Source organism: Podarcis melisellensis (assembly GCF_964234715.1).
Source record: "Podarcis melisellensis genome assembly, chromosome: 2".
NCBI lineage: Eukaryota > Metazoa > Chordata > Lepidosauria > Squamata > Lacertidae > Podarcis > Podarcis melisellensis.
This window is the reverse complement of record NC_138529.1, coordinates 29032968-29103078: the sequence shown is the minus strand read 5'-3', so window position 1 is coordinate 29103078 and position 70111 is coordinate 29032968. Positions and strand designations below refer to the sequence as shown.

Genomic DNA, 70111 nt, shown 5'->3' with positions numbered 1-70111 from the left:
CCCCTGAGCTGGGCGTGGGGAGGCGGAGCCCGCTGCGCGCGCGTTGCATTGTGTGCGCCAAGGAGCCAAGGCGAGCGGGCAGTGAGGCGCTGGCGGCGGAGGGAAGCGCGCGCGCGTGCCCTGCTAGTCGAGGGAGGACGGCGGAGAAGCAGCAGCAGCAGCGCGCGCTCCCGGGGCCTCCCTCGCCTTGTTGTACTCGGCACAACGCTGGCTCCGCTACGAGCAAAGCAGCGGAGGGGGAGAAGCAGGCGGCAGCCCGAGCCCAGCCAGCCGGCGCCATGGAGGAGCTGAGCAGCGTGGGAGAGCAGGTCTTCGCCGCCGAGTGCATCCTCAGCAAGCGGCTCCGCAAGGTGGGCAGGCGGGCGGGCGGGCGGGCGAGGGAGCGGGCAAGCCGGCGGGGAGCAGCAGCAGCCGCCTCCTCAGCGTCGCCTCCGGCTCTAACCCGCGCCTTCTTTTCTTCCTTTCTCTCTCTCCTCCGCAGGGCAAGCTGGAGTATTTGGTGAAGTGGAGAGGCTGGTCTTCCAAGTGAGTCCGGACAATGAAGGCAGCAGCTGAGCGCCAGCCAGCCGTTGAGCTGAAGGGGGTCCAGGGGCGGGGCTTGAGCGCGGGGAGATGCTGGGCCCAGGCGACCCCTGAGTTTGGGGCGGGGGGGGGAACAAGGCGGGGAGGGGGGCGCAGAGAGCGAGAGGAAGAAGCGGGGCTCCGAGGCGCTTGCCCCACACCACCCCCGGGTCGGCGCTTCCAGACGCTTGGAAGTTACTTTAGTTTTTTGTTGTTTCCCCCCTGCGAGGCTCCAGCTTTCCTACCCCACAATCGGGGAGGTGGGTGGGAGGGCATCGTTTCCTCCTGCTGGACTTTCTTTTGTTTACCCATAATTGGTGCCTTAGCTTCTCTCTGTCTCCAGCACCTCCTTGATTTTGTTCACTTCTTCTCTCCCTGTGTTAACTCTGCCAAATTAATCCACGGCCAGATGCCATGGGTCGCCTTCACTACCCCTTTTTGTAAGGGGGGGGGGGTTGGAACCGGAGGAGAGGATCTGAGGGAGCTGTTAGGATTCCCCAGGCTCCAGCAGAGAAGCTGCAACTGTTTCCCATGTTGTCTATGGATTCTCTTCTGAAACCTGAGATATCAACTGATGCATGTGGTGTGTTCTCCCTCCCCCCCCCCCACTTCATAGGCTGGGGAGAGGGGTTGTCAACCTAAGAGGCAACCATCTCTGTTTACTCCTCCTGCCAGCTGCGCCTGCAAACCAGGCTTCCCCCCGCCCCACCCCCGTTTGCTTTCATCCTTTTCTTGCTTGACTTCTCATTTTACTCCCTTAGCACATACATGTGTGTGTGTTCTCAAGTTATTCATAATCCACCTGAGGTTTCCCCTTTGCCAAGCCAATACTCCTTTTTTCTGCTCTCCTCTCCTTTCCATTATGGAAATTGAAGCTACCCTGTCATGTGCTGCTAAATTCTCACCCCACTTAACGACCCACAGTTCAAAAAAAAAAAAATTCTCACCTTCCCAATCAATTATTTTTTCAATTCACTCTAAGAGCATAGCCACGTTCAGTTTTAAATCTGCCAGTGTGATGGTTGTGTATGGCTAGGGCTGTAGCATTTCTGAGGGTTATTGTAATGAAACGGTACTTCTAGACTCTAGGGTGTGGTATCTTTGATAAAATGGGCATGCTCTATCTCAAAAGTTAAAAAATAAAAAAAACAGTAGACATTTGCCTGCTATTAACTACCTGTTTTATAAAAAGAAGGTTGTGTTTACTGTGACTGGTTACTTTTTTCCAGGCATAACAGCTGGGAACCCGAAGAGAATATTCTTGATCCCAGGCTGCTCCTGGCCTTTCAGAAGAAGTGAGTAAGCCACAAACTGAGAGGCAGGGAGGGAGGGAAGGAGGGTTCCTCTAGGCTGCCCAGCTGGGATTATGGAAACAGAATACAGAGTAGACCATTGTGTATTCATTGTTCCCCCTAAATTGCAGTACTCAAGACAGCCTTTCCTTGGTACCTAAATATAAAGTGTTTTAATGCCCTGGTGTGTTTAGTGGTCTCGGTAGACTCAAAAAGTCACGTCTTGTTGTGGGAGGGATGTTTGCAAACAATGCTTAAATCTGTAGCTTGCTTTTCCTGCTTCTGTCCTGCATGTATTAGGCTACAATGTAGGCTTCATTTGAAAGTCTCTCTCCCACTTGCTGTGCTGCGTAAACAACACACATATGTAAGTAGCATGAGAGGGCAGCGCCATGCAAAAAAAAGTCCTTAAACTTGATGGCTTGTAAAGTATTTGTATGTTTCAGCTCCAGTCTGCTGCTAGTGGGACGCATTGTATGTCCAAACTCACAGAAGAGAAACTTTAGAAGCAAAATAGGTTACCTTTTGGCAGTAGTAGTGCAGTCTCAAATTGCTGGCACTCTCCTTCCAAATGCCTTATAGTAGCCACTTTTTTCTGTTTGTTTTATAGGATAGCAAATAATAATAATTAATAATTACAATTAAATTAATCCCAACCTAAAATTAGAAAAGATGTCTGACAAAATACTGGAAACAATTTCTACTAACTGTTAAGAAAATATTGTAACCCCCTTACCTTGCTCAAAAGTCTCCAACTTGAGGTGTTCTGTGTTGTTCTTGGGTTTTCGGTTTGTAGTTGTAGAATTAAGAATGCCTAAAACTTACGATAGTCAAATCTGAAGCAGACTGCAAAGAGTTCCTGAAGGAATTCTCCATACATGAGTGATTGGGTAACAGAACAGAAGGCAAACTTTGTTTATTCATTTGGACAGGCTTAAGTCCAAGGTCTTTATATTAGGGCAGACTGTCTTAACCATCGGGGCAAATGGTGAGGAAATTCACGTAGCTGCTGCATGGTTTCTGCCTTAGTCTTTGGTAGTGGGAGTCGGGGACCTAACATAGTATTTGCCCTCCTTCACTCTGCAGTAACAACAAACAGTTTTGACTAGCCAACCACCTCTAGCCACAGAAATATTTGCAGCTCTGTTTGGTAGCTTGAGCAGCTTTCAGAGTACATATGCTGAGTCCCAGCAGCTGTAGTGGCTCCGGTTCCACATGCATCCTTAAATATATATATGTCTGTGGCTTGAGGCTAAGCAGCTCTCCTGGTCCCCTACCCTGTTCTAGCAACACCTGCTGAAATTTCTTTTTTCACCATAACTGATCAAGGTGCTGGTGCCTGTTTCTCTTTTTCACCTGTTCATCCTACCCATGCAAGTAGTATCCATGGAGCCTCTCTGGTTGCATTTAGTAAAAATGAGAGGAGTTCTTGTTTCACCCCCAATGCACAACTGGAGAAAGTAACAGGGGCAGGGTGGGTAATAACTAAAATGATCTGTAGATTTGAGCTATTCTCTTGAAGACTATTCACCCCCACTGTTTAATCATCTGAATCAATATTACTAAGATAAGGGCATGATAGAGGTTTGAATGTCATGAGTAGCACGGAAATAATGAATGTCAAAGATGATTCGTTCTTAAAACGGAAATCATGAAGCTGATAGGCTGCAACTGTGAAAGGGGAGGGCTTTCATTGAATTTGTTGCCTTGTGGTGGTCTCTGCCCTGAATAGTTTTTTTTTTCCAAGTAGGTAGGTTCACAGAAGGTGGGTACTAGCAGTAAAATAACTTGAAATTGAATCTTTGTGTTCAGGGACAATGTGCTTTCAACCGTAAGGGTGTTGGTGGTGTGCCTTCCTTGTACCTTCCTTGTGGGTATCTGGTCTCTGTTGAAAGGAATAATCTTGACCTAAGAACTCTGATTCACCCCACTTTGTACGATTTTTGTGACCAGAAGATATAATTTGGGGTGGAGAATGTGTGGGTGTGAGTTTGCTAGAAACTGAAATGAAACAGCTAAAAGAAATACAGTGGTACCTCGGATTATATACGCTTCAGGTTACAGACTACGCTAACCCAGAAATAGTGCTTCAGGTTAAGAACTTTGCTTCAGGATGAGAACAGAAATCATGCTCTGGCGGCACGGCAACAGCAGGAGGCCCCTTAGCTAAAGTGGTGCTTCAGGTTAAGAACAGTTTCAGGTTAAGTACGGACCTCTGGAACGAATTAAGTACTTAACCCCGAGGTACCACTAATAGTAGTGCATTGGTCACTGAGGGTGCAATCCTGTGCTAGAGTTAACACTGGCTTAAGGGGCTTTAAGATTTGTCAGAAGCCCTTTCTATACCTCCCAGCACAGCACAGCCATTCCGTCAGCAAAAGGAACAGATGGAGCAGCCGAAATAGGATGGGGGAGTCATGGGGGACAGATTCTATATCTCTTTCATCCATAGCTACACCCCCACTTGCAGAATGACATTACACAAGTGTTAAAACTGGTGCAGATAATTTCTCCTTCTGTTGATTTAAATGGGGAATAAAATAAAAATAGCCATAGGGTATGATGTATATGTTACTGTCCAATCACAGTGCACCTCCCTCAGATAATAAAAATCCAACACAGGATGAATATAACTTCTCTGGCTCCATGGGCATTGTTCAGAAGAGGCGACTCTGGCAATGGGAAGCTGTGAGGAAAGGGCACTCTGTGCATAAATGAAGCACTTTTCACAGAGCAGCCTGGTCTCAAAACACACACAGGAAGTTGAGCACATTGAGTGTCACAGGATAGAGCAAGCAAGTACCTGGTCGGCCAAACACACAACTCCACTCCCATGGCTGCTTGTACCTGGACAGAAAACCCCACACAGGTAAACAAAGGAAGCAGGAGTATGTGCTGTAATGTGTAGTTGCTACAACTGTTTCCCTTCTCTCTGTCCCACTACCCCTTTGCTAGAATGAACGCCGTGCTGTGTATTGGCTGAACTATCTTGCTCTAACACATTGCTGTCCCCCCACTACCAGAATAGGGAGAGGTGTCTCCTACACAAAGGGGAGACACTCGCCTTTTAAAATGAAGGCATGCCCTCTCTTGTCAGAGGCCAGGCATCCCACTCCAACCATTGCTACCACAGACAAGGTGCTTAAGTCGTTTTTGATCTTGAGCAGGGAAGGTCATAGCCTGGTTGCAGGAAGCATGGCAAACAGCCACTGTGTGCACAGTGTTCCGCTACAACTCCTGGTTTGGGGGAAGGAGGTAATATACTCCATCAATGCAGTCTCTCGCCTCCCTTCCCCACACCGGTCACATTGAGCATGAGCATTGGAAGAGCATCTGGGTGGCACCACTCACTACTGTGCATCCAGTAATAGGAACTATGTGCTGCAAATGCTACCCATTGCTTGTTTCTCTCAGTCTGCATCTCCCCTCGTTCCCTACAAGCTGTTTTCACAAAACCGGTGTGGACCATGTTCTGCATAAACCAGAAGGGAGGCCCAACTCATGACCAACAGCGGTGACTAAGCTGCACACAGCTGTTCCTTCGTAGCAGCCTTCCTCAACCTAGTGCCCTCCACCGTGGCTGGACTTCCACGTCCCAGACAGACAGCCCTGCTAGATGAGGCTGATGGGACTTGTAGTCCAGAACATCTGGAGGGCAACTGGTTTAGGAAGGCTGCTCTGTAGGGTTGTTGAAATGACTTGCTCCGGGCAGGTGCATTCTTCCTTGTAAGTTCCGTGGCAGCTATGCCAAGATCCCTGCAAGATCTTGTGCAAGTTCTCTTCCCTCTGCTTTGTTTATTGTGCTCCAAAACAATGGTTGTGAGGAGCCCACAGCCATGTGCTACAGACTGAGCCGCTGAAGCTGATGGATTTGGGGGCAAAGTTGCATTGCCTTGCGTTTTCTTGTGTGTGGTGACTCAGGATGGTGGTGTCCCTGTTGTGAGTCCATTGTCTCTGTGTGTGTGCAGCATGTAGGCATCAGCACAATCCCTGATTGGGTGGGCTGCGGTGTTTTTTCCAGGGCTACTCTAGGCATACTTGCCATTTTTCTTGCTGCTTTTTATTTATTGTTTTCTAGGTGTGTGTTTATTCATTCTTGGTCTGGGTACACATTGGATATGTTGACTATTCCATCAGTATAGTAGTGGCTTATCTCTGATCTCGGTTTATTACAACTATTGTGTTGCTCTGTTGGTGGAATAGAACCAAAAACCCAAATGTTTGGAGATATACGAAGACCACATATGTGAAAGGAAATAACATACACTTGATGTAGTAGATAATACGTGATGTAAGCTAAATACAAACAAATTACTTGCCATGTAAAGTTTCCACTCCATGGTGGTTCAGCTGTATTAATGTAAATATATGGTATATCATCAGGTTCTACCACATTCTCATGTGTATGCAGGGCGGGAGAGCTTTACAAAATAGCAGGCTTGTCTTGTGTTCTTATGGCAATGCTTCCCCACATTTCCTCTGGTTGGATAGTCATTGGTATTAATAATCAGTTGCTAGTGATTAGTGGGGAAATATTTCTCCAACTATAGAGTTTTGTGTGAGTCATCTCTTTTAAGGACAGCTTATTTTCCCTGCTGCTTTGTCACCTTCAGTTTTCATGTTCAGATTTCCATTTCTAGTGTTGCTTGTGTACTACAAAAGAAAGAAGTACAGTACATGCAAGTTTAATGCATTTTTAAAAAATACTTGTGCTTTGGCATTTACGTATTTCTCTTCAATGAAAAACTAATATCTCTGAAACCATAGTCATGTTTACATGTGTGTGTGTTGTGCATAAATGCACAAACTACTAAAAATTCATGTGTACAGAATGCAAATGGATAATATTAAATTGCTTGCACAATAGACCATCTCAAAACTTAAAAAGAATCAGTCTTATTTGTAAAACATCAGAATTTTTTCCTAAGAGAGCAACTCCAGAGAGAAGGAAAAAATGTGTTTTTGATCTCTTTGGAACAGTGCCATTAAACTTTTGAGATAACAAAAACAAAATATATCATCTACTTCTGCACACATATAACCAGGGAAAAGTAGCAAATAGCAGTAATGTACAGAGGGGTGGGTAGGGCAAATGTCTTTTACTGCTTAGTAACGAAGCAGGTCAATAAGCTAGGGATGGCAAAACACCAGCCATGGAATAATACAGAACCAGCCAGGGTCATCTGCATTGTCAAATGCTGGCATTTATTTGAAAAACGGACATACTTTCCTACATTTCTCAAAATGGTAAACCCATGGTCTTTATTCACCCATGGAATCTTCTGCGAGAAGAGAGTCTTTGAGAACTGCACTGTCATTTTGTTGTCTTTTCAGGGAGCATGAGAAGGAGGTGCAAAATCGGAAGAGGGGCAAACGACCTAGAGGCAGACCCAGGAAGAACGTTGTAAGTAATGGTGATTTCTGGGAGGAAGCTAGAAATGGATGTTTAGTGCAGCAGACTGTGGGGGGTGGGGTGGGGAGAGGACACATGCTTGCTTGCATAAAGACATAATTCACGTGCCTCTGTTAGAAAGTGTGTCTTGTGCCCTCTGTGGCTTTATCCCACAGCTGGTTGTGTGTGCCCGGTCCCCTGGAGTCTCCATGGGCAATCAGGAAACTAAATAATGCCTGTATCCAGAAACATTTCCTTTTTGAAGCCAGGGAAAGTGGAAATAGTTTCTGAGTTCTGAAAATTAAATAGTTGTCCAGGTAGCATATTGTTATTATTAGAATCTTACTTAAAAGTTTTATGTAAGGCTGCATGGTCTTAAGTATCGGCATGCCACAAGAGAGAACCAGATGGGGTTTTTTTGTAATAACAGGAAGTTACTAGGGCTTTTAAAATGTTTTGCAATAAAGTAGATCTCTCTGCTTTGATGGACTTTCCATGCAGCGGCCCTTCAAAAACCTTCACTGACAGTATTACAGTGGTACCTCGGGTTACATACACTTCAGGTTACAGACTCCACTAACCCAGAAATAGTACCTCGGGTTAAGAACTTTGCTTCAGGATGAGAACAGAAATTGCATGGCGGCAGCGGGAGGCCCCATTAGCTAAAGTGTTGCTTCAGGTTAAGAACAGTTTCAGGTTAAGAACGGACCTCCAGAATGAATTAAGTACTTAACCCGAGGTACCACTGTACTGAAGAAGCAGAACATGTTAATGTCGCTCCTACTCTTTGCATGTGTGTGTTACTTTGTTTTTAAAGGAACCGGAGGTGCCTGCAAAAAGCAAATCCAGCAGCTCTTCTTCCTCAAGCTCCTCCTCATCTTCCTCCTCCGATGAAGAGGATGAAAGTGACCTTGAGACAAAAAGAGGTCAGCGGAGCAGAGAGAGCCACCCAGTGCCTCAAAAGAAAGCTCAGATCCTGGTTGCCAAACCTGAGAATAAGGACCCTATTAGGAAGAAGCGTGGGCGGAAGCCTCTGCCTCCGGAGCAGAAGGCAGCGAAGAGGACTGTCAACCTGACAAAGGTGCTGAAAACAAACCAAAAGGAGATGGGAGGCGGGGGAGGAGCTCCCAAACTAATGAGCAAGATGCAGTCGCAACACAATGCTCAGAGTTCTGGCATTGCCATGCTTAAATCCCACATGAAGGAAGCCCAAGGTGCATTTGGTGGGTTTTGTTCCGGGGCTTCCTCCACTGACAACCTCTCCAGTATTGTGAAAAGCACCTCGTCGGGGAGCCCCAACTGCGGCATTAGCTGGCAGAGCTCCATCGTACATTATATGAGCAGGATGTCACAGAACCAGAACTCCGCAGATGCCTCTGCCGTGGGGAGACTGACACTCAAGTCAGCCATGTCCTGCAAGAGTGGCCTGGGGCTCGATTTAAAACTGAAAAACCAGAAAGCCGGCGGGGATCTGGAGTTGACCGTGCAAGGCTCCAAGGTGACAAAGAGGCCTGGCAGCAGCAGCAGCAGCGCGTTGGGGGAGCAGAAAACAGGGTACGGTGCTGGCGCCCAGAACTTGCACAATGGCAGCAAGCCCCCCGCCGGCTCAGCCAACAACCACCCAGCTTCCAACCAAGAGCTCAACCTCCAAGCTTTAAATCTGCAGAGTGTGAAAAATGGGATGAATTCCACAGGCAACCTTTCCCGCCATGCTTGTGGGACTGTGGCCAAGGGCACCGGCGGCAGCCTTGCTGTGAGCACAGGGGTGGGCAAGGGCAGTGCCGGGCCTGGCAGCGGCTCAAACGCAGGGGCAGCGTTGGCAGGCGCAGACCCTCGCAAAAGTGAGAAGCCGGCGCAACGAGCAGCTGTGGGCGAGAGGGATGCAGCCGCCAAAAGCGGCAAGCCTCCGTGTGCCCAGGAGGGGTGCCCCGCAGCAGAGAACCACAAGGCTTCGGCCCTCTCTGAGATGAGCACCGGAGAAGAGGAGACGAGCTCGGATTCAGACAGAGATTCTTCTTCTTTCCCCGGAGCAGGCCAGAACATGTCTGTCTCCGTCCAGACTAACCAGGACTGGAAGCCCACTCGCAGCCTCATCGAGCACGTCTTTGTCACAGACGTGACAGCTAACCTGATCACAGTGACTGTCAAGGAATCACCAACCAGTGTTGGCTTTTTTAATCTTAGACATTACTGAGCTTGGAGGCATGCAGGGGGGAAGATAGGTTTCCCTCCCACTCATCCTGTCTCATTGACTCTACCTGACTGTTGCCTTGGATGCCAGAAGGGGAAACAAAACCCAGCTGCTCCCACCCTTCATAAGCTATATGCTATGATGCAGTCACTCTGCATTGGGAGGCACTGTAGTGGTTGACCATGGTAGCTTCCGGCCTGTAGTTTTATCTATGGAAACTCCCTGAAGCATGCAGTGGGTTCATCTCGGGAGCCAAGTTGTTAACGCAGCTGCCAAAATATATGTGATGCGGTGGGGGACTCTCTTTCTCAAGAGGAATGGCTTTACTTTTGAAACCAGCCATTATAGAGGAGGGCAAAGGCTGGTAGCCCAGGTTTTGCTGTGCTTGGGGACTTCTTAGCTTTATGAGTTAGAAATGGCAGAGAGAAATGGAGATCTAGCCGCCTGGTAAGTTGGGAGAGCAAGCCTCCAGTACAATAACATTTGTGTTCTCCAAGGAAAACAAATTCCTCATTCCTTCCACCAAACTATCCACATTCAAACCTTGTCATTTCCTAGGACAGTGAAACCCAATCTAAACCCGAATGCGAATTTAGGAGGCTGCAAGAGAGCATATGAAACGAGAATGATGTTTACATTTCCTTAAGTCGATGCCTTGGATTTGGAAGCAAAAGGGGATGGTCTAGAAGTGGGCATTGCCCTCGGAGCTTTTGGGGCTGGGCCTGAGGGTGCTGCTTGCTGCGAGGCCAAACTGGCAGTGGGCTGCTTCAAAAGGCTCAGGTTGAACATTGGCCCCTGGAAGCCCCAGATCTATCTAGGAACCCTTGTGCTGCAGTGTACAGGAAATCATTCCAATAAAACAGTCTCTGAGGTCTGCTCACGACACCCTTTTTCACTTGCATGAAGCTGCTCAGAGTGGGGAATCCAGCCTCCTTTTCCTTATTAGCACCAGGGGTGTGTTTGAGGGATACTTTTTGCCCATCGCAAAAAAAATTACATGGGAAACACATGTGAATCATTGTTAAGAGTTTAGCTGTGCATTCATGTTTGATGACGCCATGGCCAGTTGTGGCTTCCAAACATGCTTATATGCAGAAAAAATCCATATGTGCACTGCTGATAATTGGTTATACAGGGGGAGTCTTTTAAAAGAGGCCCCGTGGAACATGTGTACTCTGTATCCACAGGGCATCTCTTAAAGGACTCACCCTGTATATATGTACGTGTGTATGCATATTTATATATTTTCCTCACAGAGAAAAAATAGAAGCAGAGTTCATTCAGTAGTACTCCATGTAGACATTTTGTAGTCCTGAGGTTTTGATGAGCGAGAATGTTGCTGATATCTGCCAATCAAATTTAACTGAGAGCATTTGGGCAACAGATCCTTAGGGTTTCTATTGGACCGATTTCTTCCTCCGCATTCTTGCTCACGAGCTTGATACAAAACATCCCATGCATATAACATTTGTATGGGGAGCTCAGCTTTCTTCTCCCTTACTGATGTTTTGGGCTGCATGTAGATCAGGCAGCCTTCACACACATGATGCAGAGTCAAAGTTCTCCTTGTGATTTGTAGTTACAGGAAGGGTTCATTGTGACATCACCCTTTCCTGCTTACCAGTGACTGAACCAGAGAGGTCAACATTTGTGTTGAGCCTGAACTTGCCTGAAGTCAAGATGTGACTCAGTTTGAGTCTGTTTTGCTTCTCCCAAAATAGATGTTTCCTATGGGTCGAACCTGTAATCCAGGTTTGCACTAGCACCGAGCAGCATGTTTATTTCTGTCAGAATTTGACTTGTCTCCCTTCTAGCTTGTCAGGACTTCAGCATACCCCAAGACCATAGCCTGCTCAGAGGGGGAAACGGATAGGAGCAGAGGATGTCTAGATCAAGGGTGGCTTGCCAGTGAGTTTTCTGTACCAAAGGTTTTCTGTACACCCAAAAAAAAAATCTAACTATTTGGCATTATTAATTTTTGTTAAGCAAATTAAAAACTGTTTTACTGGGGTGGTACCCACTGTGGTGCTGTGATGTTCCCACTGACATGCTATGGAAAGTCAGCCAGTCCTCCAAAAACTACCATATTTTTCGCTCTATAAGATGCACCTTTTCCTTCCTAAAAAGTAAGGGGGAATGTGTGTGTGTCTTAAGGAGCAAATGCAGGCTGCGCAGCTATCGCTGAAGCCAGAACAGCAAGAGGGATTGCTGCGCAGTGATCCCTCTTGCTTTTCTGGCTTCTGGAATTGCCGTGTGAAGCCTCTTCAGGGCAGCAGGAGCATTCCTCCCAATGCGCTGAAGAGGCTTTGTGTTGCTTTCGCTGAAGCCAGAACAGCAAGAGGGATTGCTGCGCAGCAATCCCTCTTGCTGTTCTGCCTTCTGGGATTCAGAATATTTTCTTTCTTGTTTTCCTCCTCCAAAAACTAGGTGTGTCTTATGGTCAGGTGCGTCTTATAGAGCGAAAAATACTGTATGTGCCTTTGGCTTGCAAAGGCACCATTTCATTCTCTGCCGTTGCATCATTCCAAGAAGGTCTTTGGGCTCAGGAACTGAGCCCACCTACTTGTTTCCTCAACCCTAAGAACTTGGAATGGTGCTGTGCTGCAATAAGAAGAGGCACTTTTGCAAGGCAAGTGGGAGGCTCGGCTGCCTATCCCTGCACTGAGCTGATTGGGAGCTGTCTACTTTCATCTGCCTGTGCATGCAAGTGAAGGGAGCATTGGCCACACTGCAGCCAATGAAAAGGGTTAGCCTCTCCAGGTCTCCATTATTTATAACAAAATGCTTTCAAACATTGGCTACAAGAACATGCAGCTGTGTAGCTTTCATAATCCTAGGGTGTATGAACATTAAAATACTTGTTTATAGGAGCTGCTCAAGGACAAATGGGTGTGTCCCAGGCTTAATTGTTCTGAAAATTGAACAGGTTGTGTTTGCATCTTAGTTGGTAGTATGACTGTCATAATATCACCCAGGCCCTAGTTTGCAACCTTTGGACCTTTAAAAAAAAGAACAAGTGGTTTGGCCTTCCAGTTTTCCTGTTTACTCACTACTGCCACATGAGTTTCCAAACAAGGATATTTATATGCCTTAAAATAAAATAAGGGTGAGAAAGGAAGGTGGATATTGGGGATATTGTGCCGATTACACTTGGGTTCACTACAGCTGTGTATGGAATTGGATATTAAAGCAGATTGGTTCATTCAACCTTGCTTATGCAGAAGTTAATCCCATGGAAATCAATGGGTTTTGTTTCCAAGTAACTGCAATTATAAACCAGGTGCAGGTTGATAATGAAGCAGTGATTGTTTAAGTTTTGGTTAGAAACACTAGCCTGGATTCAACTAACCCACTACATTAGTCGAAGCCAGCAAATAGGCTCTCGCTAACTCACTGGGACTTTTCCCCTCTCCTTCCTGCCAAATCCACTCGAGAATTGGGAGAACCCCCCAGAATAGTGCTTGGGAGGAGGAGAGGGGAGACCATTCCCTCTGGTAAGGAGGAATCCTTGCACCGGCAGAACACTTGTATTAGCCAGTTGATGCATTGGACCTTCTCTTCAGAAGGAAGCTAAATAGGTGGCTTGTACATTGTTCAGAGAGCTTTCTATGTTTTGGTGAGATTGAAGTACTAATTGCTAGAGTGCGCACAATAGTGGTTCTAAAAACATACTTTATAGTAACAGTATAATTCCATTAAGGAACTTTGCCCAGACCAGAGTAAAGAGTCCCTTTGGCTGATATGTACAATGATGTCACTGATTCTAATGTAGTGTGTAAATGTGACCATAAAGTCAACTTCTAAATGAAAAGCATCCTTGTGTATAGCCTCAGAAATGGAAGGAAGCATTTTTTCTGAATATGCAGGTGCACTTCACAAGGGTCCGCACTCCTCTGCCCATTTATTGTTCTCCATTCAACTGTCCTTGTTTTTTGTTGGCCTTGCAGAATAGGGACTCGTGTCTTAAAGCAGAGGCTCTAAACCATTGGGCAAGACGTTATGGTCATATTACTGCCCTATAGCTTTAGAATACAGCGGTACCTCGGGTTACATACGCTTCAGGTTACAGACTCCACTAACCCAGAAATAGTGCTCCGGTGGCGCAGCAACAGCAGGAGGCCCCATTAACTAAAGTGGTGCTTCAGGTTAAGAACAGTTTCAGGTTAAGAACGGACCTCCAGAACGAATTAAGTACTTAACCCGAGGTACCACTGTATCTGCTTCAAGACCCTTGGAGCCCTGTTTTATAATGGCCACTTCTGTTCATATGTTGTGTTGTGCTTTTGTTTTGCCCCAGGATTAATCCTCAGGGTCTACATGGCCTTAGCACACAGGGGTCTTGTTTTTCTTCTCAGCAAAGCATGAATGTCTCACTTTCTGGGTGCCAAAATGCAACAGTATGTTCTGTTGGTGTCTCTTAGTATAAGCTCAGCCAATGAATTCTCCATTTGGAAGGCTGAAGGCCCTCCACTAGCCAATAATTTGAAAGCTCTTGCCAATGCCTGGCCCAGACTTAAGAGTCCTAAATGTCGTCGTGTTCTTTGTCATGCAGTTGGCAGGTCTTGTTTTTGCAGTCACAGAGAGGGATTTCATAAACTTCAATTGCCTGCTATCTCATTGACTTTGCCGTGCATCAAGTGTTTATCGCATACTTGGTTTCCATGAATCTTGATTGCTTCTGATTTCTGCAGTGTGCCTTCTGGAGAAGTGTGCTTGCTGGCAGCAGTCTGATGCTGCTGCCACAATGAGGTGGCTATTAAAGCCTTAGAGGGCCAAGGTTCTGTAGGAGAGAGACTTCATACTATCCTAGTGTGTATGCTGTTTTGTCCCTTTCAGCTAATCGAAATGGCAGCTGTCTGCGAGAAAGACATGGCAGCCTCCTGTTTTGCCGAGGCCATCCTCTTTCCACAAGGGGGAAAAGCATCCATGCTGTATTGGTTAATTGATGCTATCCATTGATACAGTTGAGAATTCGGGAGCAGAAACAAGCTTTTCCTCCATCCAGAAATCCTACTGGCTCAAATATAATCTCTTAAGCCCTCTCTATGTTATGTGTGTATACCTGTGTTACACAGAGCTTGCAGTGTGGTAACTTACATCAGTATATTTTCCATTTTGCCTCTGTGCATCCTGTTTTCTTCTAACTTGTGCCATCGGTTGGTTTTCTAGATAAGCTTCTTCTGTCAACACAACCTGAAATATACAACCATTTCCTCTTACTGAGGGGCATCCCTGCCTGTTTCAAACTTCTGTACAATTTTCTTGGGATTCTTGACTTTTGCTTTTCAGACACTGCCATTGCAGACAAGCTTATATTCCACAGCTTGCCTGGAATATTGAAGAGTCTGTTGCTCTCTTTACCTTAGAAGTTCTAATGCTGTGCCTTTCTATTAACCAGCTATTTCAATTCCAAAGTCTGTAATCTTGAAAACGCCTTACTAACCAGCAAGGTGATCCACTCTTCTGACAACTTGAGTTGACTCCATTCAGTTGCTTAATGTGGAAGTAAGTGAAACATTTAAGGAGGGGAGGGGGGAATCTAGTTGACAAGTTGTGAATTCATATACAGTTTAATCTGTTGTGGTAAATTGGTGCTGACCATGTTTACCAGTTGATAAAGTTAGTATTCAAAGCCTATCTTTATATATTTTTCTTAGGTTTGCTGCTATGTGTCTTGAGTATATTAGTTGTGTGGCAAACTGCTGTTTAAAGTCTTGTCACTACTTTCTCAATTTTTGAAGAGTTTTTGTTAAAAATAAAAAAAAACATGAATAATGCTACAGTATTTGTATATCAAATGAATATTTTTCATCTGGAATAATTAAGTTGCTCTTTTGCATTGGCTGGAAGAAGTTATCCGTTGTAAGTCACTTGGTTAAAGGTGTAGTATGCACAGTACCAAAACTATAAAATTTTAAAAAATCACAAAACCGATTTAGTTTTATATTTTGCTGTTCACGTTCCTGTAATATTCTGTGTACCAGTTCTGCATTCAAGAAGAATTGCTTTTACAAGAAGGAAACTTGTGAGAATTGGTTCTGTGCTTTTTGTAATGTGTGTCAATCACTGTGTGTTTAATTTTTTTTAAAAGCCAAATAGTTCTTGTATGACATTTTCTAATTGCTTTAACTAGAGCTGTTCCTTTGCTTTTATGCTAAGAGAACAAAAGTTGGAGATGTTATTACCCTGGGAAAGCTTAGGTTCTTTGTTAGAGTGGGACAGACTTTCCAGCCAGAATATTAAATAAGGCTGAAAGCAATGTCTGCCCATTGATCTCACTGTGGGTTCATTGCTGCATTTGGGGTTTGTTTGCTTGACCCTGGCTGGCTGGCTTTGCTTGCTTCTCTTGTGTGGTGTCTTATCTTCCAGTTTCCTTTGGCCATTAACTTTAGTTTAGGCTTGAGATTTCTAGGCTGTTTTGTGTGTTTGTTTTTTTATAATTTATTTTACAGGTTAAAAGGGCTCCTAGAAGATGCTATGCTGGACAATTTTTGTATAACTTTCAATTCATCGTTTTAGTATCAATAAATATTTTTTTAACTTTTCAGCTCACTGTGGCCTATGCATAGTTCAATTCCTGTACTTGAATTGATTGGTTGTATTTCTGTGTGCAACTTTCCATTCAGATGGATCCCAAATACTTCCTTCTCCACTGTACTCTTTCCCCCACCGAAAGAGAGAGAGAGAAATTATAAGGTACTAGTGTATTTAAATACTGGGCAAAAGAACTATCTAATGTATCAGTAGATGTACACAAGAAAAGAAAAACAGTCAAGTCCTTCTGGTCATCTGATGACTTGTGGAACATTCTTTATAACGTCTGGTATAACACCCTGGCACTATCAACTGACAATTAACAGGTGCAGAGCCGGTTCTGCCATTAGGCAGTCTGAGGTGACTGCTTCAGGTTGCAGAAGCCCCCAAGCTCCCTGCCACTGCTGTCAGCTGAATTTGTATCTGAAATCATGTGAGATCTCATCCAAATTTTGCACTTGCACCAGCACCACTTCTCTGCTGGTGGCAAAAGCGGCGCCAGTGGCAAAAGGTGTGGAGGCGGCAGGGCAGGGAAAGGTGACACGCCCTGTTTTGCCTCAAGCCCTGAACAGGTGTGTCCACAAATTACCGTAATCTAATGTTTATTTTCATCTCGTCCACGTGACTTGCTAGAATAGGAGTGTTTTCTAACACAACCTGCCTAATTGTGTGTGTGTGTGTGTGTGTGTGTGTGTGTGTGTGTGTGTGTTTGTTTGTAAGAGAGAGAGAGAGAAAATATCTCAGCTGAATCATGCCGTGATCAAATCCCTAGACTCTTAACATCCAAACACTACAGTACAAGTCTTTGACTTTACTACTATTGCAGCTGCCCCGGTCCAGAGCAACTCCCATACAAAGCTGCTGGCTATTTTCTCTCTAAATGCGGCATTGTGGGAATCTGTTCAGGCAGTCAGTGCTCTACTGCCAAAGGGCCTCTAGTGGCCAGAGCCGGTCCTGCTGCCAAATGTGGCAGCGAAGCTCTCCGGGAAGGGAATCGAAAGCGTCTAACGCCTGCGTGAGCCCAGAAAACAAGTTACAACTCCGTTTCTTCAGTGGCCCATTCTTTGAGCCCGCGGTGGCTCCTGTGGTGCTATGTTGACCCGGTTAAAAGTAGCAACGGTAGTTTATAAGCCGCTTGGCTCGGGGGAGTTGGTGGAAAGGGATGGATCCCTACATTTTCCACCTCCACCGTCTTCCAAAAGTCAACAGTGTAGGAAGTGGGGTAATAAATAGCAGCTGAAGCGCAGCATCTGCAGAACCACTAGCATGGGAGAGAAGACGAGAAAGGGCCACGCCTCTCAACGGAGGAACGGGGATTATGGGAGTTGTAGTCCAAGGGCGTTTGGGAGGCCACAGGTTGCCTGCCCACCCCTGTTTGTGTCTCCCGGGGGCCGATTAACTTGGCAGACATTTGCCTCCTGGCGAGCTCATTCCCAGGCTGATCCCGCAGGGATGATCTAGCCATTTCCACCGGCTGTTCCTCAAGCCCAAGAGGCCGCTGGATGCTGCAGTCGACTCCTCGAAGACCAGCAGGTCTTCTCTAGAGGAAAATGGATTTCGCCTCGCAACTTAAATTTCCTACTGCTTAGGCATACCGCTGAATGAAGTTCGCTGCTGAGCCAAGAGAACTTTCTTACGGGTATCCTCCCCTATATAAATTGCTGTGGGTGGAATGAAAGACTTTCCCTGCGGGACTCGAGGCCGAATCGGGAGTTTCCCAAGTCCATACGCGTCCCTTATGAAGAAAAATTACGGTTCCTTTGATGTTCCAACGACTTGCTCTTGAGTAATCGGCTGAAGCGAAAAACCTGTACTGGAAGATTTGCTCCATAATTAAAGGTGGTAAAAATCCTCTCCTCCCACCTACTTTTCTTGCAACATTGCATGGCCGCTGCAAAATTCCTCTTTTTGCTGGGAGAAGGGAGAGACGTGGATGATCCTTCTTCCTCTTGGGCTACCTGGTTCTGCCTGAAATAAAGACTGCAGCCGCACCGAGTTTGTGCTTCCGCCCATCCACGGACCACATCGCCATCCTCAAGGGACGTGGACTGTTTGAACCCCGCGCCAACTGCTGGTTGCGCGCTCGCGCTCTTCCTTTCCCCTCCGTTTGCAGCGGAGGCTGCTCCATTTGGGCAAACGAGGCACAGCCCCACCAGCCCCTCAGCAGGCCCCCCACCTCCACTTCTTGCCTTCCTGACTTGCCCCCAGCCCAGTGGGCAGCACTGCCCGTCAGCTTCCTCCCCCTCTCTGCCGCCCTTTGTAGGCCTCAGCAGGGAAGAGGAGGGGGGCAAAACCTGTTATCTGCCCGGCTTTACCCTCGCCCTGCAGTCCCTGCCCAGAGGCACCAGCCACCGCTGCCCCCTTGGTTAAGTCCAGAGTAAATCCCTCTGGTCTTTGTCCATGGAGTTTTCTTGGCAGGGATTGAGTGGCTTGCCGGTTCCTGCTCCAGGTGGATCTCCTTTGGTCAAAACTCTCCACTATGACCTGTCCATCTTGGGTGGCGCTGTACGGCATAGCTCATAGCTTCTCTGAGTTATTCAATCCCCTTCGCCACGGCAAGGCAGTTAAAGAAAGCTAATCTCCGAAGAATTGATGCTTTTGAATTATGGTGAGATTCTTGAGAGTCCCATGGACTGCAAGAAGATCAAACCTATCCATTCTTAGGGAAAACAGCCCTGAGTGCTCACTGGAAGGACAGATCCTGAAGCTGAGGCTCCAATACTTTGGCCACCTCATGAGAAGAGAAGACTCCCTGGAAAAGACCCTGATGTTGGGAAAGTTGGAGGGCACAAGGAGAAGGGGACGGCAGAGGACGAGATGGTTGGACAGTGTTCTTGAAGCTACCAGCATGAGTCTGACCAAACAGCGGGAGGCAGTGGAAGGCAGGAGTGCCTGGCGTGCTCTGGCCCAGGGGGTCACGAAGAGTCGGACACGGCTAAACGACTAAACAACAACAACAACAACAACAAATCCCCTGGAAGGACTGTTCTGCCCTAGTCGACACGGAAAAAGGAAAGCGGCCCGACGGAGCCTCCGCACCTCTGTCGTCCAGAATTGAAAAAGCCAGGCTGTCAAAATAAATCCTGGACGGCTAAGGGGATGGATGGTTCCCTGCTCCTCTCAAGCTTGGGCAAGTCCGAAACGTGAAAACTCAGCAGTTCCGTATCAAGAAGTGCAGCGGTTCCAAACACAGCTTGTATAACACCACCTAAGGAGGGAAGTCGCCTAAAAACAACAAAATACAGGTCTCGCCGCCTTTCCTAAAAACAGCGGAGGAGACGGCGAGTTCCTTGGCTATTTTCAGGAAAGAACTCCAAGACCCGGAGTAACTGGATCCCTGCCAGAAACTGAATCAGATCTTTCCTCCCACGCCGGCAGCGCATAGGAAGCGAGGCTGGATGCGCAGGGCGCGACGGGGGGTGCGGGTGCTGGCGATAGAAGGAGAGGCGCCTTCCCACGCGTCGGGGGTGACCAGCCTTGGCGACTGAACTGCATCCGGGACAGGACTTTCGTGTCAGCTCAAACCTCGTGACACCTGGGCGCCAAGCTCAACTCAGTGCAGACATTGACAAGGAACGGAGGAGGCCGGGAGCAGCCTTGAACACAACGGGAAACAAAGAACGGTGCCTGAGCCAGACCGCCGGCTTATCTAAGCCGGTCTTGCCTACACTGGTTGGCAGCAGCTCTCCTGGGGACATTCCCAGCCACGCCGGGAATTGAACCAAAGCACCTCTTCATGCGAGGCTGAGCTACCGGTCTGGCGCCCGGCTCTCCCTTTTGGACAAAGAGGGGAGTCGGTGTTTTGAAAGGAATGCGGGCTTCCTTGATACAGTGGTACCCCGGGTTACATACGCTTCAGGTTACAGACTCCACTAACCCAGAAATATTACCTCGGGTTAAGAACTTTGCTTCAGGGTGAGAACATAAATTGTGCTCCCGCGGCGCGGCAGCAGCAGGAGGCCCCATTAGCTAAAGTGGTGCTTCAGGTTAAGAACAGTTTCAGGTTAAGAACGGACCTCCGGGACGAATTAAGTACTTAACCCGAGGTACCACTGTATGCTCTCTTGATCTCAGTAAGGGAACAGTCCTGGCTGAGCTGATCTTTCCGGGAGGAGACGCAGAGGCACCGTGCAGGGACTACTAAAAACATCGGACTAACACCAGCGGGCAGAACCGGGTTCAAATCTCCACTCAAGCCAGAAACTCATTGGCTGGTCATTGGATCCTCTCTCTCTCCCGATCCCTAATGTTGTTTTAAAGAGGACAAGTGGGAGAAGAGAGACCTCGCTTTGCCCCCCTCGAGTTGCTTTGGAGAAAAGACACGGTAAGAATCATAGGAGCCAACCTCTAGGAGCCGAGGGGTCTTTGCCCCCCCATACAATATTTGAGGGGGCCCACAAAGTTGATGTGCATTGCCATTCAAATGGTGATAGATTACGTGGGGCGGGGCTTACCTTCCTCCCCCACCCAAATACTTTTGTTCAGGTTGTTAAGAATGGTCCTAAATAAATATGAATGAGATGCTTCCAAATCGAGAGCCTTTGGGCGCATCCTTCATGAGGACTGGATGCTTCTTTGCAGGACCACGCAACCCAACTTAGGTGCCAGCTGCCCACAAAATTCCCCATGAAAAGGCCGGGCACCCACACATTTCGGCGCCAGGGCCATGCACGCTGCAGGGCACCCACAGCCCCGGGAACCCCCGGTCGCGGGACCAAGCTGGCTCTTCTTGCGTTTCTGGGCTTGCTAATTGCTGGCTTGGCGTCGCGCACAGCCGAAGGGAAACATGCCGCAGCAAACAATAATTAAGCGAGCACCGCGTCTACGGGAAATGAGACGCTCCCGACCAAAACTTGGCTTTTCTGACAGACAGAACTGTTCGCTGTCCTTTCTCAGCGTGAGACATTCAGGATCCAAGATGGCCAGAGATGGCTGGGATGCAAGACTAGGTGGGCGAGAAGGGGGCGAGAGTGGAAACTCTACCTCCAGGAAAATCCTAAAATTAAATCATCTAGTCGCTCTGGAGTTGCCCCTCTCTGTCCTTCCACCCACCCCCGTTTTGTTGTTGTTTTTTCCCGAAGGTAAGGCGACTTCTGGGGGTGGGGCGCTCTTATAATTCAGAAGTTTCTTAATGAAATGCAAGCCGCGGTTCGTTCTGTGGCTACTGGCTCATCGCTCGCTTGAGAGAGGGTTTTATCCCGCTTAAATATACGAGAATTGTTGCTGCTACACATACAGACGACCCGCAGCAACATGAGCTTACTCATGAGTAAGGTAAACGACTTCACGGACCCCCAAGACAAAGGGTGCTAAGAGTTAGGGTGGCCGTGGCTGTTCTCAGAGGCAGCCAGCGCGAGTTGTACTCTATTTTTCTTTTTTTTAGCAGGAAAGAGCACGGGGTGCCGGACGGCTTTTATCATTCTCCAAGCCAGAGTGCTGCCTGCAGGATCCCACTTGAACCTGGGAACCTCAGATTTGAATCCCCACTCAGCGAAGAAACTCAGCCTACCCTCCCTCTCAGGGTTGTTGTGCCAAAATGTACGAGGAGGAGGATGGGATGAAAAGTTAACTTTTTCAGATCAGGCGTCGGCTGTTCTCCTTCAGGGAGGGTTGTCCTTTAACTCGCCCCGCTCCATCCTCCCCCCACCCCCGCCCAAGTGAACACAGAAAGTTATTCTAAGTCTAAGCCATCTATTCTAAGGCATCGAGTGACAGCCACCCTTGGGTGCTCCGCAGTCTGGCCAGATTAGCAGAACTCCTGAGCATTTCGCTCTGTCTGGTCATGGGAGAAGATAGCTAGGACTTGGGGAGACCCGCAGAGGACGCTCGGCATGAAAACGACTTCTGCTTCCCCAGAGCTGCCAGAAATGCGATAGCACTCTCCTAGCAACGTCAAGGCTAGCGGAGAGTGGGGAGGCTATGGAGGCAGTTCCGGAGAGAGCAAGAGGACGCTTCTCCACTGCTGTTATCTCCATAGCTAACCTTGAGCTTCAGCCGCTCCTTAATCCTAAACGAAGCGCAGCAGGCCAGGACTGTCCGGCCCTGTTCGGCACGAGCTTGCCGTCCTTGGCTTGCTGCATTTAAAATCTGAGGTGGGGGCGCATTTCCTACTCTTAGTTCGTACTTTACCTCAAGCTCTCCAGACCAGAGACTGGCGATGCAGAGACTGCTCCTCTAAAGGTTAAGATAGGGCTTTCCTTCCCGTTTACTTCGCATTTGCTCAGTTTAGAGCATTACTTGGAGTGTGATCCCATTGATGACTTGGCTAAGAGGAAAACTTGCATCGTGTGAGCATTTCCTACCATTGAAGTCAGTGGGAACGCGAATGAACCTCGCGATTCTGTTGGATGCAATAATGCGCACGCGCAAGCACACACACACTCCTGGCCCCGCTCCACTTAGAAACCCAGGAGAACCGCTTAGGAACCTGCGAGGGGGAAAGTCCGAGATGGACCCCTGCCTTTCAGCGTTCACCCATGCAGCTTCCACTGCTTGGTGAGTACCAGCTAAGCAACAAATAAAAATAATAGGGTTCTACTCTCGTTTTTAACCTCCGGTATATTCATATCACTGTTGGAATGAGTGGCAGGGAGGTCTTAGACTGGAAATAATGTGGCAACAGGATGGGAGTTAAAAAAACAGGCCGGTAGAAGCAAAGAGACCAAAGCAAACCACTGGCAGAAATTCCTAGCCCAGTTCCCTTTCTAGGCTGGTAATAAATTTTATCATCTGGCTGGGCTACAGTTCAGTCTACCTATGGAGATCTAGGTCTCTTGCAGGGCTTAAATGTCTTCTTAAGCTACCCCCGCCCCCCTTGAGAGATGTGTTCCAACAAAGATAGTCACAGGCAGCATCTTTTCCCTTTGACTGAAACATCTCACTCAGGAAATGGTACCCAGCACAGCCCCCTCTGGTTACTGCAGCAGAAGCACTGCTGAGTCAGCAAAAGTGGCCCAGTCGCCTCCCCACCTCCCCCCCCAACCCAGCCACAAGCCTTTCCAGCAGGGAAACACACTGCCAGCAACCCTCTGTATTGCAAATGGGGGGGGGGGTTGCATCTCTCTTGCACTCCACAGAGCAACAAACAAAACAAAGCCAAGTCTCTATTTACAAAGTCGTATATATATTTCAGTTCACATAAAAAGCAGGTACTGTATTAGACATTCAACACTGGCCGAAGACACCTACTTAAGCTTCACTTCTGAGACTTGTTAGGCCAGATCCATGATTATAGGTTTTGTATTTTCTTTTCCTTTTTTTTTTTTACAAAGAGAATTAAATAACTCACACGCACATACATTCAATATATGTAACTATGTACATACACATATACACCCACATGTATGTTTAGCTTTTATATACCCATGGGCATGCGTCAAGAGACACACGTCCGTCAGTGGCACAGAGCCACCTTTGACACCTGAGGAGGTAGGGACCGCATTTGTGATCTCTTTTCAACCCAAGAGGCATTCCTCCTGGCCACTACCCTTTCCCCAACCCCAAACCCTCCAGCCTCTGTAGCAGGACTACGGAAACCTTTGTCAACATACAAAAAGCTGACATACATATTCCCCACCCACCTCATGTAGGAGAACTGAACGCATCTGCAGTTTGTTTCATGAATTTTTTGAACTGAGTTTGAAATATTGGCTTCATTTTAGAAGGGAGAGGACAGAAAACAAGAACCTGACTTACTTCCCTTGGTACAGTCCCAACGAAAATCCCCACATTTGTTTCGTTGGAAGGAATCTCCAAAATAATGAACAGAAGCAAGAAGGTGGGTGAAGAAGCAAGACATTTCTAGTTGAAACCAGGGAAGGGAAACAGCCCTCCTTGTGCTTCCTTCTTACACCCAACCTTCATCCTCCCCATGTCTCATTATGCCACATGTGCTTTCATCCCCAGCGCCGTCCCCAAATTAGAGCATGCTTTCAAAGGTTCCAGCAAGTAGGCCATTCAGAGAAAAGACAGAGAAGGCTACTCACCCCCCCCCCCTGCCAGGCCCTTAGAGACTGCTAGACAGATTTGTGCTTTTTGAACCAAGAAGAGATGCTTAAATCAATATCTATTGGGACACCACAACACCTGCTAAACACAAACGAGAGCAAAGCCAGCCTCCCATTCTGCACACATCCCCTCTTAATGTGGGAGGGTCTAACGCAGGGTTAGGAAACAAATTTGCATTCCCGGGAAAAAACAACAACTGAATATAGCAACGCATTTTACAAATCTTCAAATGTCAAGAGTGCTTTATGCAAGGGAGCAGGAAAAAGGGGTTTATGTTCAGCATAAAACTGGCAGGTGAAAATAACTATTTGACTGTTGATCACAGAAAGAAGAAGAATCTCGTGTGGGACTGGGGGTAAGAGGGGGGGCAGAGCAGAATATACTTCTTCCCAGAAAGTACAAGAGAAAGAAAGCCACATATAAACAGGCAGCTTGCTTTGTAACTGATCCTGTGCCCCTAATTAAGTGTCTTTTAAAGAGGAGCTGCTTTCTCAGCCTCTATAATGGAGGCTTAACATTTCTGAGAAAGATAAAGATCTTCCCTAACACACCTTTTTAAAGACCCATCCAACAACCAGGGAAGAAGGTCAATTGTGGGGAAGTTGGGGGGGGGGGAGAGAGAGGAGGTTTACTTTCAATGTAACAGCAGGATCGCCTAAAATATGACCAGTGAGATACTTTCCTCCCCAACTTTTCTGGCATGTAAGGAATGTAAACAGATTTTTCTTTTTTTGGAGTGACTAGGGAAGGACGAAAGAAAGAAAGAAAGAAAGAAAGAAAGAAAGAAAGAAAGAAAGAAAGAAAGAAAGAAAGAAAGAAAGAAAGAAAGAAAGAAAGAAAGACCAGAACAAGTTAAGCTAAACTATCAGCTCAGTTACTTCTCCCCACCCCGTTCTCCCCACAAGTCATTTTAAAGTGCATGACAGCAGCTACACTTTTTCGGAATCTTGAAACATACAAAGCCCCTTTTCCCTTGCAAGAAAAGGTAATTCAAGTTAATACTTCTTTGCTAAAACATTTTCGGTTTTTTGTTTTTTTAATTGACACATTTTATAGCAACAACTTTTTAAAAAAACAAAAAAACTGGAGCAAAACATATGAAAGACAATACTGTAAAGTCAAGTGCTCCCTTCAGCTGCCCAGCTAGAACAGTTGTGTATACAGCACACTTGATTGTACAAAGCAACACCTTATAATATAACAATCAAGAAACTGGAGACCTTTTTTGTCCCCCCAGGTGAATATAATACCCCCTATTTGCCCTCATCTTCTTTGGGGGAAGGGACAGGGTAAAAAAAGGAAAACAAACAAACCAGAAAAAATGAAATCAATATGTTATAATTAGCTAATAAGGTCATTCACTATCTACACCTGCTCTTGCAACTGAAGAAAGACATACATCAGTTCTGTTTTTTTTTACTGTCCTTTTCCAAGAGCCTTAAATAAAAAACCAACAACTTAGAGTTGAAATATATATGTATATAGATATATATATGTATTTTTCTTTAAATAACATATTTACATCTAATAGAAAATATAACTCTAGAGATAATTTTTCCAACCAAAATTGAAATTGGTGGTGAGGGACTAAATGAATGAGTTAAGGACAGGTGTTGCCCCCCTCCCCCTCCCCCAATCCTGTCCAATAAACCAAAAATCCAGAACCAGACAACAACCTCTACCCCAAACCCTTTAGATGCCTCCTCTTCTCAAAGGGAATTCATCGCTTTTCCTTGAAGAACCCTTGGTCTGTGCTGCTCTCCTTAATGGTAACTGTCAAGAAATTAGACGTCACATCAGTCACTACCACTTTCTCCAAGTTGTTGAGAGATGGGCTCCAAGCTTCCTCTTCCGGGTCACCAAGGATCCTGGAGACAGGGATGCGGGCAATGAGAGAAGGCCTGCCAGCCTGGGTCCCTATACCATCTCGGTATAAGCCGCCTTGGCTCGCAGAGCTGTGCAAGATCTTAGGGGCGCCCAAGTCCAAACTACTTTGCCCTTTCGGATCCAGGAAATCTGCCCTGTGCTTTGTTAGCCTGGGGGGGTAGGCCTCAGGTGCACACAGCTTAATGCCGGCTTCTGCTCTGGGGCTGGAGACAGCGCTGGGTAACTCAGGCTCCCTTCTCCGAGCTAACTGGATCACACTGTGTCCTGAACTGAATTTGGCTGTGCCCGGGTTAGCTGCCTCTTCCAGTTTCCTGGCTTTTAGGTAATCGACCACGGCCTTGTCCCCTGGCTCCACCAATTTCCGCTTGCAGGCCACGTCAGCCGATTCAGGCAGGTCTTTGTAGAGCTCCTTCCTGGGCTTGGGGCCTCGCTTTTTAAAGGCTGCTTCAGACCGGTCTTCCTCTGCCCCAATCCTGTTTTCCTGGATGGTCTCCACTCGGGAGGTGTTGGTGGTAACAGTGGCAGAGGTGCTTTGAGGGGGCAATGGGATTTGCCTCAGTCCTTCCCTAGCACGGGAAGTAGAGCCCATCTCCTGGGGGGACCTTCCTGGGTATGGCACCCGGATCCCCCTAGCAGAGTCGCTACGGAATTCATAGGTCTTAGCTTTGGCTTTTGCCTGGGCCTGCAAACAGAACAGAACAGATAAAAAGGAACTGGATTGATCTAATACTTTGCCACAGCAGCTTCATAAATTTAGCTTATAAGGCTATCACAGTGTTTGTTTTTCCCTCTGGCTCACATATAGATATAAACACAGCAATGGAATCATCCCTCATTAGCAATGCTGCTTTTGGATGTGATTTCTGTTACAAGTAGTCATTTGCCAGAAGACACCTCTCTCTTTATCCTGTACACTTCCTCTTACCTTTAGCAAAAACGTTTTGGGTTTGGGGCCTCGCTTCTTAGGACCATAAAGTTCCATTTCTCTTTCCCTAAATGAGGTTTTTTAAAAGAAAAAAGGAATATTTTTTTAAAAAAAACAGAAGATCATAGCATCAGATTAGCACTGCTCCAAAACACAGTGATATGGGTGAAAAGTAATTCCCCCTGCCTAAAGAGCATACCTTTCCTCAAAAGCTGCAAGCAGACGCGCATCTAGAATATTTTCCTCAGGTTCCCAGGTGCTGTATCTAGCCAAAGGAGAAGGAAAACAAAATGAGGTGGTGTGAGGGGTTGTTTCTTTAATGCGTTCTTATTTTCCAGAACAGAACGAGTGCATGGTAACTTAAAAGATCGCCCAGTCCATCCACTGCAAAATAAAACAAGGCCAACACCATCCTAAATACACATTCCACTTCAAGGACTGCCTTTGACAGTTACTTACTTCTGAGACCAGCCCTTCCATTTCACAAGATATTCCATACGACCCTGCAGATGTCAAGAGGAGAAGACAAATTAGCATGCATTTCAGGAAAAGGAGGGGGGCGGTCCAGAAGAATGCAATACAACGCTCAAAACCATGCTTGTAATAAAAACCAAAGGTGCACTCAAAAGCATGTGTCAGGCGTGTGGGTGTGCGCAGTGTGTATGTGTGTGTGTGGTCAAAAGCGTGCCACAAAAATGCACATACAAGCGGCAAGGGCGAGAGAGAAATCCATACATGAAAAAGGGGGCGTGCTGCAAAAAACGTGATCAAACATGCATGCAGCGAATGCGTGCAGCGAAAGATCCGTGCAGCAGCCCGAACGGTGCATGCATGCAAAGGAAGGAGGCGCAGGAGCCGCTTTCGATGGCGGTGGCGCTGGCACCGTGCGCAACGCGAGCAGCAGCCCGGGCGGAGCGGCGGGGCTCCGGAGTGCTGCTGCTGCTGCATCAGAAGGAGAAGGCAGGGGGGAGCAGCCGGGCCAGCGCCGCTCGCCCGCCCGCCCGCCTGCCTGCCTGCCTGCGGCCTCGCGCGGGGCCTGCGGGCCCGGGGGCGGCGCGCACAAAGCCCCGACGGGCGCTTCCCGTGCGCGCGAGGGCACCTACTTTGCGGATGCGTCTCTTGAGCAAGGCCTCGGCCGCGAACACCCTCTCGCCGACGGCGGAGAGCTCCATGTTTACTCGGCCGCGGGCAGCAGGAAAGCGGCGGCGGCGGCAGCAGCGGCGGCGGCCAGCCCAGCCCAGACCATAATACTCCGCTCGCTGACGTCAGCCTTCGCCCTCCCTCGCCTGCCTCCGCACTTGTTGCTGGCGGAGCCTGGCTGCCTGGCTGCGTGCGCGCTCGCTCCCTCGGAGCAGCCGCGGCGGTGGAGGGAGAGCAGAGGAGAGAGGGAGGCCGCCGCCGCCGCCGCCGCTGCCGGAGCTCCTCCGCTCGGCCTGGGCCCGGCTCTTCCCCCGGCCGCGCGGCGCCCGCCTCCCTGCGACGTGAGCCGCGTTTCAATCGCAAGGGGGCGGCGCCCAAGGAGCAGGGAGGCAGGAGGGGGCGGGCAGGCTGCGTCCCAAGGAGGAGGAGGAGGAGGAGAGCAGGGAGGGGGCTCTCCAGAGGGGGGAGGGAGGAGGGGTCCTCAGCTGTCTGGTTCTGGAGACCGGGGTGGGGGGAGGGGTGCACATCTAGGCAGCCCTCCCCAGGCGCCCCCCCTTCCCCCTTTCGCAGAGAGACGCTGCAGCCTGGACTCGCTGCCGCTTGCCAAGGCACTGGGGCCCACGGCCTGATGATCTCCCTATTCACCGTGGGGTAGGGGGTGGGGGTAGAGGGCGAGGATGCGGGGTGGGGGTGGGAAGGAGGGTGGAATAAATTCAATGGCATTTCTAGAAGCCGATGATACCATAACGGTTTTATTGTGTGTGTGTTTCAAACGACTTATTTACAAAATAAACGACGCCTCCCTAAGCCTTGCAGAGAACCCCCTCCCTATCCGAAGATCAGGCGTGTTGGTAGAATAATAAAGGGGGATGTCCACGCCGGGTGAATGGGGATGCCAAGTTCCCTCGGCTTGGGGTAGTGGATAGGTTTGGGAAATCGATGGCGTTCTCGATCCTCTAGGCAAGGGCGGTTTGGTAGCGAGTGTGGCGCGCATTGCAAAAATAAATGAAATAATTTAGCCTATCCTTCACACACACCCCCACACACGCCCGCCTCTCCTTCCTCCCACCGCGTAAAGTGCCTTTTAATAGCGTGAGGAGGAGGCGGGACCAGAATGGGTTAGGTACCACCACCGAAGCCGCCAGCCAGCGCGCTGCCTTCCTGCACCCAGCTCAAGCAGACGCTGCATTTCCTGAGCAGCAGCAGCAGCGACGTTTGTGCAGAGAAAGGGATTTGGAAAAGAAAGGGGGTAATAGCACTCAAATGCACACAATGGGCTGAAAAAGTCGACTCAGCAAGCGAGCCCCCCATCTCTTTTTCGGTGGCACCGGAGGAAGAGGAGGACTGCTGCTCCTGGGACTGGACCTCTTTCCTTCCCAAGAGCCAGACACACAGAGCCAGGTCGCTTTCCTAGGCAGCCCTCGGTCGCCAAGGAAAAGCCTCGCTCCGCTCCCTCGTCCACCTCTGCCGAAACCAGGGGGGCTCCTGCGCTTTTCCACGAGCAAAGCGTTCTCCTTCCTCTGGTGTTCTGCTGCGTAGAAAAGTTGAAACGCAGCAGCCGTTCCGTTTTATGGCAACATATTGAGCAAAACTCGGTTGAACTTTGACTTAAGGCATATTTGCAGCATGACACATGCAGACAGATACGGGGACGGGGGTTGTGCACGTGTGTGAGAGAGATGCGGAAATATGCGATAGAAAAACCATAAACGCGCGATTTGCGCGGCGGAGAAAGAGTCTCTGTTACTTATTACCGATCTTTATTGACCTTTCCATCCTAGGTGGGGAGGGATCTGAGCGGTAATAAAGCTAAACAGGAGATCCTAACTTTGCCTCCTTACTTGGCGGTAAGTTCCACGGACATCCATGACTCCCCACTTCAGAGTTAAGCACGTGTGGGATCGGAGCGAAAGAAACCTACTAAGCTGCGATCCTAAGTACACTTCTTTGACATCAGTTTGACTTTACCAACAAAACGTTTCCTGTGAACTCCGGGAATGACGGGCAGACAAGGAGGGAGTTTTTGGCTGGATGGCCCCTCCAGAAGTCAGTTATGCCGGATAATTTTGACGTGATCACCAAATCAGGCTTCAAGATAAACTGTTTCTGTCCAACTGCTTGAAGTCTGGAGGAAAAAACAACAAAACTCACTCCACAGGGACAGACAGACTTACTTACTATTCAGTACTGTATACAGATTTTCTGTTTCAGATGCTTCGCTGTGCTTGTGCTGATAGGGTATAACAAAGGACCAAAAGTCAATATAAATGTATCAGAGTTCAGATCAATAGAGTAGCTAGTTGGGAGTTTAAAAAAAGATACCCAGATAGTTAACCACGATATAGCTGCTTCCCCAAGGATGGATGGATTAGATGGAGGTATTAAATATAAACCTATGAGACAGTCACATTATATATTGTATTATGGGTTAATAAAGCATATAACACTGGCGTGGGGAGACGACTACACGAGGTTATTTACAAATTACGTAAAATAAAAATAAAATAAAATAAATCACCTCATCGGACAATAGCAGCCAAAACTTTTCTCCTTTTTAAAGAAGCCAGCCGTGGACTACAAAGTCTTTCTTCGCAGCAAGAACGAGCGGTGCCAGCAATACAGCTGTTTCTGCTTAAGTTTAAATACTTTCCAACAGTTTGGGTAGTGAAAATAAAGCCGACCTCAAGAGCCTATAATACGAGGCTCCGGTTTCCTCGCGCCAAGTACCTCTGGGCTTAGCTTTTCGCAAGTTTGCTCGAGCAGCAGAGAAAGAGAGAGAGAGAGAAATAATAATAAATAAATAAAATAAAATAATAAAACGTAAGGGCGGCTGTGGGAGAGGAGCTGTTGAGGCGTTTGTCGCGTCCCACTAGGGGTGTCACAAGTGTCTGGGGGTTTGTAAACAAAGTGGCCCCGTGTGTGTTGAGCGATCAAGGCGTTTCTCTCCACTGAGAGACTCTTCCCCTCTTCCTTCGACCTCCCCTCCCCGCACCGTCGGGCTCCTCTTGCCGAACCATCCTGCAAGTTTCCCCCCTTAAGCCGCCTCCCCCGCCCTCCATCCCCTTTAAATCACTAATGGCTCTTTAAGACTGCAGCTATTTGTTTTAAGATACTATTTCTCTGCGTTTCATCCCTCAGTGACTTTACTGCCTCTTTACTCCAGTTAACTGTGTTTACTTTTCAGACGATTTGAAGGGACTCAAGAAGAAGTTCAGGCGCTGCGCGGAGAGGGGAGTTCAGATAGGCTGGGAGTCATCCCCCGCCGGGTTTCAGAAACCGGGGAGGAAGGAACCACTTTTCCTTCTCTGTTCCGACGTGATCTGAACAGAAAGGATGGACTCGACCGGAAGAGTGGTATGATTCAAAACTTAAGATACATTCTGGTGCTATTTGCCACGACCAGGGGCGGAGGGAATATTTATAATAATATATTTTTTTAAAAAAAGTAAAGAGTTTTGTGCAGCTCCTAGCACAGTGCTTGAGCAAAATAAATCAGATAGCTACAGTAAGATCCCTTAGTTAGGTACGCTCGTGATATCAGAGGCAAGGATGTGCGGTGTTTTCCATTCTAGCTGAAACCCAGCATTTATCTCCACGATCTTACGTATTGGCCGTTATGGCTTCAGCAGTCAATCAATCAATCAATCAATCTCTGCCTCGGAGGGATTCCTCTGAATGGTAAACTTGGCTAGCAAAGGCAGCAATATTCAACATGTTTCTGAACAATCTGGGGACAGGGTTTTTAGGGCAGGTTTATTTCCAAAAACGAAACAGCTTTGGCGTTGGGATCAGAATTATAGTACAAAACTTGAATTTAGCAGTATAAAGTTTAGAGGAAGGGTGAGGTTTGCCTCGCATAACCATCTCCTCACGCTCTGTTTTCTTATTGCCACTGGGATAAACATTATAGTAACAGGCCACCTCTGGAGTAACCCCCGTGTCTATTCCACGCACCCCGTTGGGTTTTCACCGTCTGTCCCTCACACCTCTACCTGCTCCCCTCCCAAATAAAAGCACAGTACAGACTAGATTAGCTTGTAGGCTCCGGTGCGAAATGCCTGTTCCGTTTCCAATCGCCTTGCTGGGACATCTGAGCTTCCCCAATGTCCGCGCGCCTCCGCTTGGAGAAATAAGGTAAAGGCTTTCTCTTCCACCTTGGCTCCCTCCATCTGGCTGCAATTTTGACTGTCTTGGAGCGAGTGCGTGCGCCTGTGTGAAAGTGGAAATAAAACGGTCTAGCATTGCGATTTTATGAAGAAAAAAAATGCCAGCAGTTCCATTTAGGATCGTTAGCAGCGTGATAAATTAGCTCCCCCTTCTCCCCGGCTCGTCTTCGCCCCCCCCCCACAACACACACATACACAGCCTCTGCTCCCCTCCCTCCCGGGCTCTCTCTTTGTGTGCGCGTGTTTATTTAATGGAACAGGGGCTGCCAAACACCTGTTTCCTCCCCCCGCGCGCCACGACGCGTGGCTTTTGTCTCGGCGGGCTCGGAGCTGAAATCGGGGGCCAGGAGAGCGTTAGGAGACCGCAGCGTTGGGCGGGGTGTGCGGGAGAGCAGCTAAGGCGATGTTTTCCCCATTAGAGCTGTATTTGCAGTGCGATATGGAGAGAGAGAGAGGCGGGTGGAGGAGAAGGACCGAGAAGAGACCTGCCCGGGGATGCCTCGGCCGAAGGGCTGGAAATAAGAGGAGGAGGGGCCCGTTCTGCGTTCCAAATGGGGATCTCCCCAAGGCTGGCTGCCTGTCGATCCCTCACCCCCCCCCACCTCCGCTTCCCAAAAATCTCATTCGGCAGCCTGGGGATATAGATCACCATAGTCATACCGAGGCTGCATCTGAAACAGCCTGGAGGCGGACAGCAGGGAGGAACGAACCAACAGTGCGCATTCTGATATAGTTATACTGTACTATGATGCAGTAAGGAGCGCGCAGCGTGCAAACAGCGTACACACACACACACATACGCAGTGACAAACCTGTGGTGCTCGGATCCTGTCGCGCCTGCGCGGCGATTGGAGGGAATGCCCGAGTCAGGTGGCGTCTCGCGCGTGCTCGCGTGGCCCGGGAGAACCAGCCGGGGGCGTCGCGGAGGCGCGAAGGGAGCCGGAGAGATTGCGGGATGGCTGCGCCCGAGATTGCGACACTGTGCCCCAGACTTACTGGTCGGTGCGAGTAGAGAAGAAGAGGTTGCGGCGTCGGTGGGAGAAGCCCGCGCAACACTCACGCAGCAGGGACGACACACGGTGCCATTTCCCAAGCAGTCGGGATTTTTGTTGTTGGTGATGGTTTTTTCCGAAATCAACCCGAGAGGGCGCGTGTAACTGCAGAGTTTACGCACATGACCTCACAGCAAGCAGGAGGACAAAAATTTAAAAAATAAAATAAAGAAGTAATTATTGTTGAGCTTTAGGTGGCATGGTCCGTTTCTACTTACCACGAAATCAATATAAACTTTAAGCCGAGGTGGACCTGAATGCAGGCTCCAGAAAGACGATCGAGTCAATCTAACTCTCTTTTATTCTTTTGCAAATTGGTAAAGGATCACAGCTCAATGAAAGAGTATCTGCTTTTCATGCGGAAGGTGCCAAGTTCAGTCATCTCTGGGTAGGGCTGGGAACCACTCCCTCCCTCCCTGAAATCCTGGAGATTCGCTGGCTGCTAGCCCGTGTAAGAAATATTGAGGTAGACGGATCAGTGAACTGACTAGACTGAAGGCAGCTCCTGATGTTCCTCGCGTGGACAGAAGCACCTTCCTTTTTTCCTTTTTTCACTTGGCTGACCCAGCCAGCTCCGCCCCGCCCCTTTGCGCATTTCCTCCGCATTTGAAACCCATTTCCCCGTTGTGTCCATAGAGGCCGTCCAATAGCTTCCAAGAAGCTCGGTGGTGAGCGCGCGGGTGTTGAAATGAAGGTGTGCAGAGAGTGAGGCGTGTCTTTCTCCGCCTGTGTCTCTGTGTCAAAAGTACTCCGTATTAAGTAAGTGAGCGAGCGGAGCATGTATGTGCAGAGGCGTGCCTTTGTTGCGCTTTGTGGCCTGTGTGCATTTGTGTGTGGGCGCAGGGCACGTGCCACGGTTCTGCAGCGCTCATTCATACGAACACCAGGACAATCTCTCATTGCAAAGGAAGAGTCTTCCAGGTAAGTAAGTGCAGCCCAATCTTCAACGTGCCATCTGGAAAGTAAGACTCAGCAGGTGCAATGAACATGGACTTCGAGGAATTGTGTAAAGCTAGGATCTCACCTTTCACTTGATGCTCAGGAGTGCACCTTGCAAGAGTCTATGGGCACCTCCGTGTATTTAGACAGCTGTGTCCCTTTTGCCTTTTGCTTTTTTCCTCTGGACTCTTGATGTGCATCTGTGCAGTTTGAATGGATGTGGGTGAGACGCATAAAAGAGGAATCCTTGCAGCATAAAAGCGCTGACGGATGTCAATTTTATCCCGATCTGTGACCACCAAATTGTCCTGTCCCATCATGAGCCCTAAGGGCTGCTGGAGTCCCCTCTCCCAACATGCTAATGGATCGTGGGATGTTGTGAATGTTCTTGATGTGAGCGTGGGGTCAGGGGTAGCAGTTACTATGGACGGGAAATCACCAGGAGGTGAACAGAACTGAATCGTGGCAGCGCAAGGAGTCTTGCTTGTAGGAGATGATGTCAGGTTAGCAGTAAGTGTAGAGCAAGACTATCATAGAATCATAGAACTGTAGAGTTGAGAGGGACCCTCAAGATCATCTAGGAATATGCGGTTGCCCCATATGGAATCGAACCTGCAACCTTGGCACTGTCAGCACTACGGTCTAACCAAATGAGCTGTCCAGGGTATCAGGGTGGTTGGCGCCAGAAGTTGTTGAGCTACAACTCTCATCACCCCTCACACCATTAACTATTTTGCTTGAGGCTGTTGGTGGCTGTTAGTCCAACACCGTCTGGAGGGCACCGCGTTGGTTACCTCTGGCGTAGAGGGATGGGGTCGCGAGTGAGTGCTTTGGTGTGTGGTTTATGGGGGCAAAGGGCGCGACTAACCCAATAAATACGGCGCGCGTCTCTCCTCCTGTCAGCCTCCCTGTCTCTGCGAGTGAGGCAGAGGGGAAGGGGCGGGAGCTGTTTTGCAAGTGACAGGGAGGCGACACGTGGACAAGGCAGCCGCAGCTTCCTGCCAGGGGAAGGTGCCCCCTGCCCCGCACCCGTGTCCCTTCAGCCTGCGTCACCCCTCTGGGAGAATGGGAGAGGAACCAAACACCAAATGCTACGCACAGATGCCTTTGCAAGGGCTTGGGTCTGGGGAAAACCATCACCCTGGCCAGTTACAGACACTCTCATCTGATAAGGATGATCATTATCATTATCCACATAATTAGTGTCTCTATTGCCGGTGGAACTCGCTGCAACGGGATGTAGCGCTGGCCACCAACTCGGGCGGCTTTAAAGAGGAAAGCCAGGCCAAGCCATTCAGGGTAAGGCTATCAATAGCTACTAGGCACGATAGCTAAGTTCTGACTCCTCTGCTGGTGGCAATAAGTCTGAGGTACAACAACGGGGGAGAGCTATTGTCCTGGATAGCTCAGTTGGCTAGTGCGTGGTGCTGATGACACCCAAACGCCCAGGGTTTTTTTAGGGTGCGTAGGAAGGAAGCTAGTCTGAGCACAGTGTACCAAACCGAGAGGGCAACATAAGATAGCAGCGCCCTTAGCTGGGATCGGGGGATGTGGACAGGGGTCAGCAAATTTCTCCCTGCTGAAGAACCGAGATGTCCCCAGCAAACATCCCCTAGCCTGCCCTTGGGATTCTTAATCCCAGTCCGAATATTAGTTTTTCTTCAGTTACTGGAGATTTTACATTTCTTAAATTTTTACTTTTCCTGAAATCTTTGTTCTATTGGACAGATGTGCATCCCACTTGCAACCATTTTTGTTAAAACAGATCAGATCCTATGATATTTCTCTTTTTTAATAAATAAATAAATTGTAATTTTGTGGAGCAGAAAGACAATGCTGTCTCCCCTTTGCCTTTCACACCGCCTTCAGGCTTTCCCTGGAACGAGCTGGGCAATCTTAAATCCCCTCCCTCCAAGAAAAACCCTAGCTTATCAGGATTCGCCCCTAGGTTTCCCCATACACCCACACTGCCTTGCTTCGTAGTGAGTTCACCCCTTACGCAGCCGCCCAACCCGATGGGGTCCTCCATTTGTTGAAAACACTTGGCCGGGAAGGCCAAAGCAGAGCCAAGGCCCGCGCGTTGTGCATTTGGTCTTCAAAAGAAGCGGAGGGAAGGTCACGACCCTGAACCCAGGAACCCGAACCTCCCGTGGCTGTATTTAGCACCCGCCCCCACGAAGCAGGACCAGTCCAATCCATTTCAAAGGACGCCCCTTCTTGTAACCAAGCCTGCTTTAGTAGCATCCAGCAGACGCGAAAGGAGCGGTGCGCAAGAAGGACGGGCCGGACCTTCCCGTCGCTCGCCCTTGTGACTGCCCAGTCTGTGCTGAGGGTTCTCGCTTGAGTTGAGCAGGACTTTTTTATTTTTTATTTTTTGGCAGCGCCCGCCGGCTTGAGCAGGTGGCGGCCTGGAAGAGCTGTCCTTCTTCCCCTGCAGGCCAGCGTTGCCTCGGAGCCAGGGGCTGCCGTCTCTGGGCGGCCCGTCCGAGGCAGGACCCAGCGGGTTTCTGCTCAATCCCATCAACGCGCTTGGCTGCCCCGGGGCTGAGGGGTGGTGTGAGAAGAATGAAGCGGAAAGGAGGGAGACCCCCGGCCGCGGGGACCTGGAAGGGGGGAATTGGGGCGAGAGGGGACGGAGGTCAACGAGGGCTGACCCTGGCTGGGCTGCGGCCAACCAAGACCCTCCCCCGCAGCCTGGGGGCAAGGGGACCCCCTGCACCCCACGCCAGAGTCAGAGGGCAACCCTTAAAGGCCTTTTAAAAAAGCCTCGTCCAGTTCACCAGAGAAGTCAGAAAGAGGCGGCGGGGAGAGGCGAGACAGTGACCACCAGCAGGAAGGAAAATGAGTGCCGGCCTCGCCCCCTGGGATTTACTGAAGTGCTTATTTGCATGATCCGGTTCCCCCTTATCTCAGTGTTCGCCCAGCGGGTGTCCTCCGCATCCTTGGACTGCCACTTCCATCAGGCCACTCCTCTATCAGATATGCAACTGTGCTAGCTGAGGCTCATGGGAATTGTAGTCCAAAACATCTGGAGGGCACCAGGTTGGTCAGAAGAAGGCTGACTTCACCATCAGACCACTTGACACAGTGCGCCTGTTCTGTCCAAATTCTAAACCTCCTTTATCAGTAGAAGCAAAGGATGGTAGTTAGTCTGGAATGAATCCAGACCTGTTGCGAGTTGCCAGTCTCCTGTTTAAAGCTCTTGGTTTCATGTGGAGGCTTGGGCTTCAGTATTGCACGCAGGTCCATGGGAGTTAGACCTATTGGATCCTGTGGGGTTTACTTCGGGATAAAGATCGAGGGCTAAAGCTCCCATCTTATATTAAACTGAATCGAGGGTAAGTTCTGTAGATCGCAGAGGCTCAACTTTTGAACTCAGGGTTGCCCTGAAAAATCGATTTGGCCTTTATAGCAAGGGTGGGGAATTCCTCTTCTTCCAAATGTTGCTTAACTGCGAATCACTTCGTCCTTGACCGCTGACTATACGGACTGGGGCTTACAGGAGCTGGAATCCAACGAAGTACCGAGGGCAACAGACTATAGTTTATAGTTCAAACCATGGAGAAGAGGCTTCTCCTCCCCCCCTCTCTCTCTCTGACCCCATCTGCACTGTATATTTAAAGCCGCATCAGACCACTTTACACAGTCTTGGCTTTCCTCCAAGAATCCTGGGAACTGTAGTTCGTTAAGGGTGCTGAGAATTTTCAGAAGGCACTTTCTCTTCTTCCAGAGCTACAGATGCCAGAATGGTTTAGCAGCCTCTTGCCAGGGAATTCTGGGAATTGTACCACTGTGAAGGGAACAGAGGCTTCCTAACAACGTTCAGTGTTAACTAACTACAGTCCCCAGGATTATTGGGGGGGGGCGGGACATGTGACAGGATACTGTTTTAAATCTATAGTGCAGATGGGGCCTTTGTCACACTCCCTGGGAACATAAATCGCTTTTCTATCATACTAATCAGCAGTGAGTCTTGCCATAAATGGCCTGTCCCATTAAAAACAGGGCGCTCTTCAAATCTCTCCAACTCATCTGTTTAATGCAAATATCAAAGTAAAATCACACATCCGTGTTATAAGAAAGCGATAAGGATCGTAAAGCACTCAGTACCCGCCCCGGGTTACTGATAACAGAATCAACTCACAATCGAGGGAATAAAGATGAGGGGGCGAGGGATACACACCTGCGGGAGCAAAGCCCTCTATTTCCCCGGCTGACTCATAGTTGGGTGTTTAAGAAGCTGCCATTAAAAAGCACTGTGACCCAACTGACATGAGGTGGTGGCTGTAAGTCATCACCCGAGGTCGCGGTCACTCAATATTGAATGGGCCGATTGTGAACTCTCTTGGCTTAATCTTCTGCACATTTAGTGGCAAGGGAATCTTCGCTGATTTCAATGGAATTTCCTTTTAGGCTCATCTCCGAAAGAAGAGGTTCCTGCAGGCGGCTATATGAACGACGCAAAGTCTGCTACTTGACTGCAAATCCCATCATACCTGACTGAACATTGACCCTACTGCCAGGGGCTTTATGGAAGTGTATTGCTTTATATATAGAACTCCTTTGGGCGGCGGGGGGGGGGTCTTTAAACTTGTTTGTAAATCGCTTAGGTACTTTTTTGTTGTTGGAAGCGACCCATAAGTCACCTACTCAGAAGTAAGTGCCACTGAATTCAGTGGGGATTGTTCCCGCGCAAGTACAGTACGATTGCAGCTTGGGCGTTCGGCATAGAGGTTTGCATTTAAGTCAGTCCATTTAAGTCCACGTGTTTTAAGGTCGGGGTGTCATAAGTGTTCAAGGAGAGGAAAATATTGTTATTCTGTTATTACATTTCAATTCAGTCGCTTCTCAGGGGGATTCAGGGCCTAGTGCCTGCATGCTTCCCTCCATTTTAACAACAACCCTGCGAGGTAAGTCAGTCTGAAAGATGGTGACTGACTGCCCCAGGATCACCAGTAAGTTTAACTGCTGAAAAGGGGTTTAAATCCCAAATCTCCCCAAATTCTAGCTCTTGACCGCGCTGGATGTCTATGTACAACCACGTTGCCAACAACACACCCGTCCTATTTAACATGTTGGGCAACAACTGATAAAAAGCTTCATTTCTCAAAGACAGGCGCAGCCTCACTAAATCCTACTTCTTCTCCCACCCCCAAAAATAAATAAATTGTGGGATGAGAGAAAAAGAAGCTCCAAAGCAGCTAGTGAACATTCCTTGAAGACGTAAGCTTGCATTTCTTCTGTTCCCAGCTAGGGCTGCTGTTACAGTAGCCAGGAAAAAACCAGAATATATATTTACTTTCCTTCCCCTCTCCCTCCCTCCGTCACCGCCTTCTTGAAAAGCAGCTGCTGCGGTCCTCGCCGCTGTTCGGCCACGGGAACCTTCCCTTGAAGCCAAGACACACAGAAACGACCATAGCCAGGGAGTCTCGGCGGCCGCAGCAGATCAGAGGCAGCGCCGGACGCGCAAGGAAACTGACCGCGGCGAGCACTGAGTCTGCGCCAGCGAGGCGCTGCGCCAATAGGCGCGTAGCTCGCGGGTCATTGGCTGGCTGAGGACAGCCGACTGGGACTCGATGTGGTTGTTGCTAGAGCCTCTCTCTTTCTTTCTTTCTTTCTTTCTTTCTTTCTTTCTTTCTTTCTTTCTTTCTTTCTTTCTTTCTTTCTTTCTTTCTTTCTTTCTTTCTTTCTTTCGTCTGTCTGTCTTTGGAATGTGCCTGACTAGATCACGGTCCTTTATTCTGCATTTGGCTATCTGGTTATAATAAACGCCATCCCTGCCCTCAGGTTGTTGTTTCCACTAATATGGATTAATATTACAGTATTAGAGCTTCCCAGCGTTAGGGGCATGTTCATCACTACAGGGACATGGGAAGTGAGTTTCCTGCGCCGTACACTTGTGTTTCAGTGTATGGCGATGAGAGTAAGAGAGCACTCGTGGTTTTGCTCCGGATTAATTAATCTGCATTGTTTTGGGGGATGCGAATTGAATTAGAGTCCTCTGACTCCAAACTTCAGTCAAATGGGGCGCATTAGAAGGGAGAAACCATCCTGTGAAACTATCTTGACCAGCGGGAAGGGCCATAGCTCCGTGCGATGTCCCTGTCTTGTGTATACAAGAGCCCAAATGCATATGGCTTGGACTGTGAAATCAAGAGCCCCAGTCTCTTGCTAAAAGAAACGCAGGAAAATGCTCGTGCCCATCCATCTCTCGCCGCGGGGTGGGGCAAACACCCTGCAATGGAAATCCTTGGGCATGGGAGTAGCCAGGATTTTTGTAAGGCTACTTTGTTAAGGGGTCAGGACTTTTGTAGGAGGGGCGGAACCGGCGTGATTGGTCAGTTACCGTAGTTAAGTATTGCCATTGTTTTACGTGAACCCCCCTTGACCGCGCCCATGTCCTTGGGGGAAGTTGGAGAGACAATCTAGTTTATCAAGCATCATCTGCCTACACAGACACACACCTAGCACTGATAAATGCAAGGAGAGAAACTTCCCAATCCCAAGCAGGCCAGAACAAACATTACTCCCACCTACCCCATTTCTTCCTTCCTAGGCAAGAGACATTCCACTTTCAAAGGCAACAGATAACTGCGCCATATTGTACCTGGCTGAGGAATCTAATCGAACAGCTTCCTATTTGGTCTTGTGGAGGCAAAAGGTGTGGCGGCGGCGGCGGGGGCGTGGATTCAGCTGCTCTTTGAAGGAACCGTTCCTAGTGGTAAATCTCAGTTAACACACAGCACTGGGACGGGAGGAGGGAGAGAGACCTGGACAGCTGTTATCTCCGACCATAACTTAATCCAGTGTATGGCTGGATACACCCACCAATACTATTTTAATTAATCTAAAATGCGTGCATTGTGTTCTGTGCAAACGATACTCTGTGCCCTACATCTCCCGTTTATCATTTAGCTAGGGGAAATCTTTCGGGGAGTTTTGGGGAGCGGGGGTGGGGTGGGGGTGGAATCGCAGTGAACACACCTATTCTGTTTGCCTGCCAGGATCAGAAGCTGCAAACGACTCTAGGTTCCCTTATTTAAAACCAAGTAGCAACCTCAAAACAGACGCTCAGAAGAGCCCAGTCCACAAAGCCCACCTAATCCAGGCCGTTTTAATTATCTTGCCCTGAAGTTCTCGCGCTCAGTTTGGATTTGCTTGTGAACCCCAGTCTTCCCGAACTTCTTGAGCTGCTTTTTGTTCTCTTCACCCTTAATATTTACGAGATCCGTGGATTTCAGGTGCTTCCTCTTTCCGATAAGAAGCGCTCCGGAGGCTGATATGCACAGAGAAGGGCGAGAGAGGGGGAGATTTGAGGTTATGAGCAAATAGTTATTTCACCCTTCGCTCTGCCCACTTTGCAACTTTTTTTAGGTAGTCTGTCATGCTGCCTAAGTTTCACGGTTTGCAGAGAGAGTGACACGTGTGCAGACGCTGACGGGGCTGTGCGCTCTTACCTGCGAAAGGAGATGTCACCACAAGACTGCTGCCGGACGTGTGTGTGTTTCATTCTTAGTCCTGTCAGCCCTCTGAAGAGCACAGCTGTAGCCGATTTCCTTCTCCCCCTTTCCAAGCCTGTCGGAGATCTACCCCGCCCCCCTGTTTTGGGGCAGCGCCCGTCCTCAAAGCGCTGCATCCGCGCCCTAGCTTTCTGTTAAGTAGGAAACCACCAACGGTCGTGTGGTTGGTTGGAGTCCCTGTTTTGCTTCGAAAGCGGAAGGCAGGGGCTCAAGACGCGGGAGGTGGGGTGGGGACACTCGGAAAAGACTTGCAAAGTAACTAGTCCGCATTGAGCAACATCTTTTTAACAGCCTACCCAAACCGCCTTGGTAATCATCGATATTCAGGATTAATTGACACAGAGTAGGAAGGGAGCAGCTTCTGCATGTCGTGTTAGGACAGCCCCAGTGACCTGTCCCTATAAAATAAAGGTGCCTGGAAGTCAAACCACCTGTTCTGGCTGTCATCACCCCGCCCCCACATTCCGGTCGCTAAATCTGAATATCTGAAAGCATTACCTGTTGGATTTCTATGTTACGTCGCTGATCATCGGCACGGGAGTGCAGACATTGGAGGAGAAATGGCAAGCCTGAAAATGGCTGCTAGTCTCATTTGTGTGAGGCTCCTCAGAGGCTCTTGGAAGGGACTCTGGACATGCTCGTGTGTGGCACTCTTTCTCACGGATGCCATTCAGAGAGGGAGGGGGGCTGGGTGTGCTTTGCAATAGCAATTCCCTCTGTGCTTTATGGATACTGTTAAATCCTGATTGTGACAGCAGGTTCGAGAACTAAGGGAAGTCTGGAACCAATGGATCCCTGTCACTTCTCTGGGGAAGGTCAAGGGGAGATTCAGAAAATCATACCCTTCTCCGCCCAAGGAAGTGGTTCATTTCTGCCATGTTAACTGGTTGCTCCACCTGTTCCAGGCTTGGCACAGACCATCGCGTTGCCTCCCACAAAATCACTTTTGCCTGCTGTTGAACCGGTCCAGGGGCTTTTCTTTCTAATGAGAGAGAGAGAAAGGACCAAGAGCTGTTCCTTTTCTCTTTCTCACAAGGCTAGGCTCTGACTGCCTACACAGCACAAAGCCAATTTAAAGCACATTCCCACTACCACAAAACATTCCTGGGCGTTGTAGTTAACCCCTCACAGAACTACAATTCCCAGCAACCTTAGCAAACTGCAGTTCCCAGGGTTCTTTGAGGTGAGGGAAATGTATTGCATTTGTATCACATATCCAGAGTACATTATATACTCTTGAGAGGTACTCAAAACTGTGTTAGGCAGATCAAAAGTTTCACTAAATCTGGGTGGACGAATCCATGACGTCACAGAGAAGGTGGGAAAGGGCTGCTACTGGCGTCCGATGCTTATATAGATAGATAAACTGATATTCACCGAAATCAACATGTCCTGCTTTTGGGAAGCCCGGCTTCCTCCTAAGCTCAGAAGTAGACGCTGGTTCTGGTTAATACAGCAAGGGGATCTGCATACCTTCTGCATAGTCATAGGGACAGGTTGGTTATTTCTTCTCCCATTCCACTCTCCCTCACCCCGCTGTAAGATACTCCCCTCCGGGCTGCAGCCAAGTGGTGGCACGGATTTGAGGCCTGGCTGTCTGCTATCCTATACAGATTCCAGATTCCATCCAAAAAGACCTCCCGAAGATGTGGAACAACAACAGCCCCTGGGGCAGGCGCAGAAAGCAAAATCATAGATGCGGCAAGCGGTGGGGAGTGAGGACAGAGTCGTACCAGGTGTTGCAATATCGTAACTGCATCAGTGCAAGGCGAATTGTCTTCGTAAAGAGCAGAAATACGTGAACCGCCTTGAGATCTACGAAAGGCGGTATACAAATTTTAATAAGAAGAATAAGAATAAGAACAGGGGCTGGATTCTGGGCATGCAAAGGAACCCGGCCTTGAATTGGCCTTCTCCTGCAACGAGCTAAGCACCAGAAAAGCAGGCAGAAATCACTCTTTCTAGAGATATAGATTTTCCAGCAACTATAACAGATAATAAATAAAACAAACAAACGTAAACAGAGCACTAACAAAGTTTTCCACGCAACTGCAAATACACAGACACGTTGAACCTTCGCCCAAATCAAGGCAATGTTGTTCCATAGGACTTTCCTGGAGATATCAACCATCCTTGATAGTCTTCCTCCTAACTCCTGGAACCCAGTGTGTGTGTGTGTGTGTGTGTGTGTGTGTGTGTGTGTGTGTGTGTGTTCTTTTAATCTCGCTTTCCACACTACTGTACTCCCTCCGAAAGCAGTTCGCTTCCATTACAGACGCAGACTTACAAAGTGAAAGGACGAAAGGAGAGAGTGGAAAAGGTCAAGCAGCGAGCAGTTTAACGATGCTGGGTGGGGAAAGTGATGAGTTATAAAAGAGGCATCTCTCGTCCAGCTGGGGCCTGGTTGTTGTTCTTGCTTGCACAGGGGTCGGGTGTCCTGTGACTTTCTGCTGGGTCTTAGAACTGCGTGCACTGGCAGAGGCCAGAAGTCACATGACCTGCCACCGGCCCTTGGAGCAAACAGGCGAAGGATGCTGCCGGACCAGGCCAGACTCAGAGCTCTCGCCTTCCTGTCGGCTGCAAGGATTCCAGTTCGACTGGAGTCGCTGTTCCGTCCTAACTTGCGTGCATCAGACTGTGGCGCTGTGCCGGATCCCCCATACTTGGCACTTCCTTAGGTAACTTCAAGCGCCTCACCTGTACCCGGTCTCAATAATCTCCTAACAACCCTGTAAAATAGACGAATGTGATTTTTATAATGCTCCAGTCTGGAAACGTAGCTTGCCTAAGGTCACAACCTGGATCCTCTTTATATCTTTACTTATAAGTAAGCCCCGCTGCGTTCAGTGGAGCATATTCCCTTGCAGTTGCGAGATCAAGGCCAGGGGTGCCAACTTGAATCAAATATTGGGTGGGGGGGCAGGTAAGCCCTGCCCAACATAACCGATCACATGATGTGGCACACAAACACCATTTGAATGGGAATTCCCCATAACTTTTGAGGGAACCGGCCCCCTAAAATATTTAATGGGGGGGGGACAAGGGACCACAGGAGTTGGCTCCTATGGGCAAGTGAGATTTGAACGGCGCGGATTAACCGTTTCCTTGCCGCAAGGGGAATAAATTCCATGGGAATCAAGCATGCTTAGGGTGGAAGAGATTGCAGCCTTAACCGACCCATCACAGCCAGTGTTGGACTGAGACCATAAAACTCACTGCAAAATCTTGGAGCAATCACTGCCTTTCAGCCTAACTCAGCTAATTAGGAACACAGAAATTCCCGTATCCTGAATCAGACCATTGGTCCTGCTGGTTCTATGCTGGCCAGCAGTGGTTCTCCAGACAGGGGCATTCCCGGCCCGATCTGGAGATCACAGATTTACAGCGTTGGAATAGACCACAAGGGTCATCTAGTCCAAAGCCTTGCAATGCAAGAATCTTTCACCTAACGGTGGGGCACCAACCAACAACCCTGAGATCAAGAGTCTCACGGTCTACCAACTGAGCTATCCCTCAGAGATGTTGGGGACTTGAACCTGGGGCCTTCTGTATGCAACGTTGACGTTCTACCACTGAGCTACAGTCCTTCCCCTGAGTTGGTGCCATCCGCAAAGATAGTAGGCTCTGACGTGCCACAGACTTCGCTATCTTTTGCCACGTTTAAGCTGGAAGTGCCTACCGGAGGAGGAATAACAAAAAGCAAAACCACCACCATCTACTATTTTTGAATGAACTGTCTTCTTGCCGTTGGGGTGGGGGCTTCTAAAGAGCGTCCCTAACTCCATTCTCTAGCAACCTCTCAATACTATGCATGTCGCTGTATAGTCGATAGGTACATCAGAAAAAGCGGCAAGGTTTTTAAGAAAAATCTCTGATCATTAATTCCTAAGGCCCGCTGCTGCTGCTGCTGCTGCTGCTTCAACAACAACAACAACAACAACAACAACAACAACAACAACAACAACAACAGCAGCAGCAGCAGCAGGTTGGTGAGTGTTGCGTAGATCTCAAATGTGATCTTTTATTCGCATAAAGTGACGACATTTTGGGCTGCGGAACTGGCCTCTCGTTCCGGCTTTTCACTAGTGGAAAGTGCTTACTCTCCTGCAAGTCCTTACAGGGTCCGCCTCCCCTCCACGAGGGGCGGGTGACACCTCCGGAACATTATGGGGTGTAAGTAGCGGCAGCGAAATCTGCGAAAATTACATGCGGATCTCCGCTGGACTTGCGCAAATCCACCGTTGCACACAGCCCGCTGAACTCAATGGGGCTTCGTTCTGAGCAGACCCGCGTGGGATCGCACTGCACCGCTGCAAGCCCGAACTCGCTAACTGGAAAGAGGCTGGGGGGGGGGAGACTTTCCTGAAAGGTCGCCTACGCAGCCAGGAAAAACGACTTCTCGACGTGCCAGGAATTCTTTCAAAGGCAAGCGGGCGTTTCCTGGACCTCGGTCGAACTTCCGCTGCCTGTTGCGGACTTTGATCTCCTGCAGACTTTTGATTCTGACTCGCCTTCGGAAATCGCCCAGGCCACAACAAAGGGAGCCTGGTGGTGCGTGGAGCTGTGTGTGCTTCGGGGAGGCGAGGGGGGACAAAGACGTAGAAGAGACGGTTCACTTCAGCTTCGATATTCACAAAAGCCCTCAGAAAATTGTAACTAGGACAGAAGAAAGATAATTGATTTTTTTTCTGACGCTCTCTCCCCCTCTCTCTCTCTGTGTGTGTGTGTTCTCGTCTCTGGGTTGTAGGAGGAAAGGAAAGGACCGACTTTCCAATTATTTTCAAGAAGTGATTTCCAGGGAAGTGACTGAAGAAATCCAAAGCAATTCCCGCAAGGCGCTTAGCTTCCAGTCCTTTGCACACTGGGGCAGATTCAATTTCAGTGCAATAAGGACCTTCTTTCGAATATGGGTGTTTCTCAGAGGACCCATAACCAGGAATCAGCTGGGAGAATCCTGGACCCGGTTTCCGGGTCAACTCCGTCCTAGTTCGGGAACGGTGAGGTGGGAGTTGGGGTGTGTGTGCCCCGAAAGCTCATCCTTCCAGGGATGCGAGGGTGACTGCCCCTGAAATAATAGAATAATGGAATAATTGTAGAGTTGGAAGAGATCACAAAGGTCATTTAATCCAACCTCTTGCATTCCTGAAAGAGTCCTGCGCTCCTGGTCGGAAACCGCATTTGTGGTTTGCAGCTTGCCGCCACTCCGAGTATTCCGGTCCTACTTGCTTTACCACCCTCGGTTGAGCGGAACAAAGATGTGTGTTTTACACAGCCAAGGCTTTCCGAAGGACAATTGTTGGGTTTGGGTAACACTGCTCGCACCCTCTAGAACGAGTTGCCCCGCCCTGACAAAAGAAAAACCCTGACTCAGAATTAATGAAATTATTCGAACCCGGGTACAGCTGCAAACCGCTGGATTCTAGAGGTCTGCCGGCAGCCCCAGTGTCTTGAGTACAGTCTATTTTCTGCGAGGACGTCACTTTAGACCCCTTCAGGTACTGGTCGCGTTATATTTGCTCCAAAAAGAGAGGTGCCTGAAAAGAAAGTCTACCTGGAAACTCCGCTACCCGCCTTGAAAGCCTTCTTCACTCATCTCAAGTCGGTACATAATTCCTGAGGCTGTGATATCTCAGAGATGGAGAAAATGTCCTCTGTGTGTGCTCAGAGGAACCTTTAGTCAGATGCCAGCAAGGACTCCAGCACTAGCTTTGATGTCAGAACCTGCTCTGATACTGAAAGCAGATTTTGGAGCGTATCATTTATGCAAACTTCACCTCCTTTAAAGGAAACTATTATTTTAACAGGCTACAGTAAGTTTATGCACTGCTTAGAGATCTATGCTGGTCTAAAACAAGCAAGAACCACTGTTGGTTCAAAAGCCAAATTAGGGTAACACCTTCATTACGTGCCCAAATGTCACAAAACAACGCGCAAGCTTTCGAGTTTCCCGGGGCTCTTCGGCGCCTCGCGCGCTATTTCGTAGCATTTTTATTAGCCCAACAGAGGTCTTAGATGATCTCCCGCATTTTTTCAGCAGCCAACACGGCTACCTCCACGTTTTCTGCTACTCCTCCTTTTTGCTGTTGCAGTTTCTGAAGCTGCTCTTTTTGTGACAGCCTCTCATTCCCAAAACGCACCTCCCTCCCGGGATTAGGTATTTCCGAAGTGGGGCAGGAGGATGTCTGGTGCTATGTGTGCTGCGTGGTAAAGAATAATTCCAGGTACATTCCATAGGTGGCATCGTGCTACTAGAAATGGTCTCTGCGCGCGAAAGCGAGGGAGCCGCCGAACCAGGCGCGAGAGCCGCCTCGTTTCAGCAGAAACTTCTCCGCTCGCCTTGAGGAATAAGTGCCACCTGGTTAAAAACCACACAAGCAGAGGGTGGGTGGCCATCTGTCTGAGACTCCTCTAGCTGAGATTCCTGCATTGCACGGGGTCCCTTCCAACGCTACAATTCTATAATTCTATGGCCGCACAATCGACCCTCCACTTAAACCAAAGGGGCTTTTCGTTGTCTTCACACCAGAACCTACGAGATACCAATCCGACAGCCTGATCTTCGGGTTCAGTGAGATTTGCTCCCAAATAATTGTGTGCGTTCTTGGACGCCAAACGCCCCTTCATAACCCTGATGTATTATAATTTCAAATGAACTATTCATCCGGTTGTAAATGCGTCTTGAGGGCACTTACACCTTAGACCCATTTATTCGGGTTTAACTCTCCCGTTGGGCTGTGTGTGCCATTTTTCTCCTGGATCTTCCCTTCTCTCAAAAGTATTATTATTATTATTATTATTATTATTATTATTATTATTATTATTATTATTTACTTCACATATTCTGAGTTTGCGCAGTGTGTGTGTAAAATCGCAGCCTCTGAAAGCACATGGAAATTGTCATCTACACACAAAATCGTAGGAGCTACAATTTCGTGTGTAGGTGATCAAAGAGGCGATGAATCTCAGGAATCTGGGGCTCGGAAAGCAGGGTCATCCATCGATTTTCACTGTGGTCTTCTTCTGCGCCCCCGTAGCCTGGAATCAGTAATCCTTTTCTGCCCAAGCAGAAGACACGCGGGTGAGGACTCCGATCTGTCTCTATCCCTTTCCCCCGTCCCTCGAAAACCAGGACACAAGAGAGATTTGGCAGAACACGTTGGGTTGCTCCAGGTTCCAGGACGTCTGTGCTTCCATCAGCCGCTCCCTGGGCAGAAATACGACGGGGATTAGGGAAACTGGTCGGCCAGGAGAAGTTTGGGCGTGTCGTGGGGGAATGAATGGAACTATGTGTGCACTCACTGGCGCTGTGGTCAGGAACCGAAGCTGATGTAGACAGAATAGCAATGTGGCAACCGGGTGGTTGATGTTGGGGGACCCATGCAGAGGCGCTGGCTGGGCTGTTGACCCTCAAACCACTGCGCCCCACTGCAGACTGCCCGGACCTGAGCCAAGCCCCAGTGGACCTCTGCCTTAGCTCCAAGAGCGGCTTCAGGAGCCGCGCAGCGCCTCGCGCAGGGAAGTGGAGTCCAAAGGAGATCTGGAGCCCACAGCTGGGGAGATGCTTGGCCACGCCATCATGTGGGTATCAGTGCCACTAGGGTCAGTGGGGCATGCTCCCTAGTAAGTGCCTTAAGAACCCCATCCTAAGCCACAAGCGCAAAGCAAAGGCCACTCGGGCGCCGCCGCTGCCGCCACCCCCGAAATAAATAGAGGGCTGGAAGCCGAGCGATCTTTGACGGACACCACCCAGAACAAGACACCCATCCGTTCCTTACACACACACACACACACGTTTCAGGCTCTCCCGGTTCTCTTCTCCTTCCCGCCACGGAGAGACGAGGAGGCTATTTCAGCCACCGGGACCCGCAAACTCACACAGAAAAATCCTTGTGAGATAAAATTGCTCCATTCGGAGGCGGTGCGGGGCTGGAGTGTGTGTGTGTGTGTGTGTGTGTGTGTGTGTGTGTGTCGGCGGCTGCGGCAGCGAGCAGCTTTATCTGACACTCTCCGCCTTGCAAGGACGTTTCACACAAAACGCCTTTTGTTCCCGGGGACGGCGGCGGCAACCCCCACCCAATTTGCCTCGAAACACAAACATGCGTGTTCCTCGCAAACCAGGCTCGGCTTTCCGCAGCAACACTGTCCGCCCCCCCCCCTCCGCGACAGCCAATGAAAGGTTGCCGTGACAGGCAGAGAATCTCGCCCTACGTCCATCCCCACCACCTCCCCGGTCTTCTTCTCGGATCCATTTTGTCTGAGCTACACACACTGAGCCATATTCGTGTTCGGGGAGTTGTTTATCTTCCCCGCCGGGTTCTGGAAAGAGCCAGCAAAATCCAGTTGTTCATCAGAAAGGGAGGGAGGGAGGGAGAAGCCCCCTGAAATGGACCAGAATAATATCTCTCTCTCTCTCTCTCTCTCTCTCTCTCTCTCTCTCTCTCTCTCTCTCTCTCTCTCTCTCTCTCTCTCACACACACACACACACACACACACACACGTTTGCCTCTTTAGTTCCTCAGCTAGGGTAAAATAGCCCTGTTGTGAAGGGGGGGGCGCCGTGCATTTGCATGCTAGTCCCCCCCCCAGCCCCCACCCGCAATCTCATCCGTGGCACATCAGCTCGCTGACGTCAACAGAAGAGAGGCGGAGGAGGAGGAGGTATAAATTGGAATCTGACAGCTGTAAGGAGGTGTGACGGCGGCAACTCCTTCGCCTCGGCTAGGAGACGAGCCCTTTCCAGGCCGCCCCATAGGCCCGCCCTCCGTTAGTGTCTGCCTTAATTTAAACCGCGCAAGGGAAGTCGCCAGGATTTGCACACACCCCCGATCTGTTTCCAACAACACACCGAATCTGAAACGCGAAGCAAAAAGAGAAGGCGATGGGAAAACCAGAGGGCCCCTGAGCACGTACAGAGTGCCTTTCCTCCCATCATCTTTATACCGCCACCGCTATTCCACTGACATCTGCCACGGCTAGGAAAGAGCTTCCAGGCAGGCAAGAGAGCCGTGCTGTGTTAGGGGGGGAGGGAGCCCAGGGAGGGAGCCCACCCCCCCACCACATGCCCCTTAGATTGGACAAGTACGTGTTCCGCTAACCCCCCCCCCCCGTTTGAACGTCATGCAACGTTGGTGAGCCAGAGGGAATAAATATTATTATTATTACTATTATTACTATTACTATTATTATTATTATCACTACTACTACACACGGCTCCCCAAATTGATTGACAGCAGGGTAGGGAGCGGCAGCTGTGCCAGCACCACTTCCTTCTCAGATAGGGGGATTCCCTCCTCTCCTCTCCACCCCCCCCCAGCAAGCAGGTCCCTCCAGGGGTGCTCAGGTGACTGCGGCACGAGGGAGTCCTCGGGAGCTGCAGCCCTGCCCCTCCCTCCCTCCCTCCCTCCCTCCCTCCCTCCTTCCTTCATTTTGGCAGCAGCGCCCGGATCCGTGCCTAAACAAAAGCCATTACTGCGTGCGAAAGTATCTCCCGCTCATTTGCATTCCGCCCCTAATAAGCAAGCGGAGGATTTGCAGCAGCCTGCGTTTAATAATAATAATAATAATAGCCCGCGAGATGGGGGCGGGGAAATATGGCAACCACATCTGTGTCTCGATCAGCAGCAGCAGCAGCAGTTCCTGCAGCCCCTGCAGCCCTGCCCCTCCCTCCCTCCCTCCTGCCTGGGCACCGCGCTGCTGCTGCTGCTGCTGCTGCTTCACCCGGCCTCTGGCGGCGGCTGTGCTCGGCTCTGGCATCGATCGCCTTTTAACTCGTCTCGGGCTCGGGCGGGAGAGGGAGAGAGGGAGCGGGCGCGCGAGGAGGGGGGGCGGGGCGGTGCGCAGGGCGGAGGAGGAGGAGGAGGAGGAGGCGAAGGCGAAAGCGCCGAGAGAGAGAGAACAAGGTAGATACTGTATTTAGGTTCATGCCCTTATATGGTGACGAACGCGGCGCCCTGCAGACTAGCTGCACCATAAAAGGAAGCGGCGCGAGAGCCTCGGGTGAGCTGTTGAGCGCTGATTGGTGCGCCCGTATCTCGGCAACCGGGCTTCAGTGGTGGAAAAGAGCCGAGGATTCTAACCCCGCGCGCCTTCGCCTTCCCCTCCCTCCTTCTCTCCCCCCCTTCTTTTTATCATCCCCTCTCTGCCCCCCCTCCCGCAACCCACCACAAAGTCAGCAAAGACAAATATGGTGGGAAAGAGGGGAGGGGAGCCCCGTGCCCGCCTCCCTTCCTTCTCCTCTGACATGTCGCCTTCTTGCAGCTGAAATTGCCAATTTGGCCCCCAGCAGATAATGGGTTTCCACCAGCACCAATTCTCCCTCCCTCCTTTTCTGCTCCCTCTCCCACCCCCAGCTCTCTGGCCTGCGTAAGTCAGAAAGAGCGTAATAATAATTACAATTAGCTGTGCAAAGAGATGGCTTCTACTGGAGTGGCTGGGTTTGGAGCTCAGAGACTCGTGTGTGTGTGTGTGTGTGTGTGAGAGAGAGAGAGAGAGAGAGAGAGAGAGAGAGAGAGAGAGAGAGAGAGAGAGAGAGAGAGAGAGAGAGAGAGAGAGAGAGAGAGAGAGAGAGAGGCGGGAGGGAGGGATAGGGAGACAGATAGATCTAAGTGTACATGACGGATGGACACGTATGCCTGAGTGATGGATGGCCCAATGAATACCAGGCCTTGATGGATGGGTTCAGCAGAAAGAGGAGAGGGTGCAGGGATGTTCACATTGGTTAGAGAGATTTCGGGGGTTGATAGATGCAGAGGAAGGGGGCAGGTGGGCAGAAGGGCAATGGGGAAAAGTTGCGCATTCCCTGCTACGCCAAGGGTCGTTGTCAGCATTGCACAGGTGCAAGCTAGTACGCCCCCAAATGCGCTCTCCTCGGAAGTGGGATGCACGTGTTTCCGCATACCTGCTCTCCGCATCCACACGTTTTCACGCGTACCCTTACTCAGCTTTACGAATGCGTGGCGCAATCCTGTTGTGCATGTTTATACCAGCAACCAAAGCCCAGTGGATTCAGAAGGGGCCTACTTCCGTAAAATTTGAAAGGGTAAGATTTTGGCCTCAGCTCGTCTCATTTTTAAAGGGAGCCACAACCGAGGACAGGATTAACCAAGCTCCCAAATCCAATTTGCTTAGGCTAGCTAGCCACAGAAGGCCTCGCTGCCTTATGGACAGATGCTTCTGAGACTGGGCTTGTCTCTGGATGACCTGGGAATTCCTAGGAGCCAGAAAAATCCAGTCCATGGGAGCATTACGCGTGATGGACGGACGTTTTGTGGGATGCTGCTGCTGCAGAAGACCATTTAACATTCTTCCCTTGAAATGAAAGGGAACATTGAGGAACATGGAAGACTTTATTTCCCCCTAGTGACCTGGCGGACACCCCAGTGGTCTCTACCAGCAGTGAGACAAAGTGGCAAGAGTCTCGATCCAGCAGCACGTGGCAACCAAGGACTGGAGCGCAGGGCTGAGATCCGCAGACCTTGGGCACCGTCTCCCGAAGGGCGCAACACCCTCAACCTCTGCGTTTTGGAAATTTAGGTGGCCACTGGCCAGTCCTCTAGGTGAATAGGTGCGCTATGAAAGGCGTGTGAAGGAAAACGAAATAAACTGGGGGGGGGGGGGAGAGAGAGAGCCCTAGCGCTTAAATCCTAGTTTGAGCTCCTACTTGATCCGCGGCATTTTGTGGACGCAGAAGGAGCGGATAGGTATACATAACATGGGCGGAGGTGCAGAGACTGGAGGGGAAACCAGTTTTACAAGGAGAGGAAAAAAAGCAGAAAGAGGAGAGGATTCATTCTTGTTCAATAAATAAATACCGGGGAGCGTTTCGTTTTTAAGAGACAAGGAGACTCTTTTGTCTTTTCGGTGGCAGCAGAGGAGCAGGGAATCTCTCCTGCCATCTTTGCCTGTATCTGAAATGGCTGCTGCGGTTACCATGGGGGCCCTTGCGCCGCAGTGGCTCGTCGGCTGCGGAAGAGGCAGCGTGGTAGATGGGCCAGTTAACCTCTCCCGTGCCACCTCAGGGCTCCTGGACTCTGGGGTGGGGGGCGAGAAAGGCGCCCGCAGCCCCGCTCCTCCTTCCTTCGATTGCGCTCAGGCTCCGAAAGACCTATAGGTTTCCAGGGCGAGAAGACACTGTCTTCTTCAACCTCCCTCATCTCCACTGGCCGAGGGATCGCGTCCAGCGTTAGCTCGCCACTTGCTTATGGCCTGCTCGGGGGTAGGGGAGAACTAGGGAGTCCGCAATGCCCGCTGCTGCTGCTGCTGCTGTTGAGCGATCAATCCGAGCCCGGCCTCCGAGCCCGGCGCCGCTTCCTCTCTGGCAGCTCATAACAATGTAGGTCACCCTGCTGCATGAGATTTGCAGGCTGGGATTGAAACGGCTCGCCTGGCAGCCCGGAGCTCCGAGCTGGCCTCGCTCAGCAGCCGGCTCTGCACCACCCACACAGCTCCTTGGTTCAGAGATCGCTGCTGTGGCGCGGAGGGAACCAGCCACGACGAAGCCCTGGTGTGTGTGTTTTTTTAGAGGCGTCTCAGGAGGCTGCAAGCTGGAGCTTCCGGCCCCCCGAGCTGTGCCAGCTGCCCAGAGCTCGCTCGCAGGCCCACCTTGGTAGCCAGCCGCAGCTGAGGCCTTGCGCCTGGGAGCAGGTGCAGCAGGGGAGAGTAGAAGCATGCCTTCCCGGAGCGCAGGGATCGGGTGGCCCCGCTGGGGCAGGAACGCAAGAGGCGGCCCACCAAAGCTCTTGTTGTGTGTGAAGCCCCTGGCCTGGCATCCAGTCTCTGATGCCCCCCTTAGCCTGGCCACCGCAAGGCGCCTCGCCAATAAAAGACTCTCCCTGTGGGGAGAGAAAGAAACGGCTGGCTTCCTTCCCCTAAAGTGCGCGGACAGGCAGCGTTTTGAAAGTGCCCGTGAAGATGTGATGGCAACTGGAGAACTCGCCCGGCAAAAACTGTCGCCGGCAATGGCATCCGTGTCTAATGTCAGCCGTAGATTGTCGCTGACGTGGATTGTCGCCGACCAAGCGAGAGAGAAAGGTTGAGACCTCCCTCAAGCTATCCTAATCCTTTGTCGGAAGTGCAGGATCCCTAGGAAACACGCCTCATTTCAGAACATTTGCCGTTTCGTGCAAGGAGCGCCCGTAAATCCGCAATGGAATGAATTCTAAGGGAAGGCCCGTAGCTCAGTGCTACGTATCTACCTGGTTTCCACGCCGTAGCACTACCAGCTTCCGATATTTCTTTATTTCTTTCGCTCACGTTCTTGTCTCAAAAGTGAACCCCACCCCCCGTAAAGGTCTACGCTTCTCCAAAAAGTACAGACAAAGCAGTTAAAACAAAAGAGGCCGTAGGTAGATCTTCCTTCTGCGCCTGACTTTGGTTTTGGCCTTCATATTGAAATCAGCAATAACTGGAGTTCAGTTCTTGCTGATGTCCATATGAAGTTCATTGTGAAGGTCGGATTCAGTTTGAAAAATTCGCTTACAATATCGCCCCAAACTAAAACGCAAGCAGACAGAGACGAGGGTTACCAAAATAGACGCTGGTCCCGGCTGCAACCGTTTGGCGCTATTTTCTCTCTCCCGCCCCATTCACAGTTATCTATCTGCTTGCCTGCCTACCGTGAAACGTCACCCAGGACACATTTTTTTTGAAACTTCATTGATTTCAGGATTTAGAATCTAAGCTAAAGGCTGTGGAGATTTAGGGTTTTCAGCTAGGGACCAGAGATGCAGACGCTGCAATTCACTCGCCGCTTCCCCTGGAGTTGTAAGTTTCAGGGAGACGTCGGAAAAACTATCCGGTCGCTTTGCAAATGGCCAGTCTGAACTGCATGCTGCAGCCCTTTCCCCACTTGCCAGGGAGCAAAACCTGGGAAGCTTCCCTTAGACTAACACGCGTGCTGTGAGGATCTTGCCACCTGCGCACACGCGACACGAAAAGGAGCCTCATTCGCGAGCTCAGTGAGTATCGAATTGCCGCCGGCGGCGGCGCCCGCGTGTGCGTGAACGTGAGAAAGAGACACTTGACGTGGACGCAGCAGGTTCCACACCTTGCCAAAGTATCCAAACTGCGGGCATTCGATGTTTGCCTTCTGCTTCGGTGTCTGCATGCATTGGCACGTTGCTTCCGCCCTCCGCCCTCCACGTGCTCCTGCCCAGCCGCGAGAGGCGTGTTCCGAGCTCTGCCAACCTCGCCAGGGCCGATCCCGCCGCGGCTGCATCCGCACGCTCTCTCTCTCTCCCGCGCCCGCCCGCCATGGCGGCTCCCTTCGCCAGCTTCAACGCGCTTCCTTATACGGCTGGCGATCCGGCGCTCGCCTCTTTTTAGACCCTTGACATCAGCGCCTGTAGCCGAAGCCCGACGCGGCTCGCGAGAAACCCCCCCGGTGTCGGTCTCCCCCTCTTGACCTGTTTAATCCCGGGTGAAATACCAGTGCCTAAAAAGGCTTTCGAGGGTTTATTTGGTTTCTGTCTGGAGATACGATTATAATATATACACCCACTCCTCGAAGGGAAGCGGGGGGGGGGGAGTCTGGGTATATGGCTGCATATACCATGCCACTTTTACAGCCCTAACCGCGTTTGCTCTGAAGCCTCTCCTTTCTTTCCATAGTTTCACTTCCAAGGAAGTGTGCGCAGAATAGCAGCCCCCGTGCTTTCGATGTTTCACACGCCCTAGTTCAATCGTGGGATTTACGCCCATCCACCCCCTTAAAAAATGAAAAATATTCAGATCGGGGTGAAACCCCTTCTTCCCCGCCGCACCCCGGTGAGGTAGGACACCACTTCTACTCGCGACTCACAGACGAGAGCCAACTGAGCGAGGCTAAGAGGCGGCGACTTCCCCAAAGCTAGAAGGATTTCTTCGAAGCCAGCTCCAAGCCCTGAAGACGTGCTCCGAAATGGCACTACTCCCAGCTTGGTTTTGCAGTTTTGTCAGCGGATTCGGATTCCTATATTATACCTGCGTTTAGACAGGTTGAGAACGCAGGAACCGAAGTTTCGTTGCCTTTTCGCTGGTGGCAATCCAAGGTCCAAGCAGATATTTTGCAGAAGTAGACATTTGTTCTCTCATCCGATCACCAGCAACTCGGCAGTTTCGCACCTCTGCACATCATACCCCAAATTCACAAAATTACACTCCCCCACCCGAGTTAATTAATCTCCAATGTGCCGCCTCTTGGAGTACTTTTCCTATTGCTTACAGACTAGACTCCTTAATCGGAGGGTATTTATTATGGGGGCGGGGGAAGGATCAGTCACCCCAATTGTGGTTGAGGGGTGGGCAACAAGATGGTCAGTATGCAGCTAAGGTGCAGTGCTGAACATACCCGCGAGGAAATAAGCCCCATGGACCGCAGTGGGACCCAGCGCAGAGGCTTAGGATCGCTCTGCCCCGCTCCCTTTTTGCGCATCAAATGAATGAACCAGCTGAGAAGGACCACCCGCCGGCCCTGACTCCTTCTCGGTCTCTCCCAGCCCTGAGGCAGGTTCAAGACCTGCGCCAAGACATGTGCCGTCTGTCGGACGCCCGGGGAGGTCAGCTCAAGCTACTTGGGCGTTTGCTGCGGCTCTGGCCCAAGCTCTGCTCCGGGTCTAGGGCAATCCCGGAGAGGTGACTTGGTGGATCCCTCGGGGCACTAACTGCAAGGCGGCAGAAGGCACGCTTGCTTCTGCCACGCAGCAGAGCCGGCTCCTTCAAAGTCTTACTGTCCAGAGGCTGAGCAGGGGGTCGGGTGGGGAGGCGGGAGAGTTCTCCTCTTCCAGGTTCCAGAAACAGCTGGGAAGGAGGAGAGGCTGGTGGGGATCGGGGGAACGAAGGAGCAAGAGCCCAGCTCGGATCGCTCTTCTGGAAAAAAGAAAACCGAGTCTAGGCAGCCATTTTCTGATGTTTTTCTGCCTTTAGGATTGGATCACGTTGGAGAAAGAGGAGACGGAGCGGGGAGGGGGGCGCAGGAGCTTCGAGGGGGGGCGATCCTGCGGCAGAAGAGGCAGGGGCTGCTGCTGCCAGGCGTGGTGGGTTTCGGCGAGCCGGAGCGGCGCAGGGAAAAGGGCTTTATGTGCCTCTGCCCACCCCTTGCCCCGCCATTTTGTACTTCGCCAGCTTTCCCCTAAAGTAGAGATAGAGAGAGAGAGATGGCTGGCCACATGGATCCTTCGCGGCTGCTGGGGAAGAGAGAGGCGCCCCCGAGCCAGACTGCTTTCCCTGCTGTCACCCCTCTGGTCCTCATGCGGCGGCGGCGAGGGGTGGAAATAATGAATGGAGAAGCAACAGGCTCGGACCTCCGCACACTCAGCCCCGCTGAGCGGGGTCCCCTGGTCTCCTCCAGTGCGAATCTAGAGTGTCCCTCTCTACTTTGGGGGCTCCGCATAACAACAAACGGGGTCAGGCCAGGGTCCCTGGCTTCAGCCTCCACCCGACTCTCCCGACAACCCCCCACAAATATAAGCCCACCCCACGCGTTTGCTTCGGAGTCTTTAATCCCGAATCACTGCTGACTCTGTTTCTGCACCCACAGCCACCAAGGCCGACGGGACTATGGGGTGGAGAGGATGGAAGGGGCGAGCCCCACAGCCTTCTTGGAAATTCTCAGCATCCACTGAGATACAGTGGTACCTCGGGTTACAGACGCTTCAGGTTACAGACTCCGCTCACCCAGAAATAGTACCTCGGGTTCAGAACTTTGCTTCAGGATGAGAATAGAAATCGTGCTCCGGCGGCGCAGCGGCAGCAGCACCAGGAGGCCCCTTTAGCTAAAATGGTGCTTCAGGTTAAGAACAGTTTCAGGTTAAGAACGGACATCTGGAACGAATTAAGTACTTAACCCGAGGTACCACTGTATATTTAAAGTACCCTTATAGCTCTCGAACAGTTATAGCTTTCCCCCAAAGAATTTTGGGTGCTGACCTCGCAGAGCTTTTATTCCCAGCACCCTTAACAAACTGCAGTTCCCAGGATTGTCCATGGCTGTTCCAGCGGTATAAGACTGCTTTGGATGTGTGCCTCGTGGATGTGACAACCCAAAACCACGGAGAATTTCCCAGCTGCAACTTCTCCCCGGATTCTAGCCAGTTCTTCCTGGTCTCTCCAACAAGTCACCTGCTACTCAGCTCCTCGGGCCTGAGGGCCAGGATACCACCCGTTGCCAGAGCAGAAACGGGAGAGTTTACGCCGCCAAGGGCAGCCGCAGTAGCTGAGGCTCGGCTTGCGAACAGGGTGACAGTTTCAACGGGGTGTGCACCCGCTTCTTCCCTTTGGAAGCCTGCAATATTGCACCACGGAAATGAATGAGAATGGTGGTCTTGGCTTCGGTTATCCGACCCCTCCGAAGAGTCCAAAGCAACGCTTAGGCTAGGCTTAGCCTTTTCTCAAATATGCTCACCAAAGCCTTCTGTTGTCTATATGCGTATCTAGACTTCTGTTGTGTATATGCGTATGTGTGTATGTTGTATATATGTGTGCGTGTATATATATATTTTCTGTTGTATGTATATATGTGTATATATACACAGAGAGACCATCGCAGCCATTATGGCACATGAGGCTGTGGGCGGATGGGAAGGAACTGGGCGAGAGGGACCCTTCGGAGACCTTTGTCACCGTGAGACACAAACCCATCGGACTTCGATGCCGATCTCTGGCGGGGCTGCTGAGGCCCAACTCGGCGCTCGGCCGAGAATGATAGGAGGCGGGCAGCTCTCCCACAGAAACCCTTCACAGCAGGATGTCTCGCAACCGAATTCCCTACTGTTTGTTTTGCCTCTCCAAACCAGTCCAACAGCTTCTCATGTGCGGCCGCACAAGTGCCCAGGGTTATTTATTTAATTTTTGCTACATATTGGTTGCATGCCTTGGCACGACCGTGCTGTATTACCGATGCCAACACCAACCCTGTCAGATCCCCGTGATCCTTGGATGCCCGTGATCCTTGGATGCCCTTCCCACGCGGGGCAGGGTGATTTGGAAATCCACGCGTGGGTGCGCTAAGAACACGCGGGGAAGGCTCTTTCTCTCGCTCCCCTCCTCCTTCCCACTCTCCCATCCCACTCCACCCCGCCGCCCCCCGGGGGCTGGATTGAATATGGCCAGGCATCCCTTAGCTAGTCCAAAAGGGGCGCGTCGCCTCCAGGGAGAGGGCGCACGCAAGAGATCCGATAATTCCGCTACAGCAGGCAGAAATCTGGTGTGGGGGAAGGAGGGGAAAGAGTGTGTGCGTGTGTGTGTGTGTGTGTGTGTGTGTGTGTGTGTGTGTTGGAGGGGTGGGGTGGAGTGGGGAGACTGGCGACACGAAACTGCAAGCCTGGTTTTCGGATTGATTGGGGAGCAGGGTGGCGCCTTCCTTATTTCAGCAGAAAGAGGAACAGAAAGAGAGAAAGGGGCGTTTTGCAATGCTGCATTGCAGGGTGTTGCCAGCACAGAGGCAAACGGGGAAGGAGGTCCGTAGTGTTGCAATGCAGGTGCGGGATCCCCTTGCGTGACGACGGCGAGGCTGGGCTGGGCTGGGCTGCGGGCGAAACGGTACCAAGGCAGGCTCCCCAAGGCCTCCATTTCCCCCAAGCCCCTTCCTCCGGCCATTTGCTTCTCTGTCCATTCCTGATGCTTCTGTTGGATCTGCGGCCATCCCTTTCTAGGTGGACGTGACAAGGTGCTGCCGCAAGGTCCAGCGCCGGGACTGTTTCCGATCCACACGGATCGGCAGCGTCTAAAAAGCGGAGTCCCCCCCCCCCAATCCTAAATATCTGGCTTGGAGATACACTGCGCTGAATTCAGCCAGTTTTTCTCCATTCCTCTTCCCACCCACAACTTCGGGAAAACGGAGGAGGGCTAGAAACGCGGTCCTCGAACGTCAGGCGAGACACAGAAACGCGGCTTGACAAGACCACTTCTGAGTGCAGCGCCATCCTATACACGTCTCGTGAGAAGTCATCCCCAGTGAATTCCAGGGGGGTTTAGCTCGCAGCTAAATGTGGAAATAGGCGATTCTGAATTCCTTTACAGAGTCGGTTTTTCTATCTCGAGAGACGTCTCGGCGGTGGGGATTTCAGACTTCTGGGGGAAAGGAAACCCGCTCGACCTCCCAAGGGGATGGATGAGCAGCCACCATCCACTCGGACCGGTTAAAGTTAAGCCGAAATTGCATGCGCAAACGATTCCAGTTGCCGCAGTCTCAGTTCCTTTGTTTCAGAGGCTCGGATTCTTCGACCTTCTACTGTATGTTTTCCAAGACCTTATGCTCAAATCCACTGGGTGATATTTGACCATTCACTTGCTTCCTTTTGGGGAACAGAGAGAAAGAAAGATTCATTCAGGGTGGGGAGGAAGAGATGACCTCCCCCATCCTCCGAGCCATGTTTCCTAGGAATCAAATGCCATGGTTTCTGTTGGCCATCCAAGGAGCCCGGCTGAGGGACGCGCTTCTTCACCAAAGGGTTTCTCGGCTCTTGCTTATTTACTTATATGCCGCTGCTCCTCCAAGGGCCTCCGGGAGCCACACACGACCGTACCTTCTTCGTTTTCCCCTCTTAACAATCCTGTGGCGGTAGGTTAGGCTGAGGGCGAAGGACTGGCACGAAGCGACCCTGAGAACTACATGCCCGAGTGGGTTTTTTGAAGCAGTTGCAGCCCAGCTTTCTAAACAGAACATCTTAGTGGCGCGCTCTTAACCAAAGAAGTATGACTTTAAACGCAGTTGACTTGCAAATTACCAGATCATCAGTTACCGATACAGCAGATATTTGTACCTGCTTACTCGGAAGTCAGGTCCACCACGTTCAGGGGCACTTATTCCCCAGTAGGAGAGTATAGGATCGCAGCCTGCAATGAGACCTATTATCGATGGGACTATCTATGGCTGCTCGACTAGAGGAAGGCTGCGGTGATCCTAAGGCTGCGATGATCCATCCTATAGGCACTGTTACATAGAAGCCAGTCTCACTGGGCACACTGGAAACACGCATAGGTTCTTAAGGATACTCTTAAAGTAAATCACAGGGGTACATCAGTGGGACCTTCCTTTTGACTCAATAAGGTTAGGATCGGGCCAACACAATCTTCTAGACACATGGCGTGGCAACATAATCGAAGCCGAGCGCTCATCGGCGACCTGAGAGTGTAAAACGGGCTCTTGCTTGGCCGCCAGTTCGACGTCATTTTCCTCGGGCTAAGGACGTCGAGGGATCCCTTTCCCCACTGGTTATATGAGTATTTATTAAATTATTATTTATTAAATGACACTGCGGAAGGAAAACGAGAGATCTCTGAAAGGTCTTCCTTGCTGCTGCAGCTATCTCTTGTCCCCGCAGCGGCTGGGCCATTGGGAACGACTGAATCCGGTTTAGCGGGCGCGGGATCTTCCAGCAGCCCGGCCCTTCCCCCTCCTTCAGCGGGGACTCGGAAAGGCGCAGAAACTCGAGCAGCCTCTGATCATCCGCAGAGCTAGCGAGGCCTTGCCGGGCACGAGGAGTAGCACGCGCAGGAGCATCGCCAAGGCTGCAGCGGCCGACCGGCTGCGCCAGATTCGCCCGGCCGGAGCTCGCCGTGACTCAGGTCTTTGTTCGCAGATCCTGCAACAAGGGCAGCTACAGAAAGTCAGCGATTCGAGGTAGCCTGGATTCCTTTGCGCAGGCGCAAGGTGCCACGTGGCCCGATCTGGATGAGTTTAACACGCGCTGCGGCGGATCCTCTTCCCGCTCGACGCGGGCTGATTCTTGGAGCTGATTTTCTCTTCCCTCGCCGCCGCCGCCCCGCTTCCTCCTTAGAGTTCATCCGAGTGACAGCTTCCTCCGTAAGATGCTGCGCTCACGATGAAGCTCAGGGCGAAGTCCTGGGAACATGTGAGGTCGAAAGAATGTATCACTGAACATGCACAGAGTACAGTCAGCCCTACAGGGAGATTAGGGGATAATAAATCTGTGTCTAGTTTGAATTCTGGTTTGCTTTGCCTGCTATAGTAAGAGCTGTGTTCTTGGGGGCTGATAGCGACGCCCCCGCAGGGTTTTCCAACACCACCGTGATCTTAGCCATAAGGGATCCCCCCTCACTTTCAACAGGACTCTCAAAGAAGTGGGTTACTTTAGCATCGTATTGGCCAACTTCGGACTCTGCAAGGAAGGGACAGTCGCCTTCATAAAGTCTGCATGAAATATTTTCACCTTGTTGAACTAGTTTTTCGACCTATTTACAAAGCGGGGGGGGGGGAATGCCTAGCTACCAGCCTCCACAGTCCCCTGGCTTCATTCCTCGAAAGAAGGAGTCCGTTGCCTGCCAAAGCTGTCAAGTTATCCGGTAGATTTCCAAAGATCGCCCCACGTGCCCCCTTTCCGCTCTCGCGCTGCCCAGAGTGAAACTCCGGCTGAGAGTATGAGGGCTTCGCATCGCGTCTTGATCCGGTGGCTCTCAGCGCAATTACGCGTCGTCCGCTCCTCAAGCCGGCAAACGGCGAAAGGCTATGGATAGAAATCGATTTCTCTCCCAGTCACGGGTTTAAACGGAGTTATATGGATTAGATTCAGATTTATTATGATCGCGAGGGGATTTTCTTTTAGCAGGGAGCTGTTCTCCTTCGTGGAATCGTATGCGAAACGCGCTGCTTCAGATTGCATATGAGATCATTTCCCCCATCATAAAGAGCTTGTTGTTTTTTTATCAAAGTTCTTTGGAGCAGTTGAGAAACGCGGGTGTTTTGTTTTCAGCAGGGAGCTACAGTGCTTCGAGTTGAAGGAGAATCAGATTTGGACTGGGACTCAGAGAACGTCTAGAAGTGGAAATCGCCTTGTGCTTGTGAAGCTGAGGGTTTATTTATTTTTTTAACCACTGGGAAGCTAAACGCTGTAAGTAGAAAAGGGGGGAGGGCGAGGCAGTAAAAATAAAATATGAACCGAGGTGTTGGTTCTATACGATTCTACGGAAATAAAAGAATATCTTTTCAGGGGGCTATGGATTTGGGATCGCCAAAGCACCTGAGGGTTTAAATTAATAACCCCATAAAGGAATCCTATGGACTTGGACATTGGAAAACTTCATAGCATTTGGCGATATCAGGGTTTGCTGGGAAGCTCTGCGTTTTCTGTAGGAAGTGGGTGGAGATACCTGATTGTTCAGGGAAAGACCTCAGCTTTCAATTTCTGTTTAGGATCTGCCTTTTGTGATTTATAGGACCAATGAGCTAACCTGCCAGAGGGAATGAATGGCTAGACAGGGAGCACTGCACTGCCAGTTTGGTCCTTCTGTGTGCCACTAGCCACGCCTGCAGGCAAAACTAGCAGGGTTGTGAGATGCCCTTTGAGGGATGTAAAGTCCACACAACCTTTGGATCAATGGTCTTTGGGACCATCCATTCAAGGTGAAGAAAATTGTGTAAGTGGTTTAGGTCAGAGGCAGAGGACATGATACCTCCTGGTACAACATGTGGTTGTACTCCAACTCTCATCAGCCCCAGCCATCATGGCCACAAGTTAGAGATGATGGGAGTTGTAGTTCATCAAACATTTGGAGGGCCTCAGGTTCCCCATCTCGACTTTACATATTAAGGTGATGCTTAATAGCCAGGAACAAAGCTGGTAAACAGAACAATGTAAGTCATCATCTTTCTTTTCTCTAAGCACTTCCTCCAGATTATCTTCATTTTAGGTGAGGCAAGTGAAAAACGCCTGTCATTCAGATTTTAGGCATCTGGAAGAGGAAGTGCCATGCACTCTGTTGCAATAATCAAAGAACGTTGTTAGTTCCCTTAAATTAAAATAGAAATATATTTATAGATAAAGAAATACCAGGTTAATATGGAACTCATTATTTGAAATAACAAGTGTGTAATATACTGAAAACAAGTGTTTGAGTCAAACAGAACTGATTCTCAGGCCTCCTTGTTGTTGTTTTAAACGGATGGCCATCTAATAGGTGCAGGGACACTTTAGTCATGTATTTCCTACACCTAAAGGGGTTGGACTGGGCAACTTTTGAGGTCCCTTCCAACCCTATGACTCTACGAATATACATGATATTTTGCTACACTGCTGTTGAGCTAGACTTCCTGCATATTGATAATGAAAAACTGTACAAACAGCTGATAAAATGCATACAGCCATGTGTGCAGTTTTGGCAAATCACCAACTCAAGGTCAAGTTTTGAATCCTAAAATGTGCATTTTGCATTTGAAACACATTGGACCTTACAATACAAATTGACCTTTGGATGCTGATTTACACATAAGGTTAAGAATATACACCATGGTGTTTGAAATGGTTCCTTTATTTATATATATTAATACCCCACTTTTCTTAGACAAAGTGGTTCTGGATCCTTTCCTGTTACACAACATTTAAAAATGATATTTATATAACAACAGGATAAATAAATAAAAGCTATAAACTCCAGTTGCCTTCGTAAAGCTCATGAGAATGCTCCCCGTAGTTTGAAAGCATCTCTTCCATACTCTTGTTGCATGATGTTTTTGTGGGAAAATCTGCAGCCAATATGACAATTATGTTTGCTAAATAAGTATGTGAAGGGGTTAAGACTCTCAGAGTTCCTGTATTCCAGTATTCATATCCCCTACTTCCTGTAGTGGGAAATGGAATGAAGGATCTTAACCTTTTCTCCTTCCTCTTTGCTTCAGTCCTTATCTTATTTTTAAGACAGTGATGTGAGCTGATGTACGAGCCTGGGCTCTGCTCAGAACCCACACTCCACTTCGGAGACTAATTTTGCATTTTAAAACTAAGAAGTATTTTTACCTGTATACTACTTTGATGTATTTGCTGCCTGCATCAAAATGTAAGTAAACATTTTTAAAAAATAAACTAAAATGTGTGGTTCATTCTTAGCAATGGGAAAAAAGAGGGGAAGGTCAGCAGGCCACAAATAAAAAGGAATAAAAATGTATAATTGCCCAATTCCAAGCTTCCAGTAAGATGTAAAAATGCATAAGTGTTTTGACTCTGTTAAAAGGGTTTCACAACCTGTTTATTCATATTTCTCCCATACATGTGAGACACGAGGTTCAAATTTTAATTTACAGATATAAGGGCACAATCCTCCTTGAGATTCTGCCAAGTCTAGTTTTATATTTATAGAGCATATGTAAAATATTTAAAATAATTTAGTATTCAATCTAAGGTGAGTTCTTGCTAATAAAAGTTTATTGTTCAGTAGTTGATTTTTTCCATATAACATTTGCAAAGACATTTTGGAAATTTTTAACATTTGGTGCGGCTAATCATTTTATTGATACTTTTCAAAACCTGCCTTGCAAACTGAGCAAGCCTGTACTGTAATGGTAAAAGGTAAAAGTAAAAGTACCCCTGCCTGTTCGGGCCAGTCTTGCCAGACTCTAGGGTTGTGCGCTCATCTCACTCTATAGGCTGGGAGCCAGCACTGTCCGCAGACACTTCCAGGTCACGTGGCCAGTGTGACAAAGCTGCATCTGGCGAGCCAGAGCAGCACACGGAACGCCGTTTACCTTCCCGCTGGTAAGCGGTCCCTATTTATCTACTTGCACCTGGGGGTGCTTTCGAACTGCTAGGTTGGCAGGCGCTGGGACCGAATGACGGGAGCTCACCCAGTCGCGGGGATTCGAACCACCGACCATGCGATCGGCAAGTCCTAGGTGCTGAGGTTTTACCCACAGCGCCACCCATGTCCCGTACTGTAATGGTAGAGCAATGTAAATATTCTAAATCAAGATTCTTGATGTGAAGGTTATAATGAGAATCAGATTACATTTTATTGGTGTGATAGCCAGTGCATCAAATTGCCTTATGACTGGATCTGATTGAGGCTTGATCAGCTAAGAATTTACTCAAAAGCTATCCTGGGTAAGTTTATAAGTTTTGGTCTCTGTCCCCATAAGCAAAATGGAAAATATAACTTCCATCTGCAAGATGGTATTTTATTATAGTTTTTAGTAAATATATGTGATCTGATAATAATGATAGCAATTGACTAATGAATCATCGTTGAAGAGGTTGCTATTTAACTTTCTCATCTCAGCTGAATCCCATCTCTTCTCAAAAAAGGCATTTATGATATCCACCATGTTATCATTAGAATTACCCTATGAGAGATATCACTTGACCCAGTGTCACCTAGAGAGCTTCATGGCTGAATGCAGAACTTGAACTCAGGTCTAACTCCAGCGCTCTTTTTGTTATAGCATACTAGTCTATTAGGGACATTCTCTGGTCTCTGTTTTTGTGAGATATGTTTTTATGAGTAGGAGAGGATATATTAATTGCAACTGAGCCCTCCAGATGCCCATGTCTGTGGGTTGAACAGAGTTTCAAAGAGAGAAGAACAGGAAGTACTATATGCTCCTTCCGGGAGAGGAAGGGAAGTGGCATCACACAGAGCCCTCTCTACCAACTGTATTTCTATGGTCTGGCCCCTTGTCATGCTAACTAGCATTTGTTAGGTTTGGCTGCTAATCTCCCACATTTTTAGGCTCTGTGCTGATCTCACGGCCGGTAGCTGCATAATATGGTATAGTAATTTTTCTTTAAAATGCAGAATCCATCCCCACCAAAACCAACCAACCAGCCAACCACCAACATGAATGAAGAGGCCGGGCCAAGTGGAAGGAAGCCAAACCTCTGTTTTCCTTTGAACAGTGAGTCACTCTACTACACATACCCAACCCATCAGTAATTTTGTTTTATATTATAAAGTAGGGCAAGATGTACGCTTGGCCTATTAAAACAAATCCCTTTGCATCATACAGTCTTCTCTGAATGCTGTGTCCCAAACATTAAAAGCAGTTGTAGATTTCATCACATTCATAAAGCTGCGTGCCATTCTTGCTGTATGTGTGTTTGAGTGAATGAAGCATTTTGACTGAGTTTTCTCATATACAAAGTTTTAACTGTAGATTTCTGATGAGGGGTTTCGTACTGTGAAGTACGACACTTTACAAGTAAGTGTCTGTGTTTGATTGTGAAATTCTGGTTCTCTGAGAAGCCAGAGATTAGGTGTGATTAAGTAGATCCCAACAAGGTATCCATGTTAACTTCCCAATTCCTCACAGACCCTCCAAGTGTCCCTATTTTCCAGGGATAGTCCCAGATTCACAGAGCCATCCTGGTTTCTGATTTGATCCTAGAATGTCCACTTTTCTTTAGGACGTCTTTACTATCATCAGAGAAATGTTGGAGGGTATGGAGTTATCTGACCCATGAGCCATCTGAAGGTAGCCCTGTATAGGGATTTTTTAAAATGTTTAATGTTTTATTATGTTTTTGCATATGTTGGCAGCTGCCCAGAGTGGCAACCCAGCATAGCTGTCAACTTACAGATTTGAAAATAAGGGACCAGCAGCCTCAAAAATAAGGGACCAGCAGCCTCAAAAATCAGCAGCCAAAATGAGGGATTTTCAGAGCACAGCTATGTTCAACTTCTGAGCCCCTCCCAGCCGAAGGCAGAAACCCCAGCCAGCACCCAAACGAAGCCTCAAGTGGTGGTTCCCACAGCACAGCAACCCAGTAAAGGGGATGCAGCAAGGAAAACCACCATCACCTCTCCGCTGTGAAGCGCTGAGCAAAGGCGAGTCCCCAGGCAACGCGGCCGATTTGATCGGCACAAGGCATGCAAGCTCCACCCCCCAGTTGTTCTTAAACTCCTTATTGGGTGAGCAACGCAGCCAAGCAACACAGTTGGAGCCTCCCTCCTCCCTGGCTGGCAGGGAGGGAGGGAGAGGAGCTGCTTCCTTTGAAATCCGGGAAATTTAAGGGACATCATCAATAAGGGACAGCAGTGGAACACGGCGCTGGGATAAGGGACTTTCCTGCCAAATAAGGGATGGTTGACAGATATGCAACCCAGTCAGATGGGTGGGGTATAAATAGTAAAATTCTTCTTCTTCTTCTTCTTCTTCTTCTTCTTCTTCTTCTTCTTCTTCTTCTTCTTCTTCTTCTTGAATAGGACGTCCCTATTTTCATCAGAGAAATGTTGGAGGGCATGTACTCAGTCAATTAAACTTATGAATCGAAGAACACAGGCAGCCTGAGCCTATGCAAATAGCCTCCAAAGAGATTTCCCACCCAAGTCAGTGTCCACGAGACTGGAACTTTAAACTGTTTAAATTAATGAGTTTAAATAAGCTTAGGTTTGCTTAGTCTAATGATTTGTGGGTCACATTGTCGGCTTCTGTCCTTTATGTATTGCAATACCACTCCAGCTGAATTCTGATGAATAATTTGCTGGCTAAGAAACTAGAATCTTAAGCAGAAATTATGTGCCTAGTTACATGGTTGCAATTCCAGTAGTGCATAATATTATTTTTAAAAATGATATTATTATAATTACATGTTTATACTATCCTTCCTGCAAGGAGCTCAGGGCATGCATAGCAACACATATAGCATACACCCTTTTTTATCTTCACAAGAATTCTGACATGTGATGGTGTTTGGAGTTTAAATGCACCACATTTAAACATGGGGCATAAAAACAGAACTTAACACACTGAATCACTATTGGAAGAATACACTTTACCCTGGCTACAATGACACTGAGACTCTGAGGTTAGGAAAATAAGAAAGCAACGCTTATTGCAGGAAATACACATGCTTAATAGGAAAACTTCCAGTCTTAACTCACTAAGGTGCAGAATGCAATGAGCCATGCCTGCTGCTACATCTCAGCAGGACAGAAATCCAAAAGATACAGTTTCTCTTCCTCCAAGCTAAGGATGAAGAAGGAAGTAGGAAATGAGGTCCTAAGACAGGCTTCCTCAACCTCAGCCCTCCAGATGTTTTTGGCCTACAATTCCCATGATCCCTAGCTAGCAGGACCAGTGGTCCGGGATGATGGGAATTGTAGTCTCAAAACATCTGGAGGGCCAGGGTTGAAAAAGATATCAGTCCAGCCCAAAGAAGGGTCAATACTGGTTGAAGAACAGTCTAGGAAGCTTAGGGGTTCCATTCTCTTTATCTTCTCTTTTCTATGCAGACACACTGACCTCCAGTGCCCGGTGTGTGTGTGTGTGTGTGTGTGTGTGTGTGATAAAATGGGATAAGTAGCCAACCCCTGTTCTTTGCCGCCAACGTATGGTAAATAAGAGATGCCACCCTCTCTAATAGTGAACTTGGGTGGCCCAGTATCTAACAGTTTGGGAGCGAAAAAGGGCCACTGAAAAATAAAGTACAGGGGTACCTTGGTTTATGAACTTAATCCGTTCCGGCAGTGGCATAGCGTGGGGGGTGCAGGGTGGCCGGCTGCACCGGGCACAACATCTGGGGGTTAGGGGGTGCAAATCCACGGGTTAGGGGGCGCAAATTACTTGCCTTGCCCCGGGTGCTGACAACCCACGCTACGCCACTGCGTTCCGGAAGTCTCTTCTTAAACCAAAGCATTCTTAAACCAAGGTGTGCTTTCCCATAGCAGCGGGGGACTCAATTTACAAATGGGACACACTCAACAGGAAACGGAACATGTTCTGCTTCCAAGGCAAAGTTCACAAACCAAAAGACCTACTTCTGGGTTTGCAGCATTCTTGATCCAATATGTTCATAAACTAAGGT

The 70111-nt window shown here is 49.4% G+C and overlaps 2 protein-coding genes and 1 long non-coding RNA gene across 3 annotated transcripts; 1 reads left to right on the top strand and 2 right to left on the bottom strand.

The window, feature by feature from the left end:
- The first annotated feature begins 77 nt into the window (after positions 1 to 77).
- Positions 78 to 10964, top strand: CBX2 (chromobox 2). Its single transcript, XM_081899812.1, has 5 exons — positions 78 to 350; positions 482 to 525; positions 1791 to 1856; positions 7188 to 7257; positions 8063 to 10964. The coding sequence occupies exons 1-5, from the start codon at positions 279 to 281 to the stop codon at positions 9437 to 9439; spliced, it is 1629 nt and encodes a 542-aa protein (XP_081755938.1). The 5' UTR covers positions 78 to 278; the 3' UTR covers positions 9440 to 10964.
- A 12108-nt stretch (positions 10965 to 23072) lies between these two features.
- Positions 23073 to 28241, bottom strand: CBX8 (chromobox 8). The gene is made up of 5 exons (XM_081898423.1): positions 27893 to 28241; positions 27249 to 27292; positions 26989 to 27054; positions 26790 to 26856; positions 23073 to 26546 (listed from the first exon to the last, which is right to left on the bottom strand). The coding sequence occupies exons 1-5, from the start codon at positions 27959 to 27961 to the stop codon at positions 25698 to 25700; spliced, it is 1095 nt and encodes a 364-aa protein (XP_081754549.1). The 5' UTR covers positions 27962 to 28241; the 3' UTR covers positions 23073 to 25697.
- Positions 28242 to 41166: 12925 nt separating this feature from the next.
- Positions 41167 to 42202, bottom strand: LOC309362724. The gene is made up of 2 exons (XR_014165094.1): positions 42105 to 42202; positions 41167 to 41362 (listed from the first exon to the last, which is right to left on the bottom strand). It is a non-coding gene; the product is annotated as an uncharacterized lncRNA (long non-coding RNA).
- Between the last annotated feature and the right edge of the window lie 27909 nt (positions 42203 to 70111).

What these genes read in the sequence shown, in the direction of transcription:
- CBX8 (XM_081898423.1), bottom strand. Translation starts at nt 27,961, where the DNA reads ATGGAGCTCTCCGCCGTCGGCGAGAGGGTGTTCGCGGCCGAGGCCTTG. An exon ending in TCAAGAGACGCATCCGCAAA is followed by an intron (nt 27,293 to 27,892) that starts GTAGGTGCCCTC and finishes TGACATCTGCAG; the next exon opens with GGTCGTATGGAATATCTTGT. An exon ending in CCAAAACGTTTTTGCTAAAG is followed by an intron (nt 26,547 to 26,789) that starts GTAAGAGGAAGT and finishes TTCTGTTTGCAG; the next exon opens with GCCCAGGCAAAAGCCAAAGC.
- CBX2 (XM_081899812.1), top strand. Translation starts at nt 279, where the DNA reads ATGGAGGAGCTGAGCAGCGTGGGAGAGCAGGTCTTCGCCGCCGAGTGC. An exon ending in TCAGCAAGCGGCTCCGCAAG is followed by an intron (nt 351 to 481) that starts GTGGGCAGGCGG and finishes TCTCCTCCGCAG; the next exon opens with GGCAAGCTGGAGTATTTGGT. An exon ending in GCAGACCCAGGAAGAACGTT is followed by an intron (nt 7,258 to 8,062) that starts GTAAGTAATGGT and finishes TTGTTTTTAAAG; the next exon opens with GAACCGGAGGTGCCTGCAAA.